This window comes from Polyodon spathula, chromosome 2, assembly GCF_017654505.1.
Source record: "Polyodon spathula isolate WHYD16114869_AA chromosome 2, ASM1765450v1, whole genome shotgun sequence".
NCBI classification, from domain to species: Eukaryota; Metazoa; Chordata; class Actinopteri; order Acipenseriformes; family Polyodontidae; genus Polyodon; species Polyodon spathula.
Genome location: NC_054535.1, coordinates 92,625,331 through 92,688,093, shown reverse-complemented (window position 1 = coordinate 92,688,093; position 62,763 = coordinate 92,625,331). Strand labels below are relative to the sequence as shown.

The window sequence follows — 62,763 nt, the reverse complement described above, 5'->3', positions numbered from 1 at the left end:
CCCCTGTGGTTACCCCTGGGCTTCTGTAACCCCCTTTCTACCCCCGCTCGGGATTTTCTATAGATGGTGGCCCCAACGCTGGCAGCGGTGTTGAGCCATCCGGCAGGGCGAAGCTGGCAGTGGCAATGCAGTCAGCAGTGAAGGGCACTCTGGCTATGGCAACGAAGGCAGTGGTGCGGGGCACTCGTGCAGGGTCGGCAGTGCTGGGCACGCCGGCAGTGGCGACGCTGCGATGCCTGGGCACTCCGGCAGTGGTGCTGATAGCAGTGTGGATGCTGAGTCCTCTGGACGTGGACATGAGGCTGGCTTTCGTTATGCTCCCCTAAGCAGCAGGTGTAACGGCTGGTTGGCCCAGGGGAAGCGCCTCCCCTTCCAGCTCTAAAAACAACAGCAGCCCCTCCCCCCTTTTGCACTGGAGACGGCAGTGGCTCCTCCCCTTCTGGTTCTGGAGATGGCAGCCCCTCCTCCTCCTTTTGAACTGGAGACTGCGACGGCTCCTCTCCTTCCGGGTCACAATCTCACTTCCGACACCACATGTGACAGAGAGCCTCCAAAAAAGGATTTTGATTTCTTTTTATACATGTGGCCACTCCCCAATTAGCACAAAACTCTTAATTGGGGAATGACCACACTATTGCTGGTAGGGACAGATTTAACACCATCCCTGCCAACCTTACATTCCCCCACACCAGCAGGCATGTTATGGTGAAATTGTTAAACTTAACAGCTAAAAAAACACACATCTTATAGATGATAATTATTACAACAATGAATAACTAACAATGTTTAATTGTAAACTTTTTTACAATCACTATTACATCAGACAAACAGTAGTAAAAAAATAACTTAATTTGCATTTAACTGCTTTCGAGAAGAATTTTCTTTCTTTATCCCTTTGACTGCAATTCCTTCCATTATTCATTGATGTTCATAGTACAGTAATATGTTATGACAGTGGGATGTAAAAGCTTGCTGAAGGCAAACCTATGGAATAAGTCATAGAAGTGTTTGGTTATATGCATTGGTTATATTCTTGCTACCATTCGATTTTTTTTGGCAAATCGGCGATTAATATTGATGTTTATTTTAGAAAGAATTCACCATTTAGTTTTTTTTTTTTTTTCTTTTGATTTAGCACAGAACAGGTGAAACTGACCTTTATGTTTAAAAAAAAAATAAAAAATACTTTTTATGCCATTGAAAAATGTCTCATCATATTCAACATGCAACAAAACCAATGTTTCCAAAATTCTAATTGAAATAATGTTTGGTCACAGCGGACCTATACCTTGTAAAGGTAAAGATCCTGCACAAATTAAAAAATTGTCTCAGATAAACAATAGAAAACGCAGCATATAAAAGCATATTACACAGACTTTTATAGCATAAATTGACGAGTAAAAATAATATGCACAGAACAAAACATTAGGTAGTTGAACAGAACTAACTTACACTTATTCGGAGTCTGCGCTCCACCCCTCTCCTGCTTCAGCACAGCTGGACTCAAGTCACTGGAAGGCAAGGCAGACGAGCCCTTCAGCTGCCATTTGTGCACAATATTCATTAAGTGCTTTTCACTTGCGCCCCATTTTCAAATAAAACTAGTAACTGTCACCGTGTACCTAAGGCAAAATGATTATTTTTGGTAAGAAAATAAAAAAATATAGGTATTACCGACGTTTATCGTATAGAACTCATATTTTTGGGGAATTCGACGTTTAACAAGCTTTACCGATTAGTACAGAAACGTAGAAAGCCTAATTATATGAGAGACCACTGTTGCACTCAAACTAATACAATGTGAAGCAAACATACATTTGTGTCTCTGTGTCATTCATTATGCTGTGTGTGGCGGCATTTCCAATTGCTTAAACAAGCGTTTAAATGTATCGAGAATCTAGCTAAACGTTTAAATGTACAGAGAAAAGTTGGTCGCATTGAGACATGGCTTCTTACTATATACAGGAGATCCTCTTTTCTAATGCGGGCAAATTGCCCATTTCTTTTGCCCAAATCTGCCTGCATTTGTCCATAGAGGAAAAATACAGTATTCCAAGGGGATTCTAACACAACATTCATCTACTGAAGTCAGGACTGAGGTGCCTACTGGCCCAGTCCCTCACCTTTCACAAGCATAAAATGGTGTACTGCCAACCCTAATCAAATCATTATGCATGTTACATTTATAGTTGCTAAAGAGTACATTATATTGATACAGTGACCTTCTAATATAAGGCTATATCATGAATAAGGCCATTATCTTGAATATTTATTCACAATTAATATTAAAAATACACATCCCAGCAAACTGCAATTGCAAACTGCTGTGTAATACTTAATGGCATGAGACTAATGCAATGTAACATGAACAATTTGAGACACATTATATTAAAACCATACAAAAACTGAAATGAAAATTGGACAAAACCAATGCAGCACAGCGAATGGTAAGAAACTATCTGGGAAAAAAATGCTTCACACGTTTTCTTTTGGGGCTGAATATCTTCTTAACATTTTTACACAATGAGATAGTTCCTTGTTTAAGTTGTTAGATTCCCTATCCATATTTTTCAAGTGAATAAAAATAATCCCCTCAAGAAGCACTCAATTTGTGTAGGTATTTAGTAACTGGTATCCCTGAGAGCTATCCGACAACATAATAAAACATTATACTTGCGCTTTCAATCTTAACCACAAATCTAAAAGGGATTTGCTCAGTGTGATGTTTTTACTTAAAATGTTTTTCATGGAAAATAGCTTGCTGCTGCCTTTAAAATGAAAATATTGACAATGGTATAAAAATATAATACCAGACTTGACATTTCATGACAAACTCATAACACCTCGGGACTGGAGAGCTTCTGCGTTTATCTGACAGGATAAAATACTCATCTAAAGCTCTCAGTATGTTTTATTAGCCCAAGGGCCAGACACCATATTTAAGTCCTACAGTAAGCCGTTTCTCCATGAACAAAATTTTAAATGAGAAAAACAACAATGTGAATGAATTATCCACAGCAGCGCTGTAAAAAGTGTGTCAAAACCGGTGGGATTACAATGCACAATTTATTTCTGCAGGAGCATTAAAAAAAACAAAAAAAAACAAAAAACAAATGGTACTTTCAAGTTGGTTATTATTATCCAAGCTATTTGAATGTTCCGTGCTATTTACTGTTCACCAAGCTGTTCCACTACCAAGCTCGTTTTGGTTTGTTTATAAAGTATTGATTACTAGAAAAAGGAGCTGGTTACTGCTGAAAAATTTACAAAATAAATCCTGCACTGTATATTATTATTTTTCAAATACTTATTTTAATCAGGTTCACAAAATGTTATATACGGCTTGCTGATCCCACTCGATGTTAAAATAAAAAGGCTGGACAAGGTTACAGAAGAAGAGATGCTGACTGTATCAGACATATCTAGCAATATCAAAACAATTATTACAAAAAAAAGTAGCCTTAGGTTTCCAGATTTTTGTTTTTAAATGGAGTCCAAGGTGCTGGCCTTTCTCCTCTTCTTGCTCTCTTGATCTATCCAAACAGCAGCAGCAAAACAATAGCCACAGTGTTCACAATTATTAAGGGTACTGAAAAGAAAGAACAAAATATTCCCTTTAATATTTATATTTAAAAAAAAAAAAAAAAAAGATGACGACGGAGGAAATGCTGGTGGCAAAAATGTTGGTGTCCTCTATACTGATTAATGATTAATCAATATAGTGATAATGATTAATCTAATTACATTTTATGGTGACTTTTAAATTCGATATTTTACATACTGTACATCCCTGCAACCACTGTAACTACAACACTGGACATCACCATGACCTACATAATGCGCCTGAAAAACTGTTTTTCTAGATAAACATGTTTGTGGTATATGGACGGAATCAAGGATCCTCACAATTAAGTAAGTATAAAATATGGATGTACAGACAGGTTGTCTCCTTATACCTTAAGATTATTACTGAATAACAATGTTTCTAGATATGCCAGCTCCATATATGCTGAGTCTGTGATACGCTCGATTGCCTGCGCTAAAAGATATCCAAAACAAGTTTCTTAACAACTGATTAAGTGCCACATTCAAATAGAGAAGTCGCTATCATATACCCCTAATTATGAAATGAATAATTCATTGAGCTAAAGTACATTTAATCACAACTGATCAAGCATTTCTCTTCAGTAGATGTATGCAAAATTGTGACACATCCTGTATGTATATTTATGAAAACATTTTTAAACTGTTTCTTCTGCATTGCCATTTATTCTATACTATTTTGTACAAACTGTTGATAATGTACAACATGGTCATCAACTGTTTTCATTATAGTGATGGATGTGTGTTACTGACATACTTATTTCAATTGTAAATGGATACATGTATATTTAAAACAATATGAACATAAATAATAACAACTATACACCTTCCAACTGGTTCAATATCAGCATACTATTAAATGTTTACACATGCTTTTCATTTCATACCAAGATATTGGCATATTGATAACTTGCCTCTCATAACTGTCCTTACAGACCGAACGAGGTTCATAAGTTGTGATTTAATTCCTGGTTCATCACCAAATCCTCCAATTCCATGATCTGCTCCCCAGCCAACTAAAAAGATGGAGAACAAATTTAATAATTATAGATCTTAGTGAATCATGTAAACAAGCAAATGTAATGGTTTTAGCTCGTTCAACGCAAAACTTGATTGATAATAAATCCAACTTTGTTTCAAGGCATGATTCTCATTGGCATCGCTCTGCAACATTTTTACAGAAATGCCTCTTGTTGAATGAGAATATAGTGAAAGATTGACCAAAACATGTTTTTCTTCTTTCAAATAGGGTTAAACTAATAATAATAATAATAATAATAATAATAATAATAATAATAATAATAATAATAATAAATCAAACTGGGAAAGACCTCACACATACCACCCAAAACATTAAAAAAAACTTGTTTTGTTTTTATAGAAAAGGAAATGTACAGCTATCACCAAAAGTTTTGCATTACCTATAATTCAGACACAATAATTCAGGATTCAGACATAATAAAATAAAAAAAGATGTATATGAACATAATTTAATCTTTTATTTAACATCATGTTACCAAAGAAACTGCAAAATGATATTGCAAAAGTCTACCGGAAGCCATATTAGTAGTACAGTATTTCATGTTATTAATAATTCTGAATTAGTCATTTAGCAGATGTTTTTTATCCACTGCGTCTTAGAGACTAGGGGGTGAACTATGCATCACAACTGTTATAAGACCTCTCTTGAAGGATGGAGCACAAGGAGGTTAGGTGACTTGTTCAGGGTCACACACATTGAGTCAGTGGCTGAGCTGGGATTGAACTGGAACCTCCTGGGAACAAGCCCCTTTCTTTAACCATTGGACCACCAAGCCTCCTAGATTTGGTCACATTTTAAATTTATCAGTTTTTCATTAACTATATGGAAAACTACAAAGCGGTATGTAATTCAATATGTTAATGTAACATTATTCAGCAGGTTTCATTCAACATTTGTTAATTCTGTAGGGTGATGCAAAACTTCTGGTCACAGCTGTATCTTGTACAAATTAAAAAGGGATTAAATGACATAGAGGTGTTGTTCAAATATATATCCTGGGATAAAACAGATCAGAAGAAATTTGTTACCATTTATTGTACTCATACATTTGTTTTGTTCCATATAATAATTAAAAAAAAATGTGTGCCACAGGTAGGGTTGGCACCTTACACACTACCAAACCAGGCCATATCTCCCAGTCAGTCTAGGTCTATCAAAACTGGAGTATATTGTAATACGGTTATTGTAAAATTGTATCCATAAATATGTTATTGTAATCATGGACATCAACATTTGCTTATCCACATACACACTGTATTGCACATCTAAAGACTATATATAATTGGATGAAATGCAGGAATCAGAATGTATCATCTAGGCTGTCTGGTGGAGCCTTATCATCATGTGACACTACTATCAAATTTGATTGGCTGGTATTGAAAATGTTGCCCTTGTGTTGCCTGAAAAACAGAACACCGTCCTAAGTGGGAGACATTTCGCCGCCATGTTCCCGGATGTGCGGGGGGGCCAAACGAGGTGACAAGCAGGCAACATCTGCCACCCCCTTGTTGCCGTCGACAACTTGCCCGTGTAACCAGGCCTTAAACATTATGTATTTAATCACACGCAGATCAATTTCGTTTTTAACTTTAAGCAACTCATGTATGTCAAAGAAAATATTAAAGTAAAGTTGGTGTTTAAAAAAATGAACATTTGTGAATCCGAGCTTGTCAATTCCTGCCACCCAGACACAGAAGCCAATTCCCGGACTGTCCAGGTCAAACACGATAGACGGCAACCCTATGAAATACCTTTGAAAATATAACTAAAGCCTCTTTCATACTGACATGCTCTACCTGGATCAGGACCTGGTGTCATTCGGGTCAGCTACGCGATTTCACACTGCTTTTGATAAAGCAGGGCTGACCTGCGTGACATATACAAGCACACAATGCGCATATCAATGCCCCGGAAGCAGCATACTACAGACGCTTCAATCCAAGCTTCTCTGGAATAAATCGTCGACACAAATGTTGATTAGAGCAAATGTTTCTTCATCCCTGTAGCAATCTGGCTCATGATGTGTCTCAATCAACAAAAACATGGCTAAACAGAATAAACAGAAATGTTCCTTGTGGAAGTGAAACCTTCATGCAGGCGTGGCTGTTTGTTATTTCCTCAGCTTACGAACGGCCGTCATGCATTTTGTCCCCTCAACCCAGGTCAATGCCTGTCCACCTACATCTTGAGGTGGGTCGCTGGGACCCAGGTATGTGGTTTCACACTAAGCAGGATTGTGAGCCGGGTAGCCAGAACCTGGGTCAGGACCCTGGTAGACGTGCCAGTATGAAAGGGGCTCAAGTCTATCACTGTCTGTCTCTGCCCAAGAGACTAATTATGTATGTATTTATTTATTTATTTATTACCAAAACAATTTTACTTTCATCTGTTTGTGTGTTGACTCTACAGGATAATATAATATATATTTATATTTATTATATATATATTATTACATTTATATATATATATATATATATATATATATACACACACACACACACACACACACACACTTGTTACTGTGTGTGTGACTGAGGGTTTGTGAATTAAAGGGATATTTACATGTGAGTATATAGTTTTGGTTTGAGGTTTACAGGTACCCATTTTTAAACGTGTGTGTGTGCTAGACTTCCGCAATTCAGAGTTTTCAGAAAGGGGAGAATGTACACAATTTAAAATCACAGATGTTTCTTTTTAGCTGTTAAATTAATGAGTTTTGCTTTTGTTGAATAGCAGAAATAAGTATTTATGGGAAGAAAATAAACAGGGGCTATACAATAATTGTCAGACTGATGTGCACAGGTATACAAGAACACCTTTTTCTTTAATGTTCGCTATGCACGTTTTTACTGCACTGAATACTCGATATGTACTGCATGAAAACACACTGACATAATTGTAAGCTATTACCACATCCTTAGCAGCGTTTTAAGCAACTACATGCCATACCCTCATCACTTTTTGGAGAAAAGTGAGCAAATCTGCGAACAATTTAATGCAATACAGTAGTAGGCTTGATAGTGAGGCTTGACAGAAAAAAAGTATGCTTTTCCTTAGACTGACACCAGTTCTAGAAATAGTACATTGACACATTTTCCAAAAACATTTACAAGGCTTTTGCTTAAATATGCATTCCATCCAGACAACTGTGCATTTGTATGCAACTTTCAGGCGTAACAAAACAAGGACTAAAAGTTGGCCGTTCTCTATATCGATGTGATGATGATGATACACACCCATGATGAAGCCTGTGTGCACCTGCGAGAGTCATTATCCTCAAAAAAAAACAAACAAGCACTACACTAGGACATGCACTTACTTTTGCTGAGGAACCTCTCTTCGTGGAGGACAGCAACTGCATTTACACACAAAATAGCTGCCTGGATTAGAGAATAGAGAGTAAACGCCATGCTGGCACTGTCTTGCTATCGGTGACGTGTTTCTATCAGCTGGGACAGTGCCTCGAGAAGGACAAAGCTGGTTTCGGTCTGAAAAACGAAACGTAATTTTCAAAACGGTGGTTTGTCTTTCATGAATATGTTCTCCAGCGGGTTTACAGCCACGTTATGCGTTTTTTTTTAACTTCACAGTACCAAAGTGAATGTCGTTCTTTATGGGTGTAGTGTTTGTGCTGTTTTATTGTTTTCTTTCTAAAATATGGCTCTGTAGACTAGAGCGTTAACTATAAAAAGGGTCACAAATGACTGCAGCTGTAATATACACTATTGTGGATATATTTTTTAATGATTTGCCATGTGCAAATATTGTGTACATATCATCCACCTATGTTTACAATCTACGCGTGGATAAAGTATGAAAAGTGATTAAACGCCATTTGCATACCGTGGTTTAGTGACTTGGACTTATTTAAAACATTTGGTAAATTGAAATGCACTGCAGTTATCTAGTTTAAATTGAATACACTTTTACAAAATTAATTGTCGAATCAGATTTGAATTTTTTTTTTTTTTTAATTTAATCACTTTTTCATTACCTGTCTGACTTTTTTTTAATGGGTTTTATTTAAATATCTACAAAGATATACACAACTGTACAATACATTTTACAAAACAAATAAATAAAAGGTTATGGCAAATATTGAGAACCATATCAAGACCAAGGAAACACCAAGCAAGACTCACAGATGTGTTGGTCATTGAAAGGGGTATTGTTTGAAAGGTTTATGTGATTTTTTTATTATGTTTACCAAGTAAAATGCACTGACTCGCATTTAAGTAAATTGTTACTTATGTATTATTGCAATACACCTTAAATACATAAATAAACCCTACATTCTCACATGGAATGACAAATGTAAGATGAAATATTCGTGGCCTCTAAAGTTAAATAAATGTACCATGTCACATCTTTTGCGTGTTACAGCCATAATGTAGTAGTGAGCCGTAACTGTTTTCAACAGTTTACAACAGATACATGAATATGAAACTTATTTTCTGTGTCAATGGAATAATATTATATGGGAGCATGTGATAACTGGCATGTTAAGTGGTCTGGTTAGGTTTTATCAAGAAAGGAAAAGTCTATAGCCTAAATGAAGCTTCAGCGGCTCAAAGGTCACCAAAGCAAAGGATTGCTGTCAGAGTTTGGTTGAGGTGTCAGGCAGGATAATGTCGGTCATAAATTAAATTTCCAGCAGGGCATCACTGGGCAGCTTCACAATGGAGAGAGGCTTCTCTGAAGACCTCTCTTCAACCTTGTGGATGTAGAAGAATGGCAAAGTTTATTTCCGATGTTAAAACCGTGGCACTGCCGTTTCGCTTCAAGCCAAGTTTTGTCACTTTGGTTTCCTCAAGTCCGTCTACAGAAGATGCCTGTCTTTGCCTGAGCCTATGAAAACGAATGTCATTAAAATAACTGTTGTATTATTGTATTTCATAAATCTCAACAAGGGCTTGTTGACAGAGTATTAACACACTGGATTCTATTAAATAAATGTAGCCTCTTTGTGATTTCCCATTTTCTATGGAGTAATAAAATCAAACTCTCCAGAGGTGAAGCATACAGTTTGCTTCAATTTAGGACATGCTGATTGTGTGTTTGTGGTGTCTTATGTATAGAGGTTTAATTTAATAGCACCAGAAAATATGAAAATACCAATTAAATTAAATTAAGGTAGCAACCAAGTCTGTATCTATCACCAACCTCTCTGAATATTAATTGTAATTAAAATCATAAACTTTTGAATAATATGACACTGTAGTCCTGTAGTCCTGCACATGAAGAGTGGGTTTTGTGTGTATATATTGTAAATAAGTGTGTACATTGTTGTAATTAATTTAATGAAGTACCTGATGCTCCTGGGATAGCCTGCCTGCTGTGTGTGATTGCCAGCTGTGGATAATCAGCAGGTAAGTGTGTTCCAGCGATCGGGTATAAAGAGGTCCTGTTTGTTCACTTCGGGGCTGCTGCAAAGCCATGGACAACGGGCTAAAGAGCGTCCACGCTACCCGGACATGGAGACCTGTCTGCGTAAGCCTGACTTCTATTATATGCAAACTTATGGAAACTATAATAAGATCCAAAATGGAAAATTACCTATATGGTAACAGGGTCCTGGGAGACAGTCAACATGGTTTTAGGAAAGGGAGATCGTGTCTAACTAACTTGCTTGATTTTTTTGAGGATGCAACATCGATAATGGATAATTGCAAGTATATGACATGGTTTATTTAGATTTCCAGAAAGCTTTTGACAAAGTCCCGCACAAAAGATTAATTCACAAACTGAATGCAGTTGGGATTCAAGGAAACACATGTACATGGATTAGGGAGTGGTTAACATGTAGAAAACAGAAAGTACTGATGAGAGGAAAAACCTCAGAATGGAGTGTGGTAACCAGTGGTGTACCACAGGGATCAGTATTAGGTCCTCTGCTATTCCTAATCTACATTAATGATTTAGATTCTGGTATAGTAAGCAAACTTGTTAAATTTGCAGACGACACAAAAGTAGGAGGAGTGGCAAACACTGTTGTAGCAGCAAAGGTCATTCAAAATGATCTAGACAAGATTCAGAACTGGGCAGACACATGGCAAATGACATTTAATAGAGAAAAGTGTAAGGTACTGCATGCAGGAAATAAAAATGTACATTATAAATATCATATGGGAGATACTGAAATTGGAGAAGGAAAAGACCTAGGAGTTTTTGTTGACTCAGAAATGTCTTCATCTAGACAATGTGGGGAAACTATAAAAAAGGCTAACAAGATGTTCGGATACATTGTGAAAAGTGTTGAATTTAAATCAAGGGAAGTAATGTTAAAACTGTACAATGCACTAGTAAGACCTCATCTTGAATATTGTGTGCAGTTCTGGTCACCTCGCTATAAAAAAGATATTGCTGCTCTAGAAAGAGTGCAAAGAAGAGCCACCATAATTATCCCGGGCTTAAAAGGCATGTCATATGCAGACAGGCTAAAAGAATTGAATCTGTTCAGTCTTGAACAAAGAAGACTACGTGGCGACCTAATTCAAGCATTCAAAATTCTAAAAGGTATTGACAGTGTCGACCCAAAGGACTTTTTCAGCCTGAAAAAAGAAACAAGGACCAGGGGTCACAAATGGAGATTAGACAAAGGGGCATTCAGAACAGAAAATAGGAGGCACTTTTTTACACAGAGAATTGTGAGGATCTGGAATTAACTCCCCAGTAATGTTGTTGAAGCTGACACCCTGGGATCCTTCAAGAAGCTGCTTGATGAGATTCTGGGATCAATAAGCTACTAACAACCAAACGAGCAAGATGGGCCGAATGGCCTCCTCTCGTTTGTAAACTTTCTTATGTTCTTATGTTCTTATGTTATCAGAGAAATCTACGGCACTGGCCGAAAACTATACAGAAAAATTATATTTGAAAAAGTCATCCCGATATTATGCATAATGTTGGGCATTGGGCACTGTTCACTTAATTATATCATTTTTTCTTTTTTTTTTAATTCCTGTTTTTATTAATGAAATACAATTTGATATTATTCATGAAACATATATAGTGTGATAAATCAAACAGTTCAGTGAATATCAAACTCACTTTAAATCCAAACTTATAATAACACACACATGTACGTTATGTTTTCCTATACTTGTGGGGACTGCTCATTGACTCTCACTATATTTTTAAATACTATTTCTAACTCTAGTCAGACGAATCTCCACACAGGGTGAAAGTCGACAACAAACTAAATATTTTGGCACTTTTAGTTTTTTTTTTCTTTTTTAAAGCATATTTAGTTCAGAAAAAGGTGTTTTACAAAGTGGGGACGTCCCCACAACATAATTTTTTCAGGAGTAACTGTCTTTGTGGGGACATTTTCTCTCTCTCTCTCTCTCTCACACACACACACACACACACACACACACACTTTTTTTTTTTTTTTTTAACCCACTTCTGTAAGATTCTCCTGAAGGTATGCTGGCCATGTCCACAAGTACTTGAGGCATGCTGAAAGATTCACAAAGATTGAGTTTTCACAGCGTCAAAGACTGGTTAGTAATGAATGTAGTTAGTGTTGATTTTGCAACGGGGGCTTATACTGCAAGACTTATCTGAAGTTTGTAGACGTATTAGCCTTTAGAAACCTAATAGAATCACAAACAGGCCACAGCATTAGCAATAGCAAAAATGTATTTGGAGCATCCTTCGAGTGAGACATAAAACCGAGGTCCTGCAGGGGCAGTTGTTGATGCATAGTTCACCCGCAAGACTCTGTAAGTTGTGCTTGGATAAAAGCATCTGCTAAATGACTTATTCATTAATATACAGTATTTCACAATGTTTGTCCTGATACAGTAGCACTATACCATTGCTACAGATATGAACCAATACACACGAACAATTCATTGCACAACCTTCAACAGCTTCTTTTTTGTCATTAATCAGCTAGCTGCTTCTTCTGTTGACAGATATGCATTCAATTGCAGGACTGAAAAGAACTTGCGGATTCCATTGCATCAGTAAAGGTTTGAGCAGGGGTAGGCAATAAGCAAGCCTTTAAAAGTCATTTTCTTATCTTTTTGCTGGAGATCATATAGGGCCCTATTTCCACTGTGCTGTAATGACAAGGCGTGACTTAGCTCTTTTTATAAGGTCAAAAATGACAGAATAATCATATTTTAAGTAATTGCACTTCTTTCACATTTTTTCTGTGGCTCGTAAATGGCATTTTTATAACGCCTGTGCCTCAAATGGAGATATGTATCTTAAATGAAGGGTTCTTTTTAACATAACTTAATACAGGAAGGTGGAAAATCCATCCCATTGTTCCCAGAGTGTTTTTGGAGAATTAATTCAAGGGCTGCTCTTCAGTTCTAAATGCCTGACATAAAGCAGCTAAATAGTCTTTATATTAGTAAGCATAGGTGTGCATTGCCAATACAGAGAAGGGTATTGCCAGCAAAATAAAAATGTTAAAAATTAGGATTATTGCTAAGTGTACTTCACATTAACATAACACATTGTTTTACCTTCTCATGGGTTGAAGTTAGATTTGATATTTTTCTTAGCAAAGTTTAAATATGTTTTTTTTTTTTATTAATGTTATTGTTATTACCAATGCATGTGGTTTTGTGCAAAGCTGTTCAATTTGAACTGTCCTTGGTGTTCATAACGCTTGGGTAATTTATTTGTTGTAACAAGCTTATTACATAAGCACTATAAAACTCAACCCTCAACTCCAAACCCAAGCAAAATAATTAATTAACAATTGTACTTTGTATCATAAATATCATAACCAATAGGTCCCAGGTATATGTAGTACTGTCTGTACATGAAACAGTTTGGTCCAATTTACAAAGCTTTTGTGCAAAACCTAATTTTAATTTTTTTAAGAAAGGGCCAAAGCCTGCTACTAATTATAAATTCCATTTATAAACAAGTAGATCAGTAACATACAATCACATGGCACAGCTGTAAATTCTAAATTAAAGTCAGCACTATGTAGAAAAAGTGGATGACCATGGCATAAACAGTTTACATACCCCAATGAAAATGTATAATTTCTACAAATTTCTTAAAATCAAAGAATTTTAGGGAAAATCTTTTGTAGCATAAAAAGCATAAAAATAAGTTTTGAAGCATAAAAATTATTTTGATTTGTGGATGACGAAAAAATATTACAAGAAATAAATGTCTACAATTATTTATTTCAGCTTTTTTTTTGCGAAACTAAAAAAATGCTAATTCAAAAGTATTCATACTGTTTGATGCTATGATAGTATTGTCTACAAGGTGCTAGAAATTTCAATATAATGCAGAACCTAATTCTAGAAAAGTCTAGACTATGCTGGATTGTAGGTGAACATTCTTAGAGTACAAAAGGGTTAGGCATAGTGCTGTCATTACCAATAAGTCAATATGGGAAAAATTTAAAGAGCTATCTGAAGACCTTACACATAAATTTTTTTATGGTCATAAGATATGTGATTCTTCACTGCTTCGCAGTTAAAAAAAAAAGCAAAAAACCAAAAAAAAATATGTGCTTCTTCCACTGGGCCTGGTTCTACTAGCCCCGCTGTCGAGTAGACTCCACAGATACATCGACCCACTCACCTCAGTGCATCGGGTCTTTCTTTCTTTTTCTACTTCTTACTGTCTGAAGGTCCTGCTCCACTCTGCTGTAAGCTACGCGCTGCTCTGGGTGTGTTACTGCACGTGGTCCAGACTAGACACCCAGCCCAGTACCCTTGGTGCTTGTGCCTCGGTGCTTCGATGACTTCTGTGCTTAAACGCTCGGTGCCTCGGTGCTTTGGTGCCTTAGCGCCTTTGGTGCCACAGAGCCTTGGTGCTTCACCCGCTTCTGTGCTTAGACGCTACCTGCATCGATGCCCTCAGTGCATTAGAGCCATGGTGCCTCAGTGCTTCGGTACCCTCGGTGCTCCAGAGCCTCGTGCTTCGGTGTCCTCGGTGCTTAGACACTCACTGCATCACTGCCCTTGGTGCATCGGTGTCTCAGAGCCTCTGTGCTTCGGCGCCCTTGGTGCCCCAGAGCCTCGGCGCCTCTGTGCTTCTGCGCCCTCGGTGCTCAGTGCTTAGACGCCCCCTACATCAATGCCCTCAGTGCCCTCAGTGCCTCTGTGCCTCTAGATGGCCCAGGAGAATCTGATTCTTAAACCTTTGTCAGCTGCTACAAGGCCAGCCCTGGGAAATCCCACTATGCATGGATCTCCTCAGTCAGACGAGAGACACTCTTTGGCACTCAGAACCGGGCAGACTCCAACTGTGGGTCTGGCCCCTGACCGGGATCATCTGCCTGAGTTATAGCTGTCAGACGCAGTTGTTAGTATGTGGCAGCCATCATCTCCGCTAAGCAGGTTAGTGAGCTACAGGCTCTGTCAGTGAACAGTGCCTGTATGCGTATTTGGGATGATGGAAACAGGGTATTGTTACGCACAAATCCCGCTTTCCTCCGTAAGGTGGTTACTGGCTTTCCACTTGAATCAAATCGGTAGAGGCTTTCCATCCCCCTCCTTTTTCCTTGGAGGAGGATTGGAGATTAAGTTCCCTCTGCCCAATTTGGGCATTGAGAGATTATATGGATAGGATGAGAGCACTGCGTCAGTCTGACCAGCTCTTTGTCTGTCATGGTGAAAGGACCCTGGGTCAAGCCCTCTCAAAGCAGCGACTGTCCCACTGGATTGTGGACACAGTCTCAACTACATATACCAATGGCGGTCTACCTCAACCTGGGCGGGTGGCTGCCCACTCTAACAGAGGAGTGGCTACGTCATGGGCCCTCTTTAGAGGAGCTTCATTGACTGCTATTTGTACTGTGGCTAGCTGGGCTACTCCGCATACATTCACCAGTCATGTGATAGATTCCACTATGTCATCATTAGGCACAAGGGTCCTTGCACACTCACACCACAAACATTAGTTTGGTGGTAGCTTGACGTCCCTTGTCTGCTGTCTCCTCTCATGGTCCCTCGCAATGGCTTTGATATACTTTTGCAAAAATATTGTTGTTGATCTTCTTTGAATTGAAAGGGAACGTCAGGTTATGGGTTTAACCCTGGTTCCCTGAAAGAAAAGATGACCAACAAACCTTGCAAGGTTGCATCACTCGCATTCGTGGGTTCGATGCAAAAGAGAATGTGATCTCTGCAGAGTGATTTTTTCCCTTGGTAGACGGGACTGAGGATGCCACTCCCTGGAGGGGCCAATCGGCAGCTCTGACATAAAATGCTCAGTAAACACCTGACCTGTGGTAGGCATATCCCAAAAGTATTGTTGTTGGTTGTCTTCTCTTTCAGGTTACCCGAGTTACATCAGTAACCTAACATTCCACAGCTGTTTATATATTTGAAATAGACGCAACAGATGCTAAAAAAAACCTGCTCTTGTTATAATCCTTTTTATAGACTTTATTTATCCACATAAATAGTAAAGAAACTACAATAACATATTTTAATACATTTGTGGTAACAGTTCATCATAATGCTTTTAATTACACCCCAAGTATCTGACAGGGGACGGTTCATTTGATTTATACAGCAGGCAGGCTACCAGAGAAGGGCGAACAGTACATACAGTATGGAATGCCCTTCAATAATACTGCAATTTCAGCTGATCTTTAAACAAATGAAAGTGTCTCATTTTACAGATATCAGTCTGAAAAAGATAAACAAGGCTTTATTGGTTGGACTAAATGCATGTCTTCATATCTACAGCATTTCCAGATTTTACAATCAGTTATAGACCCATGAGGGCTGGGATTTGTTAGAGAAAAATATACACAGCTGAAAAAAAGTGCCATCAAACAACAGTGTTTTCAATGAGTCAGTGTTCTCATTCCTACAGCACCAGTTACACCCTTTCTACTCTGCTATTTTACATTGAAGTCCATGGATTGGTAGGAGGTCACGGGCCTGGCTCCTGATGCTGAGAACCCTGTACTGGGTTAATGTATGATTCCTTCCAGATCTCTGAATTGGCCGAAGCGCTGAGGTGGATGATTGTATCTTACAGGAGATGAGCTGCAGCAGGTACAGAGCTTCCTGTAAAGAGAATAAAAGGGAAGGCATGATCAAAAGTCCACATTTTTCTTTACAGAAGAAAGACGGTTAATTAGTAAGTAGTGAGGTACCAACAAATATAGTGTTACACGTCCCCATATGTTGCTATAACTGTTTAAATGTCTGTTTCAAAGCTCTTTTCAAAATGTCTGCTCTAGTACACTGATAGTGTAAGGATTATTGCCCACACTATCAAACAGGTAACGCATCAATAACAATGCTATTTTTTTTTTAAATCGCTTTTCCTGCAGTGATTTAGAGGAAATAACTCAAATCCCAGTGCACTAGAGCAGACATTTTGAAAAGGTCTTTGAAACAATTTAAAGTTCTAAGTGTTAAAAATTGTCAGGATGTAAACAATGAAAAGAACAATTCCAGGTAAGTTATTTAAACAGTTGTAGCAACACACAGGGATGTATAACGCTATATTTTCAGGGACCCAGTTGCTTACTCCTTAAGAAAAGGTTGGGAACAAGAGCAGGCTGTTTAGCCCATCAATACCATTTGTCTGCAATGGGGCAATGCTTATCTGACTCATGCATACTTGATGCTATACAGTATAAACAGGAAATGAGCTTGTGTATACTTTGATTAACCCCAACAATACCTTGTCATTTTACTGCGTCCTCATGGGACCCCAGTCATATAATGCCAATTATACACCATATGAGAAATCAATCAATCACTTTGAAGGTAAGGATGTTTCCAAATTCCAGTACATCTTAACCTGTGTACAGTTGCCATCCTGTACGTATAATATATAACATAATACATGCATTAAAAAAAAAGATCACTTTTTATATTTAATAGTAGTTTGTGAGTACGATTGTTGTTTTTGTGATTTATAGTATGTTACAATGTTGTGTGTAGGGTGTATCTTATTATTACAGAAATCTTTTTGCAGACTTTCAGCAGCTCAACTTTATGAGATATCTTTTAACAATAAAAAGACACCCTCCACACAACACAGTAACTTAGAGTATAAAAATTAGGTCAGCTCGCACGACTTAATAAATATATAATATATATATATATATATATATATATATATATATATATATATATATATATATATATATATATTTTTTTTTTTTTTTTTTCTAGTTATATAACATCACTTTTGATCTTGTTATGAAAATGTGAGTATTTTTAGGATCCTGATTCAGAAGACATTAATGACAGTAATTACAGCCTTTTAAATTCATGTAGCACATTTCAGCTATAAACGTTTATCACAGCATGGTACGAGCATAGCAAAGTGTGTTGTAAAACAAACTATATACACAGTAACCTGGTGACAAAGCACAGGTAAGCCATCCAGAAGTGCATATATTTCATGATAACCGCACGGCCCAAAGTGGTTTATACCGCCTATAAAACATTTATTTCAAAGTTAATTTTTGTTTGGGGAACGAAAAATAATTAAAACACTTTTTAAATAAAAAAATACAGTTTTATTATGTGTTATATAGCCCCAAAGGAGAAAACATTTAATTTGTATTCAATAATTCATTTTAAGTTTTACTGCTTTCAGATCGATGTCCGGTTACAAATATTATTTCCCTTGATGCCAGCCCGGCTTCTGAAAGTAGGTGCACCGCTGTACTGCTCAAGCAGCGTTGTGAGAGACTGGCTTTGTTGCTTCGTTTAGGCATCATTTCACAGAGGAAATGTACACCCATCTTTCACAGGAGTACAGGTAGGGTCTAGTGTTCACGATTTGCTGAGGAGCGCTGAGTGGGTGCAGGTAAAAGGCTGTTATAACGGGAAGGTATTTTGACAAATATTTTTTGGTTTCAGTGTTAAAAAACTGGAGACTTGAATACTGGTCGTCAGTTGAACTTATTGCACTGGCATAAAATTCCCTCAAAAGTTTTCTGGACTTATTTCCTTAATTAATTAACAGTAGTATTTTTTCATCTTTTTGTTTTCTTCTATTTCATTTAGCTGTGCCTCATGTAATCTTATGTGTCCACTGTTTCTGTAGCACTTAATTTTTTCATGTGGATTACTGTCTTCACTAGGAGCATTGGTGCTGTATCAGTTTTCTGGAGTTTCATCCCCAAATATATTCCATACAATGGGCAGTTGTGGCAGTGGTTTTATAGCTAATAAATAAAATTGTAGTTTGTCATGGAATTTCATCAGAGGTTGTGATTTTTCCAATTCCATGTAGGGTTTCTGTGATGTCATAAATTATAAGACCGAATGGAATTATTTTCCTGTAACTCACTGAAGAGGCCCATCTATTATTTTTATAATACATTAATACACCCATGATGCTAAAATTAAAGAAGATGAGGTTCAGTAGTACAGTTGTTTTTTGTTTTTTTAAAACATAGTGTCTCAGTGTTGTTATCCGTTAGTGCTTCAGCTTTATTTGGATTTTACCTTGTTGCCTTTACCTTTTTTTAATTTGGACTCCTGTGCTTCGAAGAGACCTGATTTAGCTTTAATTGGAGACTAACATGTACCCTATATTATATATATATATATATATCAAAATTGTATAAGAGTAAAACACACTAATTTACATTATAAAGACATGACACACACACATCAGCACTGTGACATAACTTTTTGCACTGTAACTTAAAACTGCAGTCGTGACACCATCATACGGAAAAAAAAGAAACATTGAAGGTTTTGACCAAGTCAAACGTTTTATCTTATATATATATTATATATATATTATCTATATATAATATAGATATTATATATTATTATATATATATATATATATTATAATATACTATATATATAAAAAAAGCATTGCTTATATAAAGACTTTTAATACAATATAAAGTTGCACACCAAGGGGACACGTTTACAGTTGTACTGAAAATATTAAGCAGAAACACAGCATGCCATGAAAATGAAAAGTTGCTCCAATTAATCTCCCTAAGATCAATAACCATGCCTGCTACAGAGAGTTTGTTTTCTGTCATGACCCAGAAGACTGTTTCGTATTTGACACAGTATTTGACAGCTTCGTACTTGGATGCTTGAGATTAAGTTTCTGACATTAGCAGATATCTACCAGTTGGATAATGACTGTTTTACCTGAATGGCTAAGACTATCTAATAATATCTAATCAAATCTTTATGAAGGCTCTGCGACATGCTGTGAATGGCAATTCAGATTTCATTACAATTTGTTGTGTGATGGAGGCACTGTGGTTGCACTGTTTCCCTTATGCTGCTGGTTCAGAAGTAGGCTGAAAATACTGGTCGGAAAATGTTAACATTTTGCAGAAATGAATCCTCATTATTGCCTGTAGAGTAGACATTTTGCCCATACCTACAGAAATGTGCCCCCTCTTTGCTTATGTACTGAACTCAACAGCTATGATTGACAGGTTCTGTATTTAGCATTGTATTGTATCTGTTCAATGTATTATTTGTATTGCTTAATAGCTATTTCAGAATGCAGCATTTTTAAATAACTGCTGTGTAAGTTGTGACCACAAGAGGGAGCACGGACTTCACTAAAAGCAAAAAAAGCATAATTCCTAAATATGGACAACTATGAAGAAATAGATTGACAACCATAGAAAAACTGTATGTGTTATTGCTGATACATGTATAGTTTTTTTTTTTTTGTTTGTTTGTTTTGTTTTTTAATGGTATTAATATAATACACTACAGCATATTAATATTGAAATAATTTCAAACATTTAGATAAGGGTAGATTTTCAGAAATTCTCATTGTTATTATTAATAGTATGGGGTGTGAGTGTATGTGTGTATATTTACATCGTCAAACAGATTTGACAATTTAAAATAGAAGTAAGCTGATGATATTTATAATAACAACATAAGTGTTTTAAGGCATTTAGATTTTTTTTTTATCATTCCAACAATGCCATTTTTGTCCACCTCAGTGTCATTGGATTTGCATAATATGTCAATAATTTTACATTTTAAAGATTTGACTTGATAAGGACTTATAGTTTATAGTGCAACTTCATTAAAACATTTAATTTGAATATGCATACATGTCTATTTATAGACATAATTAACACAGGATGCATTTACTGTGTGTTTAATCTTCTTCATTTATTTAACCAACAAACTATAATATTATTTGACACACAAAAATATTTTGTTCCATTATAGTACACATTATTTTTCCGAAATATATGATTTTTGCTGGTTGGCCATGCATTTGTTATACATGGAAACTGCATATATATATTTTTTTTTTGTTTGCCACAAATTGGAAACTGCTGTAACTTTTAAAGACTAATATTAAGCAAGCTGTATACAATCATTATTTGGGGGGTTTGACCAAACATGGCCATTTGCGACAGGATACACCACCATAACCTCCTTGCAGGCCTTTTGAATGAGTTCTCTCCTGACCACGTTTAGAAGCCCTATACCCTACTCATTGTGCGATGGCTGTCCAGCAACTCTGCCATGGCATGCCTTCATTAGATTACATACCTTTTAGGACTTGTTGAGATGTGTGCCAAGTTTTTCTTTCCGTATCAAGTTTGCATAAGGAATCTGTAGCAAAAGACATAATGAAGTTTTGTACCTTAGGTTTGGGAGGCAGGACACCATCCTACACACAATAAGTCATCTAATTTGATCCACTCAGAAAACACAAATAAGCAAATAACTTGTCCTTCCTTGAGTTTGAGTCATTCACAACCCTCTGTCTTCCCCATCTCCAACCTTAAAGCTACTTGCTGGGCTAATCTATTAGGAGGGTCTACTGTCTCAGTCAGTTGGTTGTGTATGTTCATGATTTCGTGGCGTTTTTTTGTGTTTTTTTCATTGATTTTGAGGCAATTAATGAACTACTAAACAGTTTCAATAAGATGAACGGGGGGGGGGGGGGGGGGGGGGGGGGTCACTTGTATTATTCTAGACCATTAAACCAATATGTACAGTAAAACCTATTCTCTTCACCTAGAAATCAAGATTTTTGGAGGATTATAATGGAGAGTGAATAGGAACAGGTCATACCTCAAAGTAGCAGGGCAAAATATGACCATTTTGGAGGGTTTGTGTAGACATAAGCATTGATGGATAAAAACAGTTTCTCAATAAATATATAAGCGAGGCATTTATACTTCAGTTTCTTTAAGGACTATTCCTGTAGAACAGAAGTGGGGACGTTCTGGAATGTTTCAAAATCATTTGAATGGCCTGTTTAGCTGCCACTCTACAGACTAGATACCAGCATTTATGGTTGTGTGTATTGGAATCGTTTTGTTATGACACTGAACAAATATTAAGCTGGCCAAATGCGTTTTTGACAAAATGCTTTCTGTACCCCAGGATGTTAATGTCTCGTACCATTTGTAATTGCTGAACCATCTCTTCTCTGTAGGCTAACTCTCTCTTCATTTGGTCCTGGAAGTTATCTGTTCAGAAAGAGATTTAAGCTATAAAACAGTTTCCACAAACCAGACAATGTACTGTACACGTTGAGCATAGAAAATACTGCACTCATTACAAGGATTTGTTTAGATGAACACAGCAGACCAAACCACCAAAGAACTGGACTAGAAAAGAAATAAAAGATTCCTAAGACCTGTTAAATTACAAGGCTGTATCTTTAGATGTCTTTATCTATGGTTTATATATTTTAAACTATTTTCTACTCATAGTTGTAAAGCTAGTTTCAGATCTTTGCCATGTTAAATGTTGCTGATTGGACTGATTCTTTTTTCACAGGGAGTGGGCTTATTGGCTCTGCACTCATGCTGCCAGCATGCTCTAGTCTTGGCCCTCCCAGTAGATGTCACTGTTACCGTAGGTGCACACATAGTGGCATTGGACTTCAACACAGCTCATTTAAGGAGGCATTGCTTACTTACTGTTAAAGGCAGTATTGAACTGAATAAATAAACGCATGGGACTCTGATTACAGCTCTGTACAAAAACACCCATACAAACATCTTTGTAATTATCTAAACTACTATTTGTAATTGAGAGGTATTATTATAGTATTTGGCTTTTTTTTTTTTTAATGGTATATGAATATTTGGTGGATAATGGACATTTCCCGCTATAACATTGATATTTTCTATTACCAGCAGGCAGGCATATTCGTATCTGTTAAATGAAAGTGTTCTGAATGAAGTCTCTGTATATTACAATGGAACTATCAGCTGTTATAATCGTCTTTACCGATATGATCACCCTAAATCTACATCTGTAACAAAAAGGGTTACTTACTGAAAACAGGGAACGTAGCAGTGCCCTTTAACACATGGAACTCCTGCTCTAATCTTCTTCGTAAATCTATCTGTTCTAGAAGCACTTTCTGGAGTTCTTCTGCAAAACATAAAACAAATACAACAATAATAGAATTATGTTGAAAGGAATTGAAAAATGACAAGAAATAAATCCACTGAAATACAATGCACAATGTAATTATACTAAACATGACAGGTTGACAGAATAGAAAACGGCACTACTTGAGAGTCTATGAATAAAAAAAGCATTGCAATATGTTACACATTAAGATTAATAGAGTACACAGTGCCACTGAATGAGTATCCCATTTTAAAATGTTTGCATTTATCTCAATTATAGTTAATTGGGAGACCATATACTGTATCATCAAAATGTTGTGGTATCAAAATATACAAATCAAAAACTGAATTCTTGAATATTGCTATGCAATGTAATAATAAAGCATATAAATGCATCTATAAACACTAAGTAAGCATACCTTTTTCCATATTTTCAACATCTTTTTTTAGTGAAACAGGTGGAGTTGTTTCTTGCCCCTGGTCACCTAAATCAAAATATTATTATTATTATTATTATTATTATTACAATATACTGTAACTCAGACTTTCACTTGCTGAAGAAAACCAAGCAAGGTTACGGTGCGAAACAAACAAGAAATGATTAGCATACAACTGAAATAATAAATGATACGAAGATTGTGGGCATAAAAATATTTATACAAATTCTATCTCTGAAATGTATGGAAAATATATATTGAAACAATAGCCTAGATATATCATATATCTTTATAAATATATTCAATTACAGTATTACTGAAATGTAATGAAACACTTTTTCAATAGGCACATTTTGGGACTTAAATGACTATGCTATTAAAAAAGTTATATTATTTCAGTGGTATTAAACATTATTGTAAAATAAACATTGATAGACCACAATGAACAAGTACAAGTTATATATCTATATCTAATTTTACAAAACACAAACTAAGTAAAAGGCCCAAACAAAGAAATTCATTTGCAACTTATATAATCTCCCTTTTCTTTTTTCATGCCTCCCTCCCTAAGCCGCTCACATATTCTTCATTTCAAACCCCAGTGTTCTTGCTCTCTTCCTCTCTCTGTCTCATTTGACAGGCAAATTTGCAGACATTGCCCGAGGATAACAACCTCGTTTGACAGTCAATTAACCATGAATAGTCAAAGCCAAAGCAGTTTGCATTACATAAATGGAAAATTAGATTCCTTTCTCCCAAGAAACAGAACTCTCCTTAAGACACGGCAGTAGACACTTTGGAATCAAAACTTCTAATCACGTCCTCCCTTAGCCCTTAGAGACACACAGCAATCAGGGAAAGGTGGTTTCATTTAATTTGTTTCATGTAATTTTAAAAATGTATTATACATTATGTGAAGAGATCATTATCATGTAGATGATATAAATGTTGGCATAGATGTCATAAAACACTTTAAATGTATTTTTGACAGATATTAAAAGCAATAAGCTGTGATCTTTTTAATGGAAGGTTTCTTGGAGGAAAATGCAATTATTTCCATGTTATACCATTCAAATACTGATTGCCATATTTGTGTTAGCTGATATTCTTTTTGAACTGTTGTGAGTCCCAATAGAATTCACACACAGTACGTGACGGTCATATGTTCTGCCACTACTGTATTTTATTATTTTGATGCATTTAACCTTAAAGACCTTGAAAGGATTTTTAAAAATGTATTTACAATACTTATTATTATTGTATTTAGTTTTTTTCTTTTCTAACAGAAACAGAAGACGAAGAACCTTGGGCTTCTCTCCAGAATTCTGTTCCAGATGTATCTGTATCAGAAATGAAGAAGTTGTTCTGTTCCTTATTTTCATCTGTAACAGGAACAATAAAATATTATCATTTCTGTATTTGTTTGAAAATCTGTTTATAATGAAACACTGGAGAAAACAAAATATGTCAAAATCTAAAAAGAAAACACTTACCTGAAAAGCTTCCATTTTCTTTGGTAGTAAAAACTGTCTGTGTGTTCCCTCTATTTTTGTGACCCTGAAACACAACCAATAAAACACATTGTGATAGCCTATAATGCAATTAGATGAAATTGCGTTCTTTCACTTTTTTCCCCACAGGCACTTGAAAAAGCAACATTTTTTTTCAGTTTTCCCATTTACTCATATTAAAAAAAGAATAATCAAGGGCAAGATTAAATGGAAGGAACCATTCCTGTTACAGAAACAGCTGCTACTAGTTCTTCAGCAATCACAGCTGATGCAGTGTTACCAGAGGTTAAAGACTAAAAAGGCTAATAGGAAAAAATGACAAAGAAAAACAAATATAATGTAGCTGTTAAACAATACGTGATTCGGCTTATTAGGGAAAATCAAAGAACACTGAATATTTCATTTCTGCAGGGAAACCTTTACCCAATAGTTAGAATGTGTGTGTGTGTGTGTGTGTGTGTGTGTGTGTGTGTGTGTTTGTACTATATGTGTGTGTGTGTATATATATATATATATATATATATATATATACTATATATATATATATAATATATAGCATAAAGCGGCATTCGACGTAAATTTAAGATAGACGTATGGCAATTTATATTAATGGATTGTAGCGGATTTCCCTGTAAAATGGTCACTCCTCCAATGAGGCATGAATAGGACTTCTTGAGTCTTTGAGATTAGCAGGTGAATTCTCTGTGCTGCCAGTTTTTATATTGTTGGTTTCTGCTATGATGCCAGGGAAGTGGACTCTTTCTTTAGCCCTTTGCTCCCCGTTTTCTGGAGGGACTATGATCTGGGTGCACTGGCCACTGCTGAAATCCTCTTCCTCTTCGTCCTGCTGTCTGTTGGTCTCCACATCCACCTCCTGCTCCTCATCACTGTCCCCACTGTCGCTCTGGTAACTGCAGCTGGTCCCAGGGGAGAGGTGCCTATCAGAGCCAAATTCCTCCAGGTTACCATGAAGCTTGGCGATGCTCTCTGCATCTTTAACTACAGGCCTGAAGGCTGAGTGGTAGCTCGGTTTCCTGGCCTGGAATGAAGACATGTCCATGAGCTTTAGCCTCCCATCGGACGCTGGCCTGAGGTCATTAGTTGTCGGGGTACATTCATTTTCAAACAAGCCACTCCTGGAATTGGCCATGCTGGCTGCTTCGCTTTGGTCCGAGAGGTCAAGGAAAGCCTGCCTCAGTGTGGGGTTTTCAGAAAGAGAGGTGAGTGCGTTGGGTTGAGGTTGGAGGTAGGTTGGGACCGAAATACCGGCAGGGGTCCGTGGTGGCCAAAACATACAAAAGGGTGGGTAGAAAGCATCCTTCCTCCCAGGCCAAAGAAGCCCTGATAGTCCACTTGGTTTCTGCCCATTAGCAGGTTCACTGTCATCTTTTTTCTGACACAGGCTGAAAGCCGGAAAGGTGTAAGGGTTTGGGAAGAGAGAGGTGGCAGGGAACTTTTGCAGCATGCCAAAGCTCTTGCTTGGGACTGGGATGACTGGGTAGCTGCGAGGGTTTTTCTGAGAAGACAGACTTGTTCCCTCAACATCTTCATCCTCTTCAAACCTGGTCCTTTTCTGAGATAGATCAGGAGTTATCATGTGAGGGAGTACACTACTGACAGCCTTCATCTGGCTGAGAGAAGAGCAGTTCCCCTGGGGCAAGGCTCTCTTCCGACTTCCCCCATTAAACATGGCTTTCACATCCTCCCATGCAAAGGCCAGGTCATCAGGTGGGGTTTTATCAGTCAGTTTGAGGTGACGCCTCCAGGAATTGAAGTTAGCAGCATCAGGCTGGGTGTACTTAGCTTCTGGGGTGCGGTGGGAGTGGAAAATGAACTTATTGGGAGAAAAGTACATATTACAATAAGAGCATTTGATGCATTTAGCCCTGGAGCTGTTGTATCGAGCTGGAATAAAGTTTCCCCTAGAACCCCAGGCGCACTCATGAGACACGTCAAATGCAAAGTTATCTGGAAGCTTTGGGGGTGAGTTCTCACCCAGAAAGGACTTGCAAAGTCTCTCTGCTTCCCTTTTGGTTATCATGCCACATCTCCTGGAGGAGATAGGCATGGCTCCGGCTCGCCGCAGGATTTCCAGCTGTACAGGTGTGCACTGAACACAGGTGATCCCCAGTGCAACCCTCCTGTTGTGGATCTCATTGTAGCTGTAGTGCTTCAAAAGGGTGTTGGAGATCTGTGCCAGACATAGCCTCTCTTGGCCGTCAATTACCAAGGAAACAATAGGAACACCATACAATATGACCTGACCCACTTGATTGGGCTTTAAAGCGGAATGGTTAACCCTTGGTGGAGTTATAGGTTCTTGCTGGTAGGTGTTTGTTGGTGGAGTCATTACAATATCGTTTGGTCTAGGTAGTGGGGTTTTTTCCATCTCCATACGAAGGTATAAATAATGTCTTTGGTCCTTTTCCCCCTGCAAAACCAAAAAAAAAAAAAAAAAAAAGAAAGATTTAAAAAACTAAATAAGGACTTAATGCTTCAATTTACACAAATATGTCAGTGTCCTTGATGAATATATACATTGTAGAATGTCTTCAATGTGAACTGCTCGAATATAAAAAATGTTTGATGAATGGCAAATGTTCACATTTGCATCAAAACAATTGTAATTTTATAAGTAATTATTATATTGCTAACCATTCTGGTGAAGCTCTAGTTAAAAAAAATAAAAAGAAAGAAAGAAGTTTAACATAATGATCTAATCCAATATTGTAAATTAATCTAAATTAAAAATGCATTTGATATTTCATAAGCTGTCTGTTCTTAATAATGTAAATGTAATGTATTAAAAAAAAAAAAAAACATAGTACACTCATAGCTTGTGAAGTTATTAAAGTTTAAATAAAATTAATCTATTGTAACACTAACAACATTATTTGTTTCCCTTCTACCATAACTGCTTATAAAGCGATAATGGAAGAAGCTTGATTTTTGGTTGTATATCTTTAACTGTTATCTTTAACTTTAATTGTATAAACCACATATATTACTTGTCTTCCAGTCCAGAAATATTTCAGTTATAATCTTATAGGTATACTTGTTCGAAATATGCATTTAGGTTACAGCACACATTTTAACACAACGGGCTATTTAAAAATTATTTATCACGCGAAATATTAACAATATGGTTATTTGAGACGCATTACGAAGCGCAATAAATAAATATATATCCCTCTCCCTTTAAAAAATACATTTCTACATTAAAGCTACCAATTGCTTGAAATACGACTTACTTTACTTTAATTTTATATTCTGCTAGTCATAAAAGCAGTAGCTATATATTTTTCACTCCAGCAATTTAGTTTTTGTTGGGTTTTTGTTTTTGTTTTTTTCAGTGCAATCAGCAGCAAGTCTGTAATATGAAATGGACAATATGAGCATCTTTACAAGGACCGCATCTTTAACTTTTGAAAAAAATTGTGAACTATATAATTAATAAGACATCATGCATTCCTGGTTAATAATTTTAAATACGTGTATTACATTAATCACAAGCGTTTCTTAGTAATATTGTATCGTGTTTTTTTTTTTTTTTTTTTTTTTTTTTTGTTTTTTTTGTTTTTTTTTTTTTTTTTTTGTTTGTTGTTTTGTTTGTTTGTTTTTTTTATCGTTGTAGCCTACTATAAACTCACAAAATATTGCCTGTAAATTGACTTGGCTTTCGAAATTAAATAATGTGCCAAATACTTTTATAATTTTTCTATTAAAGTTAAACGTAAACTGCACGGCACAGTAGCTAACATACCGTTAAAAAAATAGTTACTGTGGAAACATTAATGTAGCAAAGATTAAATATAATATTCTTTAATGATGTATTAATCTTCCAACTTGTTTCATACACAAGATCACATGATTTTCATGAACTGTGCTAAGGTCTTTAGAACAAATTATCAACGTGCAAACACCCAATATATATATATAGAAGTAACAGAAAATCAAACGAAATATCAAACTAACCAAGAAACATGTTTAGATATTATTTATAACGTTCTACCCTAATGTTTTCTAGATATAATGCACCGTACCTCCTTTTTATATATTGTACCGTACCTCCTTTTTATATATTGTACCGTTACTCCTGTGCAGTATCCTCTAAAAAAACACAGTGTTGCACATCTTCGAATCGCAGAAAGGGCCCTTCTTCAAACAAAAATACGAATCTGATTTCGTCAGTTTAAAAAATAAAATAAAATCTAGGCTCCAAGTGTTTTTAAGTTAATCATACAGTTTAGAGAGCGGATGTACTGCGAGATGAATCATTCCCTTTAGCGATCTGTTTGTTGTGTGTCTGCAAATGTGTTGGTTGTAAGTTGATTGCTGAAGCTCTGCCTCTCAACTGGCCTCGCTGCTGAAAAGCTTCACCTCGGAGCCAGTGACGTCTCTCACTCACTGCCACTCAACGCGTTTACTCTCTAAAGAGGAGCGAATAAAGGAGCCAAGCCCGAGGCAGCCTGCGACGAGTCTCCTGCAAATCCGATTGAGGAAACACAACAAACACCGCTGTACAGCCTTTTGTCGTTTTTCTGGAGAAAGGAAAACGTCATTTGAAATAGAGATGCGGTGGCATCCTGACGAATAATAATACAACAGTCCCATATAATGCTGATATGGTCTCTGTTGGGTGTTTTTATCCGCACTTATCCAGATTTCTCCAATCAATTCAAATCAGCCATACATCCTGACATATATGTTACATTCATCTAGCATATTATTTACATGTTCGCTTATAAACATCGTTGTATTGCACTAATATGTTGATTTGGTAACCGTTCTGAAGGTGATGAGTCTGCACCAATTGTTCTTTTATCATTTTCAGTTAACAATTTGTACTGTACATATATGTAGAAACGTTTTAACATAAATGAAAATACAATGTAAAACAACAGACAGGACTCGTTGCATAGAAAAAAAATCATACAGCAGATGTTGTAAAATTTAATTTAAATGTATATATATATATATATATATATATATATATATATATATATATATATATATATATATATATATATATATATATATATGGGATATATATATATATGTCAAAACTGCATGTCTTACAGCAAAATCATTGGCAAAAAACCTCTAAAGTTTTTGCCACGATATGGTGATTTAAATAATTGATACATTTGGATTTAAAGTTTTAAATATCTAAAAAAAAAAAAACGGTATGTTGCATTTAAAATGATCAATGGATGATATTCTATAAATGCAGAATCTGGTAATCAAAACGAATAATGCATTATTTTTTTCAATTTTTTTAACTAGGCTACAGAATTGAATTGATTCATAGATTAGTTGCGTTGTTATATTTTGCACCAAAAACAAATACGTTAATAATAATAATAATAATAATAATAATAATAATAATAAATAATAATAATAATAATTGATGTCCTTGGACATAGTTGATGTGGTTTCTCTATCAACTACTTCAAAACAGAGATTTGAAGAAGTTGGTGTCATATTTCAATGCGCAACCACAGTACTAGTTAAATGCGTTTCCATGTTAAACTTACTTCAATTTCTTTTAACACAGGGCGTTTTAAAAAATTGTATTTAACATTTTTATGTGATAAAGACAGACCATGTACTTAACAGTATAAGCTTATTTCTGTCTGTAAATGTTTACAGTCGTGTCCCTTGTTTTAGACTGTCATATCTCAGTATATATATATATATATATATATATATATATATATATATATATATATATATATATATATATATATATATATATATATATATATATATATATATTTTGAGAGTAACGCATGCGTACTAATTGGATAAAATTGCTTTAATGGTAAGTCAGTGACATACATTTTGTTGATAGGCCAGCAATGATGTCTGGGGATTTGGCGTTCCGATCATAACTGAAGTCTTCATAGTTACAGATCAAGCATACTGCTATAAAACTGTTGATCCTTGATCAAGTAAAAACATTACATTAATATTTTTGGGAAGACACATTATTTATATTGTTTTGATATATTGATATATTGTTTTAATTAACTGTATTTTTACTCAAGTTTGTCTTTAGGCCAAGTAGATTTTTTATAAAGATTGTGTTTAGTTAGTGTTGGTTTACAAAATAGCCGTAAGTATTGTAACTGTAGTTTTTCTGAAACATACAAATCCATCCCACAACCACACTGACAGTAACCAGTCTTATAATATTAGTTCCCATTTATAAACCTACACATGTTTTGTGTGTGTGTGTGTGTGTGTGTGTGTGTGTGTGTGTGTGTGTGTGTGTGTGTGTGTGTGTGTGATGTGTGTTTTGTTTTGTTTTTTAAGATTTGGTAATATTGTCATTTAATTTTAGCCAATTCTTATTCTGCAAGTTTCTAAGTATAACAGATGAACTCCTTACAAATTAAATTGTAATTTAATACATACAGAAATTACGGTAACGATATACAATACTTATCTTTTTTTTCTAGTATCATGCAAATAGTGAAGTATATGTTTCCTTAGCCACTATGATGACATATATCCCACAAATTTCATATGCATAGTTCTGCTGTTTTGCTCGGAACCGTTGAACATCTATAACGCTTGTGATCAAAACGCTGGTACTATTTCACGCTGAACAGTCTGTTATACGTGCGCACTTTGTACAATTTCTATTCTCTCTGACGTCCAAGAGCTTGCAAAAGGAGTCTGTTATGATTTAGAGTTTACTGTGGGAGTGAGACTGGTACTTGTTCTGCTTATTCCTGTGATTATTAAAAAGGGATCTGGAATAAAAAGAAAGGCTTCGTTGCTTTGAAAGCCAAAGGGCATTGATGGAAGAGTAAAAGAGGGTCCCATCTGGAAGCCCCTGCAGTTCATTTAGATCATATCACTTGTGCTTTTGTCTCAGCTCTTTGCTAACCAACACACAATAGTACAAAACAGAAGGTAGCCATTTGTAGACGTTCAAAAAAGAACAAACAAAAACGTTGACTGACATGTTAAGGCTTTACAATGTAGGAAGAGATGAAAGAGAATAAAATAAGCAAGTCTGTGACCGGAGTGTTCTTCTGCATGTTACAGATACACACAATATGGACTCGGTTAACCTACTGTACTGTGCTTTTATTGTAAAATGTGTACACATTGCTTTTCCTTAAACACACACACACACACACACACACACACACACACACACACACACACACACACACACACATATATATATATATATATATATATATATATATATATATATATATATATATAACATATTTAACATAACAGTTTTATTAATCAAGTATTGAGAAAAAAAATTGAACTCTTTGATTCACATTTGAAAACGATCAAATGATGCTGTCGTTTCGAAACAACCCGATAATATTAATATTAATATTTTTGGATGTGTGTTAGGTTAGAGATGTACACGTGTTTAAGCACACTGCGCATCAACTTGTATATATTACAGTGTTACTATTCAGGGTCATGTTTTGCCAAAACAACTGTGTGTTTCTAAGCTTTACCAGACAAAACAGTTTAAGACTAAAAGGTTTAACATCAAACCAGACAACAACAAATCAAATATGCCCCGGGCGATTCATTTGAATTTTTAAATATCAGAATGCTGTCTGCCAGCTGAAATGATACATTATCCCTGCGAATTCACATTGCCATAATTCTTGCACAGCATGACATAGAACTGTAGGCTTTTCTGCAATGCCACAATTATACAGCTATAATTACAACGTTGCTCTTAATGAGTCTAATGTCTCTGTTTTTATGAACGACTAAACATACAAGCCGGATATTTTTCCAGTGGGTTAGTTGGGGTCATTTTCACCTTTTTTCTAGATTAAGGGTTTTCATATTTAAATGTATAGACCTCTGCGTAAAAGTGTTTAAAACCTTTCTTCCTGACAACATAGGCATACATAATCTTTATTTAATGCAAGTGCTCTTTAATTAAACTAAAAACTCCAATACAAATGTGTTTCTTCAATTTGCTAAATACTATGCTTATTGCATAATATAATTTAATGTAGACTACTTAAATCACACACTTTTCATTAGAGAATGCAGACCCGTGTCCAATCGTTCCAACCTTTTCCGCTTTAATATATATAGACACACACACACACACACACACACACACACACACACACACACACACACACACACACACACGAAGGGGTGTGTGCTCAAATGTTTAGGATCAGAGTTCTTCTAATGACGTCAAAAGTCATATAGGAAAAACAAAATAAATCCGTTCCTGTAAATTCGTTTTTGCATCTTTGTAACGGTATGAACCACAAAAACACAATTCAACCCTATAATATGGAAAGAAAGATAACCTTGCCACAACAAGCTAAGTTAGTTTTACTGGTTCTGTATAGTGTGTAACTGGGTTGCATGGAAAGTGTAGCCCATGCTGTATTTTCAATTACAACGTGATTGTCTCGCTATTACTACCGATACACTACGGGTATATACTATTGTGTAGCCAGTAATCGTTTTTTTTTTTTTTTTTTTTTTTTTTTTTTTTTTTTTTTAAAAAAAAAAACAAAAAGAGAGACTCTGGTTACAGATGAAAACATATATACAGTTTCACATTGAAGAACATAACCGTTTTTTTTTTATTTTTTATTTTATTCATTATTAAATTTTTTATTTTTTATAGTATAGCCTATACTAATTCGCGGTTAGTACTTTTATATTACTGTCAGTTTTAATATAACCTACCTAATAGCCTATATCTTGCACACACATACACACACGCACACACACACACACACACACACACACACACACACACACACACACACCTTTTATACGATTTCACAAATAGTAGTATTTAAATTAGGCGTATTACCGTATAAGTTTTGTTTCACAGGTTCGAGTTTTAATTAACAATTAAAAACGTATTTAACGTAGCTGCTATTACTGGGGCTCAAGTACTGTGGAGAAACTTACAATAGGCCTAAGTCAATTCGAACAACAGCGCGTCATCTGGGACCTGAGCAACACACACACACACACTTACTGTCAGGGGGTCCATTTCTCAAGCACACACTGACAGAAAAAATATGGTCTTTAACAACTCAACAGCTCTTGATGCCCACCCACTGTTTTATTATTGCCGTGTTTTTTTGTAATAGAATTACGGGATTTATTGATTGAGGTAGCTTGATTTTTTGAAAACAGAATTTGTGTTTAATATAATTAAGAACACATTGCTATTTAAATTGTTGAGGGCCTCTAATTGAACACCTCGACCAGTTCCTGAAGACTAACGCGCCAGTTCTCTGTACATTCAGTCGTGATCTGTGCATTATGATTAGAGTTAGGGTTAGGGTAATACTTGTTTTATAATAAGTTAACATTTTTGTGAAGCATAATACCTAAAATAAGATGTACAATTGTAGGAATGGAAAATACTTTATGAATATGCAAATGGTCGAACACATGAATTGTTTATAACCAAACTGCCGGGCTAGTTTTCAAAAATTCATAGCTTAAAATTGACACTTTCATTGTTCAGCTTTTTAAAGCAAAAGATAATTTGCATAAAACAAGCTGTTCATGTTAACTATATACATATATTGGCACCCCACCCCACCACACACACTCTCTCTCTCTCTCTCTCTCTCTCTCTCTCTCTCTCTCTCTCTCTCTCTCTCTCTCTCTCTCTCTCTATAATATATATATATATATATATATATATATATATATGGGTCAAACAACACAACTGCCTTATGAACCTTTATTATTTTGGAATTAAACATCAGACATAATGGTGCAAACTTTAATGTTATGGTCATATCTACACATCATTTAAACAGTGCTATAAAGTGCTAAAAGAAAAATAAAAAAATATATATGTTATAATAAATGACTATGGTTGTTTGCCTATTCCTGGCAAATCACACCAATAGAATTTGTAAAAGATTGTGGCCAGCGATCTAATCATCTATTAACATGTTGGTTTTCATAGCATGGGGGACCACTTTGTTTTAACAATCTGGAACTGTGAAGGCATATCTGCAAACTCAGACTCAACAAAGCACCATAGGTGCCCAAAGCTGTGTACAACTTGACTTCCAAAACCCGCTGATACCATTGATATCATGAGGATCTCATCCAATCAGAATGCACGATTTATTCCAGTGTGATGAGATTGTGTTTCCTTGTTTTGTAGGGAGTGGTTTCACAGTAAGGTGTAGTGTCGTATCAGAAATGCAAGGTACATACATAATTAAGAATATTATCAGCTCTTATTAGGACCTATAGAATAAATGTGTGTGTGTGTGTGTGTGTCTATATATATATATATATATATCTATATATATATATATATATATATATATATATATTAATATATATATAAGCTCTTCCTAGACAATATACTTACTATGGCGATTGTCAGCCAAATTAATGCCCTGATGATACCGCTAACAGTCCAAATTATTATTGCACCACAATACCTTGATGGGTTTTCTCTTATGCTGGCACCTCTACAGTTCACAATGAAATATGTACTGTTTTATTATTTTAAGACAATATGTGGAAAGACAGGTCAAAAACACTGTTCCTTAAATAAAGTGAAAATGTAAATGGGGATTCATCTTTTTGTAGACTCTTGTTTCTTACCGAAATCCTTAATCAAAAGTGTGAAACTGTCTTGACAACACTCACAGAAAAAAAAAAAAAAAAAAAAAAAAACCTGGTTATAGGACATTAAAGTCAGAGAAAAGCAAAGAGTGGGGCAAGAAAAAATAAGTTACAACCTTAGACAACACAATAGGACACCATAGAAAAGTTCAGACAAAAGGTATGCTAAACCATTCATACAAAGCATTTGATTAAGGATGTGAGGAAGCATATTCCACAGAGAAGGACCAACATAAATAATGCATGTGACTTAGTTCTTAGTGTATTGAACTATACACTTTATATTAAAATCAAGTTTCATTTTACATAAACTGTGTTGCAAAACGGTAGAGATTTTCAAAACCTTTTTACTCCAATCACAATCCTAAAACAAAAAAAGAAACTTCAAGCCTCAAAAAGTGCTGTATATCTCTGATTTGGTAAGTTTATCAGGTTAATTTTTCTTTCTTTATTTACTATTGATGATTTAGGGTAAAGAGCTTGATAATCTAAACCACAGCATGTTGTCCTTTCTCAAAAAGCTACGTTAACTTTAACACACATTTTTGAAAGTGCCCTACACTTCTAAATATGTCAGTGTAGTAAATAACTTATATTGATAATGAACCAATGACACATTGTGTAATGTGATGAATAGTGTACAAGTGTACAACTATTTTCAATTTCATGAGGGTACCTAATTTGAATTAATGTGATTTGTTTCACAATTCTATTGTGAAAGTGTAGTTGTTTTTTTTTTTATTTGAATCAATAATTTGCAGACTTCTTTTCCAACACCAGTTCATGGCAACCACATCTACAAGTTCATTTAAAAATTATAATATGTAAGAAAAAACATGTGCTTTTCGACCATACCAGAAACATGTGAAAATGTTGTATATATTTTAAGGCTTTTGCATTGACTGACTTTGTCATTACATTGTTTACCAGTACGATTGTTACCTAGGCATGCATCAACTGTAGGCCTGTTACTCTAAAACAGAAATACAACAATATTAATAAAAGATTGTCATGAAAGCAATATGGAATCTAGCGTGTTAAAATAACCAGTTAACTAACTGGCTACGAAGAACAGCTTTATTTGTATAGCAACTGTTTTTTTTTTTTTTTTTTTTTTTTTTTTCTAAAAGCCAATACATATATAATAACGTGTTACAAAGTAGAGAGTATTACAATTTTAATAAATGACTTATTGTTGGTGTTATTTTAAAAGTTTAAAACGTTTTGGCTCTATTATATCACGACTTCTCGATTAATGTGGTATCTTGCATTAAAAAAAAAAAAAAAAAAACTTACAGAATGAAAATCATATTTTTGTTTCCAAACCATTACGTTATTATCATTGCAATTCCTCATAATACCCTAATATTACGGTACATGAAGAAACCATATTTCCAATAGATCAATGCAGATACATTAATAAACATTTATTACATTACTAAAAAAATATATAATGATGCGTTTGATTTTTGTTTTCTTTTTTTTACCTGGAATACTATAGCTTTAAGAAAAACATCAGAAAATAGAAGCATGTGCATATGACACAATAGCATAGTAAACACTGATCAAAGATGAATCACCTTCCTCAGCTCGACCCGCTCTTAGCAATTCATCTTTAATAACACATTGTACATAATTAGTCCAATCCGGTGGGTCATTGGGGTGCATAGTTGTTACAAGCCATCCTTCAATTAAAAACATGTTAAAATAAAGAGTTCGACGATTCCAATGAAATATCTTATCTGATTTCCAAACATACCAGCCCCCCCTAACAAGTCACCAAAAGCCGTCAGTACCAATTAGGCAAGGTATTGCTTACCTGTTACTGTAGACTGCTGCTTTAACGTGAGATCACGCACAACTTCAGTTTGCTTCGTGCTCTGTGAACTCGGTCTTTACCAGTTGGAAACTGCGGCGCGAGTTGCAATTAAATGTGTTTGTTTTGTAGTGTTCTGTTCTTTCTGAACCGGCTAGAAAATAAAAATCTGACGTCCCCGTAGTGGAAGTTTTTGATCCGGATCGCTATTTCCTCTCTCGTTGCTAATGTATGTCTCCTTCCAGCTAGGCAGTGCAATGTAATGCAAGGCAATACGTAACCCTATCAAATACAATTACACACTGTATGCGCTGCACAGACAATGGGTAAACCTAGGGCACAAATATCAATCATAAAATGATGCACAGTACAGGGAATGGAAACACAGCTGGTTGTACCCATACATGTGCAGTATTAGTTCAAGTTTTCATATAATTAATAATAATAAAAAATGCTGTTAACCTACATTTTTATAAATTTATCAAAAATTACTGACATTGCAAAACATTAGTGCTGTTCGCTTAGGTTTATAGTCACTGGCTAAAACAACAAGAACAAGTACACTAAATTGTACAATACACTAAAAAGTACAATATGTATCTGTAACTTTTTACAATCAATATAATAAAACACACTAAAGTATAGAATACATAACTGGAAACAGCATTATATTTATACCATCATTTTAAACAGTTTATTGACGGTAGAACAATAAATATATGGTAAGGAAGACATTGTTAAGACATTACGTTTATAGGCAGAAGTAATATACTTAATGTTACCGGCTCAGGTGTTTGCCTATAAATTCTCCTATTCCAGTAGAACTGTTTCTGTTGCGTCTTCTTATCAGCTGTGCAACCCGTTTAGAAAATTAAGATTAATATAATCTTTAAATTTCAGTTTGTATTCCATTATTCAGAAGCATTACTTCTGAAAACGTATACAAAATGTAATGCGCAAAATAAATAAATAAATAAATGGCCCTAAATGAACACTGCCTACATATCAATTACTTTACCGGCTCCTCTGTGTAACCCAGATTGCGTGTTTCATTGCAATGCGCAACACCTTGTTGAGAGGACTCACGCACCTGCTACATTATACATTATGCATGTGTGCGCTGAACGGTACTAGCTATAAATGACATGTGTGTAGACTGTTACAGCCTGTTCCTGTGACAATGTGGCATTAATTTCAAAGTAACTGTTATTAAAAAATAATTAACAATCCGATTAATGTCATTTATAATAAAGTACAATATAGGTTATATTAACACCGTTAAATATATGCAAGAATTGTTCCTCATGCAGCTTGTAATGTTAAAATACAGGTGGCTTCAAATATTGGACTTTTTAAAATACATGAAATAACTTTAATGTATTTTAATTTCGGAGTACAAAGCTCTAGGTCTGTTGATGTAATTGGTTAAAATATATTTTATTATGATGTATTGTATTATTATATATATATATATATATATATATATATATATATATATATATATATATATATATATATATATATTAGCTCAAACAGCCAGCTGCCCAACGTTTCGATATGGTTGGTTCAATCATTTTTTTTTAGTTAGTGAAATGTTAAAATCGATAAAGGTGATACATTTTTTTTTTTCTCCGTATCAAAATCATTACAAAAGTCCAGGGAAAAAAGAATACTCTTTAAAAAAAAATGTAGTGCTAGAGTTCAATTACATGTGTGCCCGTGCGTTTTAATTAAGCCTACCTGTTGTCCAATTTCAACTCATTAGGAATTCAATAGGAGCTCAGTCTTCAACTGGGCGGAATGAAGTTCTCACTGTGGAGCAGAATAAACAAATGAAGGGAAGAGGCAAAGATTCGCTAAAATATGCAGACCTATCAACACCTCAGTCAAAGACGTTTTAAAGCTGAAGATGCCGAATGAGCATTCTATAATCCCGAGTAGTACGACAGCAAAGTACCTGCCTGTTCGTCACATAGAGTGCGGATTCTCTGCGCTATTTACTTTTATCGCATGACGAATTCATGCCCAGCAAAATCAATAGGCGATTACAATATTAGTAAGAGCATGTGATTAGTAGGCAACCTATTAACGTTTGTGAACAGTAAACGCTCCAGTACAAGCAATTGTGCCTTAATGTATAGTTGTATTTAATAATTTCTTTAGCCCACACCCATATGTGCGCACGTAAGGTATAGGCCTAATCACCCTTGCGTCTGGAACTTGTAAACTAAAAAAATAACATATATTTAAAGTAAACAAAAGTGACCATGAAATGGCTAACTTTTTAAAAAAATATGAAAAGTTGAAATTAACTTTTGCAGCGTCCATGAGGACAAATAGTGGGAACAATGACAATTATTTACAGTAGGACTGTATCCTTGACAAAATTACTTTGCTCACTTTTAATTTAAGTTGCTCAACTAATAATAATAATAATAATAATAATAATAATAATAATAATAATAATAATAATACAAAATATACACATGTAACACATAATTTGCAAATTATAAAATAGATAATTGGGGCACTTAACAAATGCCCTTGCTCACTGTCACGTATGTAGTTTGAAACATACTACTGCAAGGCTGTATTTAACATATAAGGCATTCAAAATCTGACTTAAACAAACAGAAATGTGTTCACTTCAAAGGTAAGGTTCCTGTAGATAGCTGCACTATACCAAAAATAACCCTCCAGACACTCTTAATGTCTGAGCTCCCAGGTTTTAATTAAATAGGGCAGTACAATGTACTCTGTTATACAATAAAAAGAGGAATGAATCCAAAATATAAAATACATATTTATTGTTTACTGTACTGATATGCCCTAAACATTTCAACTTTAGCCAGAGAATCAGTACACATAGTTTCATACTGATACAGATAAGTTAAAGAGAAAGCAACGGGCAAGATCATGCCACACACATGTACTGTAGGGAAACAAGATTGTTTATATTTCTTATATTACAATAGTTAAATATGGTGACACCGAAAACTGGATTTTAAAAGTGACTGTTTACACAATTCACATTAACACACACATAAACACATATAACACATATCCTATGGAATCATGGGGGAGTGGGCCTCCATTTGATGCCTTCACTGTTTGCTGCATTATTCCCCTTAACTTCCCTATTATCCCCTTAATATGTCTGGTGACTAACGACTGTCTTTATCTGTGCCTCTGGAATTCCTTCTTTTAAATCACTTTGTCAGCGCATTTGACACTGTAGACCACAATATCCTTCTCAGCTGTTTAGAATATGTGGCACTGCACTTTCTTGCTTCCAATCTTATTGACAAATCCTACTCAGTTTGTTAGTTTTGGGGACTCCACTTCGAAAAGGTGTAAGGTGATCTCTGGAGTACCACAGGGTTATATTATTGGCCATGTTCTGTTCTTAATCTACATGTTGCCTCTGGGTGCTATTATTCAATGGAGTTTACATATATATGCTGATGACACACAGCTTTACTTCACTATAAAACCTTCTATGCATTTAAATAAGACTGACAATGCTGTTGGGGCCCAGATGACTCTTTCTAATGATGACATCAACATCCATGGAAACTACACTGTCCCTTTGAGCTTGAAAGTGAGAAATCTTGGCATCTTCTTTGATCCCTCATTGAAATTTGTAGCACATTGTGGCAAAGTGGTTTGTACTGCACAGGTATAGAGATGATGCAGCGCATTGAAACAAGAGTCCAACAAAAGTTCAATGGTAAATCACAAAGCTTTATTTATGTGTTTTAAATAATAACACTGACTATACACAACAATGTGTAAAGTTAGTAAAACCACAGGGTTCAGTCCCGAAATGATAATAATACATGATCACCAGTCCAATAGTGAGTGCTCCAGGTGCAAGTGGTGTTGTGAATGTGAAACAAGTGCTTTACAGGTGCAGTGCAGTTCGGGTCTGATGCTGTCTTAACAAACACAGATTTCCGGATCTTTAGCAGTCTACAATGACGATAAATAGACAAACAGTACACCACTCAACACTCACAATTGATTTTACTCCTTACGGTCAGTCCGCAACCATAACAGAGGAACAGATCGCTCGGCCACATCCCCTGATATACCTTCAGTCTCTCCCTCTTCGGTAGCAAGTGCAATCACGTCTCCTCCAATCCCTGGCTGACACACCACCTACCGTATTATGGCGATGACTTCTGGTATTGTGGCTCCTCCCCCTTCCTGGATAGCCAACTTCCAACTGACCCTGGAATGAACTGTCAAACTATCCAGTCCGGGGCACATTCTTTCTGTTACACAGCGCCCTCACAAGTCAGTAGGGAGATTGTTGACTTGGATTAATTCGCTCTCTGTCACACACATGTAGGGCTATTACAAAGGTGTCATTTTTTTAAATCTAAGGAACATTGCACAAATCCGTCTTTTTTTTAACTTAAGGTCAGCTGAGGTTTTGATTTATGCTTTTGTGACTTCAAGACTGGACTACTGCAATGCATTATTGGCTGGTTTTCACATAAGACTCTAAGTTGTCTGGAACTGATACAAAACTCAGCTGCACGTGTCTTAACTCAGACTACCACATCACTCCTGTGATGTCTCAGTTCCATTGAATTCAAAATATTCCTTCTAACTTTTAAATCTCTACATGGTCTTGCTTCTCCATATCTTGCAGAGTTGGTTCAAAGATATAGTCCCGGCTGAAGACTTAATTCTGCTGAGGCTGACCTGCTTGTAGTCCTTTCTAGTCATACTAATACATTTGGCGTTCATACTTTTAGTCGTATAGTCCCTTTGTTTTGGAATTCACTCCCTAGGGATATCAGAGGCATATCTTCTATATTCATGTTCAAATCGAAGATTAAAAACGTATTATTTGAAAGGGCTTTTGTTCTATGGTGATGTGAAGTGCCACAAGACATGCAAATGTATACTGGGCACTATATAAATCTGTGTTTGACTGTGTTCATCGGCAGCTACATTAAGACACATTTTGACAGGATGGAAGGTGGGTCTTAGCCAAGTTTTTCCCATGCTACTTTCATCAATTTCAACAGGATTTGTAGAACACCAGGGGACTCATGTACACCCTGTACAGAACTCCATTAGGTCCAGGAGATGATGACGTCCTTGCCTTTTTCACAGCTTGCTCTACTACTTTCCAATTAGATGCACAGTCCTCCATTTGGTATTTTGTTGGATTGATAGGTGGGATGTCTGAAGCTCCTACCTTTTTTAACATGTGTGCGTTTCTTCAAGCTATCTCTCCACCACAGACTTAATAGTGGTTAAAGCCTGGTTTCCATATGTACTAATAAATGATCACTTTAATGCGTGCATTAAAATTAACATCCTTTAGTAAATACCATGTGAATACAGGTCATCTCCTTATTCTGAGCTGGATGCTCATTTATATACATCATTATGCATTTCTATAAAACTCACATATTCATTCTGATTACCATAGTGTGAAGCACTACATTTAGTGTGCGCCATAATATGCCATGTATCGCACATGATAATGAATAAAATTGCAATAGCAAAAACGAAAATCATTAAAGTGCACACTAATTGCAATTATCACGCACCATAAAGTTTAGCGCCCTTTCGTAAATGAGGCCCTATGTCTTAGTATGTTCTGGGGCTCGAACTGTTGCTATCGTCATCTCTTCCAAAGTTAAGGTTTCTTCATGGCCCCTGAGCTGTGTGATCTTTATATCAACTTGACAACCAAAGTTATAGTTTTCTGTTTACGAAGTAATGGTTGTTCTTTGTTCATTGCCTAGTTCTATTATCCAAAACTGTGCTGTTCATAATGATAAATTCAAACTAACTTACCAGAGATGTCAACACATTGAAAAGCAGGCTGCCTTTTTTCTTTTGATCCTACAAACACTACTCTGGTATTAAAGTTATCACTACCCCATGAAAACCTTTAATTATACATTTGAAGCCAAGTGAGCCAGAAGAGTTGAAAGGTCAACGCCTCACGTGATTACTTTGGAATCAGGAAGTACTCAAAAGCGGATTTTACAGACTTAGATAAAGCCAGATCAATTCTGAAACAGAGACAAAATATTAAAATTCAATATTGGAACAAAAGAAAAAGTCAATTTACCTTTAAGATATTGTGACGAGGAGCCCCACCTCCATGTATATTTGTGCACTATTTTATTATGATTTATTCTATTATTATGATTTTAGCCCTGTGTTATTTGTCAGGACGAGCGAGATGCCATCCTCCATCTATTTATTTGTTATTGTTTCTGTTTAAAATACTTTGTGAGAATGCAAGACAATCGGCTAGTAATTATTGAATTGATTGACAGTCACGCATCTTTAGTAAACCTGTGCAGAATGTGACCGAGGGGTTGTTGAGATAATTGTTTGCTAGTTAATCCCTTGGACACCATTATAAAGACCTGAAGCTGTAGCTACAAACGGAGAGTGTGTTCGTGAGTAGAGAGGTAAACAGAAATAACAAAAAACAACAATTGTTACTCATGGGGGAACAGCCAACACAGTACTTGTTTCGTTATTGTTTGTTTGTTTCTTTTGGCCAATGTGCTGTTTATTTTGTAAAGTCTTTTGTTTTGTTTAAACTGTTTATTTTATTATTTAATAAAACACTGAATGCCTTAGTGTCTCAGTTCACCTAGCCATTGCTTTTTGTGGTTTCAGTTTCTGGTCTGATGTCACCCCTACAGCCATCCTTTCACAGGTATACTTATTATTTGTAATGTCTGTTTGTTTTTCTTTATTTGTAAAGTTTATTTTTATTCATCCAACTTACAGGGCCCAACTTCAAAAGCCAAGACGTTTTCAAAAGCCAAGTTTGTTTTCATTAGCAGTTTTAGACTGTTGTTGGTTTTATGTTTCATACATGCAGAACTTAATTAAAATTGGTGTCACAAAGACGGCCGGAGTGGGTGGCATCAGACCAGAGCCAGGAAATAAACAAATAGAGAGGTGGAGTTTGGTGGAGCTGAGCGAATGGTCTCGCTCAGCATTTAATGAATGAACAGACAGACAGAAAATAAACAGTTGTAACAAACAAAAACAGGACACTGCACATTCGCCAAATTAAAAGGACAAACAAAACAGACTAAACAAAACACGGTGAGCAGATATTTAACTACGACTACTAATATTATTATTATTATTATTATTATTATTATTATTATTATTATTATTATTATATTTATTATTATTATTATTATTATTACCTCCGTCTCCAATCCCGTTCTCCACTCACTGAACACACAACCCTGAGTATGTGAAAACATGCTGCTTTTATGCAGCTGTACCGAGACTCGATTGCTAATCAATCATTCAATTGGAGTCGCGGTACAACTGCACGTGAATTAATAAAGTGCAATTCCCTGTGCTTACATATTATTACTTTTTACTTGCACGTGAAGTGCTGTGCAATCCTCGTGCCTAAATACAAATATACATTTTAAACACTCGTGTTACACAGACCCGTTTATATCCCGTGTACCAATGACTATACACCAACATTGACACACAACATATAATACACACAGGGGCGGGCACTTTGCCACAATCGGTCAAAAGCTTTGTGAATAGGCCATTTAGACTTCCATTTACCCGAATGAGAAATCAAACCATTTCTAGATTTGCACAGAAATTCTAATTGGTTCAGGTATGCTGGATAAGTATGCTCTTCAGCGACAGTCACAGTGGATTTGGAGCATGGTTAAGCATGCTCCGCTATCTTGTACCGCCTTAATTAATAAGTTGGGACTGAGCCAGTTCTTCATGTCTTTATTATTATGCAGTTTCCATTGGGTTTAGACAGACAGTCTTACTTTAAGAACCTTATTGATCAGATTTTTTCATCACGTGGTTGGAGTGCTTCTCCAGGGGAACTCTAGTTTTTTTTTTAAGTGCACGCAGTAACTCTCACCACTGGCTTGTAAACAGTTTAATGGGGCTATTAGTGCAAAAGGACAGGAAACTTTCAAAAACAGCCCTTTTAATTATTAATGAAGATGTTTAATCTGCTGCTTAATCACCATTGTTTGCACATCTCTGGCTTGGGTGGAGCCCAGCCTTGTTTTACTGCTAACGATTGACATGACATTAATAAACACTTTTAAAGCCATGATTAATGCTGAACAGACAGCTGAATTTTGTTCAGCGGATCTCTTTTAGCAAGCCTTTAAAGAGTATGGGCGGACTAATTGACCATTTTATTGGTGGTTACTTGTTTTGTAGGAAAGGTTTACTGGACCAAATGTCATGTTTCCATTGTCCTAAAATCGCTTTATACCAGTGTATTGTTAGAACTTTATAATCAGCTGCATAAAAATTAAATTTAATGAGCGGGGTGCCGCCCGCCCTTAATTTATTATTGTTTTTAATACCCCGTGAGAATGTGTGACTGATTAGCTACTGATTATATAATTAGCTGACAGTCATGCAAACTTATTATACTCATGCAGACTATGGCTGAGGAGTTAATAAAATAACAAATAGCCAGTTAATCTCTCGGCCTTGCAAATACAGGCACTCAAATTTGGCATTATCATTGATGTTCCTGTTGGTCTCCGTCAGCAGCAATATAAAAATGTAGAAATAGTCAAAACCTCAGGAATGTACTAGTTTATATGCTTATATAGGACCCCAAGTAAAAATATGATAACATCGACTTGTGGTTATTAGTGGATGATTAGGAAACCCTGGTTGATTTATTCATTCTACAATGAAACACAAGCCTATGAGTTAATTCGTCTTTATGAGACAGTTTCAATTTTATGCAGCAGGAGCTGTTTTTTATATGGCTGAATTATCAATGTTACCTTTGATTCATGCAATATATATTCTACACATTTTAAAGAGTGCGCTGAAATGTTTATTAACTGTTTATTAACAGAATAATGTCAGTATTTAAAAATTAAAAAAAAATATTGACCCTTATCGACATATTCTGCAATCTTACAAGCTTCAAGAGGATCTGATACATGCCAGACACTATATCAAAATGACCTGTCAGGGCACCCCAAAGAAGCTGTAGCTAAACAGTGGCAGCTGTTCTCCAGGAGAAATCGCCCAGGAGGAGGGTTCCCTGGGACCCTGGAATCTCATTGTTTTGTAATAGCCAGTCAGAGGTTTGAGAGATTTATCCATTAAATTATCATAAGTTAATGTAACCGATCCCTGTGGGCTGAGCACCGAAGGGTATTTTCATGTCATTGTGAAATGTCTCATCAGGAAAGCTGTGAAGACTTATAAAGTTCTCTTTGAAATGAAAAAAAGAATTGCTGTTATGTAGAAATGTCCTACTCATCTTTAAAGTCATTCCTGAAAAATACCAGTGCATTGCAAATCCTAACAGAACCAATAGCAATAGTACTTATTTGGGACCATGGTACTGTAACTGCCATTGTGAATCCATTGGTTTGTCAAAATACAAAAATGGTTCCACTGTGGTACCATTCTGTCAATGTCTTAAAGCATTGTACAGTAGCTTTCTTTGTGCTGTAATTTCCCCTCAGTATAGAACAATTGCCTTACCATTGTAGTATCATTGAAAATCATTTGGCAAGGCCTGGCCAGATTCAAATCTAGGTTTCAGAGCTGAAAGTGTCATATCAGAAATAAAGATGCCATGACACCCTGTGAAAGGGTGGCTTGAGTGTTGTGTGTGGGTGGTGATGACAACAGCACAAACACAAATGATATGGGGCTGAATGATATGGGGCAGTACATTTACTACATTCTCAAAAAGACAAGTTTAAATAGAACACACCAAAAGAAAAGGGTACATTGGCCAAAGTTTAATAACACACACACTAATAATTATTATCAATAAACAAGTACCTTTGTTCGCTGTAATACGATAGCATTCACTCTCTCTTTCTCTTTAACTCTCATTCTTTTCTAGCCCGGAGTGGGTCTTTTATACTGTGGCTGGAGCCTTAATATCCTATTAAACAATGACTTTATTAAAACTCGGGCCGTGACATACTGGTAACCTCGGCCAGTAGCATGCAGGTGGCATCCCCTGGCAGAGGCATGTAAACGTCCCCAGGCGACGGCGAGCAGGTGACTCCAGGTGACTGCAAGCAGTTCCGGTGACCCCAGGCGAAGCAGAGCCCGCAACCCCAGGCGAAGCAGTTCTGTCGACCCCAGGCGAAGCAGTTCCGGTGACCACAGGCGAAGCAGAGCTGGGAACCCCAGGCAAAGCATAGCTGGCGACCCCAGGCAAAGCAGAGCTGACGACCCCAGGCGACTCAGAGTCGGCGACCCCAGGTGAAGCAGTTCTGGCAACCCCAGGTGAAGCAGTTCTGGCGACCCCAGGTGAAGCAGTTCTGGTGACCCTAGGCAAAGCAGTGCTGGCAACTGCAGGTGAAGCAGAGCCGGTGACCCCTGGCCATGAAGGCGGCAGCGGGAGCTCCACTTCTCCCTCGTGCTTTGTAATTGATGGCTTCCTTTTCTGGGGCGCCGGCCCCAGACTTTCCAGCTGAATAATGGCTTCTGCTGGAGTTAACACCACCTCAGGTGGCGTTGTGGAGGCATCCCCAGGCGTTGACATGCAGGCATTCCCGGGTGGTGTCTTGGAGGTATCCCTGGGCGATGATGTGTAGTCATTCCTGATTGGTATCTTGAGGGCATCCCCGGGAGGTGGCGTGGAGGCATCCCTGGGTGATGACATGCAGGCATTGGTGGGCGACGGTGACCCAGCATCCCTGGTGATGCCGATGGTGGCTTGGCAGCCCTAGGTGGTACAGGCTCGTCAGCCCTAGGTGGTGCAGTCATGGCAGCGCTAGGCGATGCAGGCTCGGCAACTCTAGATGGTACAGGCATTGCAGCTGGGGCAGTAGGAGCAGCAGTCTTCCTCCCTCTGCTGGTGGTGGAGTCTGAGGCGGCTCCTGCTCCTCCCACTCCTGGTGGACAGGGCAGCGGGCCACTTAGTGCCCACCCTGCCGATGAGGCATAGCTGTGGTGGCTGTCCGAGGGGGTACCAGGTTCAGTTCACATGGGAATGTCCCAGCTCAGTACAGTAGTGACACCTGGCTGCTGTTCCTCCAGCTGCGGTTGGTGTTGTGGCTGCTGTCGCCTTTTTCCACCCCCCCCCAAAACAAAACTCCTCCACTAAATACTGGTGATGTCAGGTTCAGGAAGCAGCACAAACACAAATGATATGGGGCTGAAACTGCCGAAGCAGTATATTTATTAAATTATAAAAACAAAACAGTTTAAACAAAACACATCAAAAGAAAAAGAGCACATTGGCCAAAGTAAAATAACACACACACTAACAATTACCAAAAAAATGAGTACCTTTGTTATACGGCAGCATTCACTCTCTTTTAATCTTTAACTCTCACACTCTTCTACTCTCAGCCCGGAGTGGGTCTTTTATACTGTGGCTGGAGCCTTAATTACCAATTAAACAATTACCTTATTAAGGCTCCAGCCACATTCCCACGAGCAACTCAGGGTGGGGATTCAACCCTATCATGCTAACCACGGCTTTTTATAACAAATAATAACCCGTCTCTAATAACAAATAATAATTACGGATGGCCTTCGTCAGTCCACACACAAACATAACAATAATAATAATAATAAAAAATAATAATAATAATAATAACAATAATAATACACACAAGGAGTGAGCACCCCGTCACACACCCAAACTCATACTTATCATGTAATCTTATAATCCAAGGCCTAATCCCTTGTAACATACAGATCAAAAAAGGGGTTACAGATTAAAGTGTTTATGACAGACACATTGTTGCCAGAAAGGGATACTTCATGGATATTGTATTTTATGAATACAAAGAAAAACTATAAACATGGGGTATGTGAATTATTTTTTTAAAATTAAATAAAATAAGGATTCCCCCAGTGCATATTGTAAGGGAAATGGCATCTCTGATGAAAATGTGTAATATGAATATGTAAAAAATATCTCTTCATTGATATGAACAGTGGTTAAAACAGTGAGAATGTGAAATTGTTTGTTTTTAGTTGACAGCATCTGTAATGGAGATTAATTTAGAAAATCACAGAATACAGCTCAGCTGTGTACCATATATGAAGATAATAATATAATGGGTTCTGTCTCTTTACCCCAAAGAATCATAATGACACATAACCTCAATAACGCAGCCCTGTTAGGTTAGATAAATGCCATAGTCACCAACACATTTAGCATACAGTGTTTATATAACCCAATAAACACAGCCTCTACCTCAAATGGTCTCTGAGATATGAAGAGCTTTGTAAAATTACATGGATGCTTTTACTTGACCTAGAGAATCATAGAATACAGTTGTGTAATTAACATATAGAAACCAAAACAAATCACATAATCACAATATGGCAGCTATTTTAGGTCACAGGTCAAAAATTTTGCACGAAGGATTTTCATAAGACATAAAAAATTGTCTGCGTCTGAAATTTTTTATGAGATATTATCAGTTGACAATTGGGGGCTATATATATATATATATATATATATATATATATATATATATATATATATATATATATATATATATATATATATATATATTTGGCTACATATATAATTAACATTGCTGAATGAGCTATCATGTAAGTGTTACCACTTCTGATATTTCTATATGTAAAGCACAGATCCACACAGTACATGATAATTACAAATTATATTTAAAAAATAGCGATTGAGTTTGGATTCAGAAACTGCCAGCTTAATCAACATCTCTGGTTCACGCTTATTGTATTATGACATCCCTTACTAAAAATATTCCATTGTCAAAATGCTATGAACATTACAACACCTTTGATGAAATACTTTTGAAATGGCATAATTCATGAAAGATTCTTTGAAAGTAATATTGTGTTTATTGATGGTATGCATGTCATTCGGTTCGATTTAGCATATGGACTTAATCACTCTCGATTCAATCGCTCACAGGTAATAGACCATAGGAATCAATGTAGGTTTCCACCGTTTGTTTTACATTTAGTTTTCCTATGCCATATTTAAACTACTTTCAAACAATGTGCTAATAATGCAATTTTAGAAATCAGCCAAGCTTTTACTAGTGCCTTGGATTATCAATTAAGTGCCAAAGTGCATTTCATACACAGAAAATAACAATTAATGAACAAATTAAATCATTTGTGAAAATAATTTAGTCTAAAAAAAAAATCCCATTATAGCTGTCTGAGTGAGACAAAGAAAACAGAAAAGGTAATGTAGTTTACCATTTTAAAAGGGTGATCAGTGAAATGTAATAAGATTTGACCAAAACTGGATCGCATCTAATTATAGATGTCAATGAAATAGAAAAATAAAGATGAGGGAGGGGTCTTCAACTCCATTTTAATTCTGTTTATTTATAATTGTTGTCTCTTCAGTAATAGTGACAAGCAGACTACATTAAACTGCACTTAACACGACTTATCTCAGTTATCTGTACAGTGTGTTGTGAGGTTCAACAAAAAACAGTAACATTGTTCATCATATTTGTTGTTAAACCATAACATTTACTTAAAAAGCAGAATCCCTAACATCATAGGCACAAACAAACAACTCAACAAACACATGAATACAAAAATAAAAGATTACTTCTAAAGATTACTTTCTATTTATTAAGTTGTTTAGAAACAAAAAGAGCATGAACTCATTTTTAAAGCTAGGAAAATCTTACCAAACACATCAAACCTGACAAAGGTATATTTAATATGTACAATGGCACATTCCAAATTTACTAAGATTTACCAAGATTCTGGTGAAAATTCTTAATATTCATAATGAGGGGGAACAATTAGAAGCAAAAGGATATATTGTACAATATGTTAGATATTAATTACCTGCTTGGGGGAAAAAATAAATAAATAAATTACACATGATATTTATACATTCTTCTAAAAAAAAAACTGAAATAACTGTAATCTTTATCTGCAAAGCTCCAATTGAGCACCCTACACAATTTTTCAGTGAATTCAGCAATAATAACATTGCTATCATATTAGGAAAATAAATATTTGAACCCCCTATTAGATACATGAGGAAAAAGCAACTCCCAACATTCTGGTCACATCAAGTCAAAATCATGGTAAACTGCTTTATCTAAGTGGCAAACATAATAATTGTAATTATTACATTTCCACGTTGTTGTTCTGAAACCTTTGAAGTACATTTTGTGACATTGCACATTTAAATCCACACATGTTTGCTAAAGGACAGGAATTACCACATCCAGATCTTTCAGCATTAAATACTCTGACACGGTAGGTGTATTTACACTGCCTGTTTTTAGGGCGGCTTTTTTAGGTGCTTTTTTCCTGCAGTGTAAACGCACCTACAGTGTCGTGTGTGTGTTTATATATATATATATATATATATATATATATATATATATATATATATATATATATATATATATATACAATATAAGATTAATCACCGCAATATGAACAAGACACTATATTGCTTGTGATACCACTCTGCCTCTTCCACCTTTGTGGTTTGGGGCGAGGAAAACTCGTCATCCCTTCAGTGGTCGTCATGACGTCACCGAGCACGTATTGTAATTTAGATGGTAGGAGTGCATTCGGACGTAAGCCGGCTCATGGCACAACCTCAGTGTAAATGCTACGTGAAAAATGATAAGAATCTCCGCAATCAATTGGACCTGAGTCGGCTTAGGTTCGAGGTGGTAGTGTAAACGCAGCATGTGCGTGTAAAGCATTATGATCCCGTCTTAAAAGGCAGATTAGTAGAGATGAGAGTTTTCATTTCAGAATGTAGATATTACAATGACCCAGATTGTAAAACAATCACAATAGCTAACTAAACAGTAATGAAAGGCAATCATCCTTATGTGAAAAATTAAATAACAGATACAGTGGTTTTATCACTTGGTCGAACATTAAGTCAATATGTGCCTTTTTAGGGAATGTTGCAAATGAGAATATAATACGTTTTTCAACTTTTTGTTTGCATTTAGGAAGAAGGCCAGTGTTCTTCACTGCTTAATAGTTTTCAATCACGTCAGATAAACGAAAGATGTAGATTCCCCTTCACCCTGAAATACTCCAGTGTCTTTTGTAGGTTTTAATTTCTCCAATAAGGAATATTTTACAAGGTGATTGAGTGTCTATAGTTCTGTACATTTCTATTCGATGGTTCGATTGCTTGCTTGGCTTTGAGGGTGAAAGTGTGTCACTTACACTCACATACACTTAAAACGTATTAAATCCTGAGACCCATTGTTATATGTGGAATCCAGGTCAGGGCATTCATAATCTGTGTCCTCATTATTTTGTGTTGAGCCCATCACATTACTTCATGTATTGGGTCACTTATCCCATGGTAAAATACCTTTAAATAACCTTATGCCATGTGATATATCTGGCAGTATCTTGTCATGATGGCAGACCCTAGCTTTGTACTATTAAGTGTCAGACACCCACCAGTCAATACACAGAGCAGCGGTATACCTAAATATTGCTTTTTAATAAATCGCCTTCATCCCAATGAATCACTTATTTCTGTTTAATCACATAATCAGTATTATTAAGTATGCCTGACAGAAACAAATGATGGTGTCAGTCCCTAATTATGCTTTGATGAATATATCGCTGTAATCTATATTAATTGCTGAGTATGTACAATTATGATTACTTATGCAGGTTTTGGCTTAGATCATGTTTTGCATGTCTTCGGCTGGCAGGAGTAAAAATAACTCATTAAGGTGGGAATATGCAAAATGTGGGCACTGCGGCAAAAAGGTCTTCCTCTTTAAGGTGTGCTACCTGTCAAACTAAACAATACTGTACAGCCCTTTCATAAAAGTACAATCTGTAAACCTCACCTGTTGCATTGCATCCAACTTTTTGTCCAAAATGTATTACTTTTTTAATCTATGTATACAGTCAGGACAATCTTCAATAAATAACCACCTTTATTATAATACAAAATCATGTAGATTTCCAAATACACTGAACCCAAACAATGGTTGAAGGACTGTGTTTGCGAATTAAGTTTACATACCTAATAGGTTGATGGGAACTTGCGGGCAATTGGCTTGTATATTGACCAAAGAATAAATGTGCTGTACTAGGGAGTGCATTCAAGACACATTAGATTTCCTGCCTGAAAACCTTACAAGCTTTATATTCATTTTTTAAAATCAGTTTGACCTGTTTTTCTATTTAAAAACTCCCATTCTAATGTCACTTCATCATTGCAACCCTTTTGCAATGAAGGGGGACTAAAGAGCAACTAACAGCCTCTGTTCCCATCAGGTCTGGTTTTCATAATGATAATGATTTTGACTCCCATAGAGCAGGATTTCTTATCTAAAGATCAGACACAACCCATGAAGCAATTCAGAAACAAAATGCAAAAAATAATTAGCTTGAAGAGTATGTTTATGTTTTCTGCATAGCCCAGTGTTTATCAGACAGTGTGTTTACTTATAATTTCTGTATAACTATAAAAGCTATACCTCTTCCACGTGTGTCATGCCCTATGTTTCATAGCAGTCCCATGTTCTCAATGTGTGGAAGATATAGACACCAGAGACACCAGAGGCAGTACTGGGTATGAAAAAGCGCTGCTTGCACCGTTCTTTATTAAATGAAAAGTTTAAACAAAAACCGAAACACTTTTATATAAAAAAAGGGACTTGTTGGCCAAAACAAAACAAACAAATAATCACTCTAACTGCAAAATCGTGCTGGTTTTGAGACAACACGTCTAACACTTGTTTTTATTTTACCTCTTCGCTCCCATTCTCTAATGCTTGATACTGTCTCTTTAATGAGCCAAGGCAGTCTCCTTTATATCACTTGGCTGGAGCTTTAACTACCCATTGATTAAACAATTACATTATTAAGGCTCCAGCCACATTCTTCCATTTTTATTTAAGGATGGGCAAGTAACCCCACCCTTGCCAAACAATAACAATAACGTAATAATAATAATACCAATGAAAACAATGGTTATACATAAATAAATATACACAAGGGGTGGGAACCCCATCATAGTGTTGTTTGTTTGTACATGAATTCTGTAATATCGGTCCAATAACAGGCAATCATTAGTCTTCAAGTGTATAACTGAAGTTGTTTATTGAGCTAAAGAGACAGATGTTTTTCCTCTGTTGGTAGATTTGTATTTGCATTATACAATTAAGTACTGAGATTAGAAAAACGGCCCCAACCACCCAGCACAATGTCAAAACAAATGAAAGATTAGTAGAACCTTGTACATAGAACACATAAGCACATTTGTACAAAAATATGTTCATTATTTTGTGTTTGAAATGTTGACATATTTTGTCAGATAGCTAACATCGTTGATATGTCTTTACCACAAACATACATTACCGACATTCTATTTCAGTTTGCATTTAATTTTTTATTAGAAAAATTGTTTTATGCTATGTTAACTAGTAAACAATTACCAGTAATTACATTTGTTGTAAGGAATTACACAGTCATTTTGTATTATATTTTTCATTTTATTAGCCCTAATCCTAATCGTAACCTATTTGATAGTAAACAGTTAGCAATAATTATCCATTAACATATCTCCTGATGTTATTGCTCATATAATCTGAAACAAAAACACATTGGAAATGTGAAAAAAATGCCAAGTTATCAAAAATGCCTAGCCATTTAAAGTAGAGATTAAAAACACAAGCCAAGTTTCAATAAACAACTGGGGCAACCTTGGCCAGCACCAAGCAAATAGGCACAACCTGCCCAATTTTTCTACTACTTGTTTGTTTCTACTGGCTTTTGTTTTTCATCTGTTTGATCCGCTTTTATTGTGCCTGAAAAACACAAACCAATTTAGTGACCCCCCCACCCCCGAGCCCTATTGGTTCACACACACAGGGGTACATTTACATATACACGGTCCAATTGCTCTGACCCTCGGTCCCACGCAAACAGCTGGTTGGTGGAACCAAGCACAAATCACAGTGAAGCCAACACAGACCCCGTCTACATACAGCTGCACTGATTGTGTATTCTAGATCTGCCCTGTTTATTAAGCATAGTTTACCACCTGTATTTAATAAAACAATGTTAATTGCTCAACATATTTTTCTTCTATTTTCCTTCTCATATTCTGCTTGGCTGATCCCACCCCGATCAGAAAGAACAAGTGTCCCTCCTGGGTGCTACATATGTTCAGCAGCAATCTGCCACATAAATTAAAGTGAATATTGTTTTAAATAAACACAATAATTGATTCAGCATAATACAACTGACATATCCAAATTCTATCATCATTTTAATATTATTTCATCAACAGTATGCCACAAATACATGCAGTAGAAACTATCAACAGTACATATGCATTTTAAAGTTATGTGTGCAAAACTATGTATGTTCAATGAAAAATGTGTTTGTTACACATAAATAAAATACATTTAAATACACATAATGTTTAGAAGAGCTATCTAAAGTATAATGGCTTTTTATTGATTGTTGTTGTTAACACAGCTTAACTTTCTAATGATGGCCATTCTTGTTTGATCAGTCTAAAACAACAAATTAGACGCGCAGTTTTGAAAATGTTACCTGCTTCATAGTAATGTCTTTCTTTTATGAAGTGCTGTGGTATAGTGCTATTACAGGGTGACACCTCCCACAATGAAATATCCACACACAGATGTTTTTTAAAGCTAAAAATGAAAAGCTCAGAGTAATAGAATCCTCTTAATTACTAAAAAGCTGTAGAGCAGGATAAAAAGCAGAAAAAGAAACTGGAGGATATATTTCATTTTTGCATATCATGTTTATTACCATAAATATATTCATATTTTTTAATAAAGTACTGGATACATTAAACCCTTCCTTTGCTCACAGTCCAACTAATTTTCTTTCGTTGTACAACCACAGGGAACCCCATATAAAAATAATTATACACTATACTAAGATGAATGGGATTATGTTGGTTTCTTAATTTATTGATCGAAAAGGTTTCTCTTTTCATTCCATTTTCCCTATAAAACATCAGCTATCAAAAGTGTCACACAACAGACCAGCTTGGTCACAGTGTGGGAATGTGCTAACAGACTGAGCAGTTTAGTTACTTGCATTTTATTATGGTTCACCATACTTCTACCATGATATACCACATTTCTTAAAGCAATTGGATGTTGTCGATCCAGGAAAGAAGTTCTGGCCTAATTTTTAGTTCTAATATTTTTAAATATCTTTAGCATTTTGTATTTCTGTTTTGCAAGTTATTTCCAAATGCCTCAGCATAAATCTACATATTTGCTTGTAATGGCAGAGGTGACTATTACAGGGCGTTTATTTTATGTGGTATGGGGGAGAGGGGGTGTTGCAGGATTGTTAATATAATAGGTCTAGTATACACACTCTAATGTTTTCTTATTGTCCCCCTCAAGGGTAATATGCATGCAATTATCATGGCAACCAATAAACACAAGCCATCAAAACTGGGCTACTGAACAACATTTCTGTCTTTTTTGCATAATACCATTTCACAACATGAGAATAACACAATTACAATAAAAGCAATTTGATTTTAATTTAGCCACAGGAAGCTAGATTCCCTTTGACCCCCACCTGTTTGGTACAAGCACAGAAATAGTTACATGTTTAATGACCTGCAGATTGTAATTAAGTGAAATAAATATTTGGATGTTACAATTAAATTAATTTAGAATTGAGTATTTTGTTTCTTTTTTTTTTTTTTTTTTTTTTTTTTTTTTTATATGGCGTTCTGTAGAAAACAAACATTTTCCTAACTGCTGGAGCAAAAATGTTCTAAAATGTCCTGCAATAAATATTAGAATTACTGATTTGTAGATTTGATAATATTTTTGTAGGATTTTTTTTTTTCCAGCTGTACATTATGGAAAATATTACCAAAGGTCCCTGTGGTAATCTAAGACATATGTGTGACATTTAGGTAAAAACTAATTTGGAACGCTAAAATCAAGATCAGTGCAAAGTATAAATCATTTTAGAAGATGTGCCATCATCATATCTCTAATCTATAAGTTATTTGAAATGGCACAATATGCATAAAAACATCTAGTCATTTGTTGATTTTCTAGGGACATATTACTGCTGTTCCTATTCTGCCCCATATCTCCAGTTCAATATCCCTAATTTCAAACAAAGGAGAAATCAAAAATCATACAGATCTTTCTATTCACTGAACTATTAAATGTTGCTTACACTGGGAATGTGGAGAGCACCCTACATCTCCTTAGTCATCTTGAAAACTGGGAACAAGGAATAAGATGAGATGCTGATTATTTTGTATCCTAACTACTTAAATGCTAAATCTGTTTGGTTGTCAGAACTACATGTGTCTATACAATAGATCTACTTAATGGTAAATCTAAATCCCACTTTTAATGTATGTGACTCTCTTTAGTATATTTCTGCCTGTAAAAATATATTAAACTCAAGAGAGGGTCCTTTTTTATGATTCAAACAGTGGTGTAGTGTCATTTTAATAGAACCCACAATCTCTAACAAATTGTCATTCTAGATTATTATTATTATTATTATTATTATTATTATTATTATTACTTGATTATTAAATTAGTACGGTTAATATTTACTGTAAAGGATACTATTGATGCTACGTGAGAGGCACATGTTTTTGTTTGTTTTTCAATAAAGGACACTCAAATATGATGTTGAATTTTAAATAAAAACCAAGGGGCTGTATTTTTAAAGTGCTTTCTCCATTCTTTATTTAACTCCTATCTTTTTAAGAAGAAAAAAATCTTGTCACTGTTACAAAATGAGAAATAAACACAATGACAGTGCTGAGAAGAGATTGAGTTATATTATTTAGTTGTTTAGTTCTAGTTTTGAAAAACGAACAGGCATTTTACCTCTTTCAAAAAATAGCAGTTGATCGAAGACTGGAGAAAATGTGTCTCAAGGAATCTTAGGAAAACATATCACCTTTTTTGTTTATGTCTTTTTTTTCTCCTTTCAAAAACAGGAGTCAGTTACAGACTGGAGTAAATGCTTGCTTCTGCATATAATTTTAACCTTAGGATGTTCACATTGACTATGAAATAGCACAGATTCCTCAAGTCAAAAGAAGGAGATTACCATATAGCATAATAAAGGTACTTATTTTGCAGAAAAAAAAAATTCAACAAAATAATACAATCCAACCGCATCCCTGATTTCGTATGAAAACATCTCTGTCAAGTAACATTTCCATAAAACTGGCTGTATACACGCAAACACACACACACACATGCATGCCAGTTTAAATTCTAAAGCTCTATTTACTGCTGTTTTAGTCCTAATATAAACTTTCCTTCATAAACAGTTCACCTTGAGGCTGTAGTTTGCCTTTTGCAATGACTAATGACATTCATTTTCTTTGACGTGAGTAATATATTGTAAAGACAGGAGAGGATCGCATCTGGTTCAGTTTCATGAGGGATTCTGGGTGCATGTATAGCTACAGCCAGTTTGTCCTCAAACTGTTTTAGTGCTGATGTGAATCGCATGCATCATTGAGTGGTGGGTAATGTGGCTAGAATTAACACTCATCAGTAAAGTAAGACAATGCTATCTCATTAAAGGCACTTGTCTCTCAAGGGGCTTCTGCTGGTTGTTAAAACCCTGGCAAAGTAACGGAATGGATTGCCAATGCAAATGATACAACAGTAGTTACAAGCAAATCTCCTTTTGTTAGACAAACCCCATTTACAATACTGTGCCCAGTCTTGGTTACCTCACTACAAAAAAATAAATGATCATACCTAAGAAGGTACAGTGAATGGCTGCTAGGTTGATCTCAAGAGTTATGAGGATAGGTTAAAACACTTAAATCTCTTCAACCAAGAAAAAGACGAGAAAGAGAGGATTTAAATTATATTTATAAAATTGTAAATGGCATAGATAATGTTAACCCACTTCAAATTTAGCACAGAGATTAGATGGGAGGACATAGATTAAATAAAAGTAATTTCACAACAGAAGGTAGGAAGCAATTCTTTATAATATAAAGAAAGTTATACATGCATGGGATAGAAGTATTTGTTGGGAAGTGTGCAAAATATTGTACCATATTACTGCCTAACTCAGTGTGGCTGGGCAGAGGTATCAAAGGTCAGATTAATGTCTCGACATGTAGAAATATTGTCCTTATTTGAAAGTTGTGCCAATAAGGCAAATCTAACAATATGGACAATGAAAACAGCGCAGTATTTCAAATACTTTAGAGTAGATTCTGCAAAATGCATAAAAAGAGTTAAGGAGAGTTCAATTCTAAAGCTATTTTTTAAAAGTCATTTGTTTTTCTGTTATTAAGTATTATTATTAAGTTAATTTTTGGAAATTAACATTACGTATACATTTGCTTTTGATTTCAACTAAAGCTAAGGTTTACAATTTTAGAAAAGCAAACTATGAAGGTATGAAACAGAGACTAACAGAAGTAGATTGGAGTAAAATAGAGAAAACACCCACAGAAGAAGGATGGTTGTTCTTCAAAAACGTAGTACTAGAGGCGCAAAACAATTATATCCCTAAAGTAGACAAATCTAAATGTAAAACTAAATTGCCAAAATGGTTTAATAGATCAATTAAAAAAAATATTCAGCGAAAAAAGGCACTTTACAGAGCATTAAAAAAGGACCAAAAAGAAAGTACACAGAAAGAGTACACAGAACTGCAAATGCAAGTCAAAAAGGAAGTTAGAAAGGCCAAGAGAGAAATAGAAATGAACATTGCTAAGGGAGCTAAAACCAATTCCAAAATGTTTTTCCAATATTACAACAGCAAGAGAACATTCAAAGAGGAGATTAAATGTTTAAGAGATACAAATGGCAAAATCGTAGAGGAAGAAAAAAAATAGCAAATATGTTAAATGATTACTTTTCACAAGTTTTTACAAAGGAAGATACTGACAACATGCCCCACATGTCATCCAGTTCCTATCCAGTTTTAAATAACTTTAGCATAACTGAGGCAGAAGTGTTAAAGGGACTAGGAGCTCTTAAAATAAACAAATCCCCTGGGCCGGACGAGATCCTCCCAGTAGTACTCAAAGAAATGAAAGAATGCTTTTACAAACCGCTAACCAAGATCATGCAGCAGTCTCTTGACACAGGGGTGGTACCGACAGACTGGAAAATTGCAAACGTAATACCGATCCACAAAAAGGGAAACAAAACTGAACCAGGTAACTACAGACCAGAAGCCTGACTTCTATTATATGCAAACTTATGGAAACTATAATAAGATCCAAAATGGAAAATTACCTATATGGTAACAGGGTACTGGGAGACAGTCAACATGGTTTTAGGAAAGGGAGATCGTGCCTAACTAACTTGCTTGATTTTTTTGAGGATGCAACATCGATAATGGATAATTGCAAAGCATATGACATGGTTTATTTAGATTTCCAGAAAGCTTTTGACAAAGTCCCGCACAAAAGATTAATTCTCAAACTGAACGCAGTTGGGATTCAAGGAAACACATGTACATGGATTAGGGAGTGGTTAACATGTAGAAAACAGAAAGTACTGATTAGAGGAAAAACCTCAGAATGGAGTGTGGTAACCAGCGGTGTACCACAGGGATCAGTATTAGGTCCTCTGCTATTCCTAATCTACATTAATGATTTAGATTCTGGTATAGTAAGCAAACTTGTTAAATTTGCAGACGACACAAAAGTAGGAGGAGTGGCAAACACTGTTGCAGCAGCAAAGGTCATTCAAAATGATCTAGACAAGATTCAGAACTGGGCAGATACATGGCAAATGACATTTAATAGAGAAAAGTGTAAGGTACTGCACGCAGGAAATAAAAATGTACATTATAAATATCATATGGGAGATACAGAAATTGGAGAAGGAATCTATGAAAAAGACCTAGGAGTTTTTGTTGACTCAGAAATGTCTTCATCTAGACAATGTGGGAAAGCTATAAAAAAGGCTAACAAGATGCTCGGATACATTGTGAAAAGTGTTGAATTTAAATCAAGGGAAGTAATGTTAAAACTGTACAATGCACTTGTAAGACCTCATCTTGAATATTGTGTGCAGTTCTGGTCACCTCGCTATAAAAAAGATATTGCTGCTCTAGAAAGAGTGCAAAGAAGAGCGACCAGAATTATTCCGGGTTTAAAAGGCATGTCATATGCAGACAGGCTAAAAGAATTGAATCTGTTCAGTCTTGAACAAAGAAGACTACGTGGCGACCTAATTCAAGCATTCAAAATTCTAAAAGGTATTGACAGTGTCGACGCAAGGGACTTTTTCAGCCTGAAAAAAGAAACAAGGACCAGGGGTCACAAATGGAGTTTAGAAAAAGGGGCATTCAGAACAGAAAATAGGAGACACTTTTTTACACAGAGAATTGTGAGGGTCTGGAATCAACTCCCCAGTAATGTTGTTGAAGCTGACACCCTGGGATCCTTCAAGAAGCTGCTTGATGAGATTTTGGGATCAATAAGCTACTAACAACCAAACGAGCAAGATGGGCCGAATGGCCTCCTCTCGTTTGTAAACTTTCTTATGTTCTTATGTTCTTATGTATAATACCTTGTTTTGTTCAGTTAGCATATATTATTGAAAAGTGAGTTCCGAGCTTTCAAATCAGACCCTTCGTGGCTAATTGCACCACAAGTTTAATGATGATTCAACAAATAACTCCAGCCTGCTCAACTCAATAATGTTACTCAAACGATGAATGCTTTATTATAATAAACACCGAAAACGAAGAGAACTGTGGCTTCCTTGGTTATTATGTTATGCTGGGCCTGTTGTTTTCTAATTGCTCCATATCAGGTATGGCTACAAGAAATCAAAGGTGTATAGATTTACCGTAGTGAGTGTGGTTAGCTTATTAGCCATACCTGGTTTGGCAATGCCATTTATTAAAAAGTGATATTCCCTATTCAAACTTCTTAAAAAACATGCAGTCATCACATTTGTGAATAAAGTGAACGGCAATCAGATGGTTTTACCTCATTTTGATCATGCATTATTTAAGTAGTGTGGATACGCGTAACTTCTATACATTTCATATGCAATTGTGCCATTTATAACTCTCTCTCATAAAGCTGCTGCACAATTTTTTCAGACCACCATTTAAAGACCCAGTTGAAGGCCTTGCATCAATTAATTCTAATAAAAGGACATTAATGTGCAAACACTAAAGTGGTGGTGGGTTCATATAGACAACATATTACAGACCATATCAGAGTGAATTATATGTAGTTCACAAGGGTCAGCGCATTACAAAATGATTCTCTTTAATTATTTACAACACATCTACTGTATTACAGGCTGTAGACCTACTGGATGGGATTTCTACCTCTCTTTTACTGTTATTCAATCCTTAATGTCAGATATGTATTAGCTTTGGATTTTTTTTGTTTTTTGTTTTTTTTTGTTTTACATCACCCTTAG

General features: G+C 35.7%; 2 protein-coding genes across 2 annotated transcripts; both read right to left on the bottom strand.

Annotated features, from left to right (window-relative positions):
* Nucleotides 1–2,256: 2,256 nt before the first annotated feature.
* Nucleotides 2,257–8,093, bottom strand: LOC121303867 (immediate early response 3-interacting protein 1). Its single transcript, XM_041234714.1, has 3 exons — nucleotides 7,965–8,093; nucleotides 4,518–4,619; nucleotides 2,257–3,589 (listed from the first exon to the last, which is right to left on the bottom strand). Exons 1-3 carry the CDS (start codon nucleotides 8,053–8,055, stop codon nucleotides 3,534–3,536), a joined length of 249 nt encoding a protein of 82 aa, XP_041090648.1. The 5' UTR covers nucleotides 8,056–8,093; the 3' UTR covers nucleotides 2,257–3,533.
* An 8,038-nt stretch (nucleotides 8,094–16,131) lies between these two features.
* Nucleotides 16,132–27,318, bottom strand: LOC121327181 (SKI family transcriptional corepressor 2-like). The gene is made up of 6 exons (XM_041271041.1): nucleotides 25,567–27,318; nucleotides 23,369–23,434; nucleotides 22,870–22,968; nucleotides 21,985–22,052; nucleotides 21,124–21,186; nucleotides 16,132–16,656 (listed from the first exon to the last, which is right to left on the bottom strand). Exons 1-5 carry the CDS (start codon nucleotides 27,290–27,292, stop codon nucleotides 21,127–21,129), a joined length of 2,019 nt encoding a protein of 672 aa, XP_041126975.1. The 5' UTR covers nucleotides 27,293–27,318; the 3' UTR covers nucleotides 16,132–16,656; nucleotides 21,124–21,126.
* Nucleotides 27,319–62,763: the final 35,445 nt, after the last annotated feature.

Excerpts from the sequence above, each read along its gene's own strand:
- LOC121303867 (XM_041234714.1), bottom strand. The coding sequence starts at position 8,055 with ATGGCGTTTACTCTCTATTCTCTAATCCAGGCAGCTATTTTGTGTGTA. Across the intron at positions 4,620-7,964 it reads AGAGAGGTTCCTCAGCAAAA|TTGGCTGGGGAGCAGATCAT; the intron begins GTAAGTGCATGT and ends CCATCTTTTTAG. Across the intron at positions 3,590-4,517 it reads TGTAAGGACAGTTATGAGAG|TACCCTTAATAATTGTGAAC; the intron begins GCAAGTTATCAA and ends CTTTCTTTTCAG.
- LOC121327181 (XM_041271041.1), bottom strand. The coding sequence starts at position 27,292 with ATGGAGATGGAAAAAACCCCACTACCTAGACCAAACGATATTGTAATG. Across the intron at positions 23,435-25,566 it reads TAATCTCAAAGACTCAAGAA|GTGACCAGGGGCAAGAAACA; the intron begins GTCCTATTCATG and ends ATTTTGATTTAG. Across the intron at positions 22,969-23,368 it reads TGTTGAAAATATGGAAAAAG|AAGAACTCCAGAAAGTGCTT; the intron begins GTATGCTTACTT and ends TATGTTTTGCAG.